The following is a 71,963-nucleotide window of genomic DNA, read 5'->3' as shown; positions in this document are numbered from 1 at the left end:
GTGTCTAGGGTTTGGGTTTAATCCCTGGATTTTGAATGGTTAGGTGGATCAATTGAGCTGGTTCTCAACTGGTGACCTGAGAATGGTCAATACTGTCTGGGAAGCTTTTATTTATCTTGCGGACTGTAAGCAGGTAGTTTTGTGTATGGCATTGGTTAATCCTACACATTGTAAATGGTCAGTTCTGCCTGTAGAGCTTGATTTTATTCTGTGGACTGTGGTCATTTCTGTTTGAAGGCTGCAATTGACCTTGTGGACTCTGGTCAGTTGTGTGTGCAGAGCTGGTTTTAATTTCTCTGCGGGGAACTGAGTTTATTCTTTGTTTTTTTTAATGGCTAGACATGTCTCTGTGTGTGTGCATCTGTATGTCTCTCATTTCTGAAGAGCTCAATTCTCTACACAGATGCTGCCAACCTACGTACTTTGTGCACCAACTTCTGTTCTGTTTCAGATCTTCAGATTTCACAGTTCTTTGTTTAATTTTAAAGCTTTAATTTCACCTGTTAGGGTATAGGGCATACAACAGTCATGAACCAGAACAGGTCCTTCAGCCTATCATTTCTGCGATGACCATGATACTATTTGAAAATAATGCTATCTGGCTGCACATAATCCATATTCCGCTCTTCCCTGCCCATTGATGTATCTGTCCAAATGTCTCTTAAACATTACTCTCATCTCTGCTTTGACCAAATACCCTGGCAATCTGTTCCAGGCACTTACTCACCTCTATAAAAACTCTCATGTCTGCTTTAAACTTTCCCCTCTCAGCCTAAACTTATGACCGTTGTATTTGATATTTTTCACCTGAGGGAAAAGACTCCGATTATTCACTATCCTTGCTTCTCAGTTTTATATATTTCGACAAGTTGCCCGCTCAGCCACTGACCCTCAAGCAGAAACAATCCAAGTCTATCCACCCTGTTCTTTCCGCTCATACACTCTCACCCATTTAACATCTCGTTCAGCTCTTCTTCCCTCCTCTTTAAATCCTCCCCATCCTTTCACGCCTGCGTCTCGGTAATTCTGTGTGGACTGCTGGTTCATATGTTGTGAATTACAAATTGTGCATGATCTGTGGGGAGCTTTTATTTATCCTGTGGACTTCAAATGGCCGATTTTTATGATCTAATTTTCATCAAATGAATTGTAAATAGTCAGTGTTGTGTGGAGAGCAGGTTTTATGCTGTGGAGTTTGGAGTAGTAAGATCACACACAACTGTCATGAATGTGGAGCTGATCTTTATTGTGATTATTCATACGTGTGTCTTTGTGTGCTCGGTGAATGTTCCATTTTTGCATATATGTTGGCACCTCCTCCTCAAATAACAAACACACCCTCATTACTGTGACTTCATCCAGTCCCCACAGCATTCCTTATGTTTGTAAATGACAGAAGCCCTAACATCATCCTGTTGTGACATCTCCTCACAATATCGAACCTGTTTCATCGCCACCTGCCCTGTTGGCCTCTGGTATATCTCATACCGCTTTGACAGTTTCCATTTTTGAAGCCTGTTATGGATTACACAACGTGCTTTGCAGTTGTAATGGTCTCCATGTTCTGTAACACTCCATATCACCTCAACCAACTCCATTATGGGGTCGGCCACAGTCTAGTGATAATACCACTGGGCTGTTCATCCAGAGACATAGATAATGTTCTGGGGACCTGGGCAGATTGTGGAATTAGAATTCAATAAAAATAATCATGAATGGTATGTCCGTTGTTGATCATCTTTTTGTAAAAGAAAAAGTAATCTCAACTCAATGACGAATGCCCTTTGGGGAACAGCATCTGAACAGGCCTGGCCGACATGTGACTGCAGATCCATAACAAAATGGCTGACTCTTAACTCAAAAGTGCAATAGGCACTGAATACTGGCCCATCCAGTGATAGCCGAGTCCCAGGAATGAAGAAATAAAAGGGTGTATTTCCCTCCACAACCTTTGCAAACAGTGCAGCAATTCGTACTAGGTTTGTGACATTGTTCAGGCCAATGCCACACTCTGCAACGCTCTCACTACCTTCAACACTCCTTGATCCTGTCATCTCATGGAACCCCAACAATGATTCCACTTCCTACCATGTTCCTCCTGCGAAGAGACCCCTTACAATCTGTTTAACACCGACTTCTATACTTTGGTAGTCTGCTGTCATTTTTTGAACCACATTGTTCCTCTTCAGAATTTTAGGGTATTTTTTGGTTGTCTTCTCAGCCTGTATTAATTGCATCTGATCATTTACTCCGAGTGACATGCACATAGGAATTTCTTGCTGAGATTTTGCCTGTTTCAGTGGAATATCTTTTTAATATTTTACACTGTTCCTTCAAATGTGTTTCTGTGTTCATTTGCGGCCATACATTACAGTCTCTTTACACTGTTTAACTTGGCCGGTTCTCCCCCCCCCCCCCCCCCCCCACCCGCCACAAAACTCATGTAATTGGCCTTGTTTCTTTTTGTTTGTAATTTGTATGATCACTTCAAAACTTCATACTTCCTTTGAATTCCACTTTTTCACTATTTCCCTGAGGATCTCTCGGTGTGACATTACTCATTTGCTCAACTTCATGATACAGCGGACGATCTGGGACAGCTACGTCCCTAGCCTGTTGCACAACGTGTTATTCAAAGGAACGCTGACACAAACAATCTCCGAGCTCCCCTTCGAATGACACTATCTTACTGCATATACTTGCCCTTCCCAAAAGGAACATTGTGAGGTACATTTTACCAACATTCCCCAACACATACCAATTCACAAATGTACAGTTTTGTTGCTTCCTATCCCGATCTGCTTGTCTTCACCAACATCACCGTGCTGCTGTAATTCTTCAGCTTTTGCTTTGGTCTGGGAATCTCCTTTCACCTGACCCCAGTCTCAGCATCCTCTCTGTCAGTTTACAGGCCTGTCCATAAATCTGCCGACTTGATTGACCAGGACAGTGGTTCCAGTTATTATTTATTCACTCATGAGATGTGCGTGTCTCTGCCTGGAGAGCACTTATTACACAGCCTAAACTGCTTTGAACTGAATGAAATGGCACAGCAAGCCAGAAGGTAGTTGAGAATCTGCCACATCCCTGTGGGTCTGACCTGACCAAGTGAGAATGGCAGACTTCTTTCCCTAATTACTGAGCCAAACTCGTTCACTACTGTCATGGGAGGCCTACTTTAAGCATTTTTGTAGTATGCCTTCCAAAGATAGCATAGGAAGTTCAGTTATCATTGCAGGCCTGTGCTGTCTTTGTGAGGATCAACATAAAAGTGAAAGCAAATTTCCAACAAGAGGGCGGTAATGCTGCCTCTGATCTTTCTGCTCTGTGTTCCTCCTCTATGACTGTGTCTATGTGGTCAAATGTAGACTCTTGTGGACCAGAGTCTTCAACTGTACCAACTCCACTAACTGCTCCTATTTCTGTGACCACCTCCCCGCTCGACAGTCCCTCCATACATTTGAAATATACTCCAATCCTGACTACTATCCCTATCTCTATAACTTGCTTCAATGTCTGCAACTTGTCTCGTCTTAGTCGTCTCTTTCTCCAGTAATTGGAGTCATAGAATTTTGCAGCACAGAAACAGACTATGTGACCCAATTCATCCATAAGTGCCAGGTTTCCTGAATGGAATAAGTCACATTTGCCTGAGTTTGGCCCATATCCTTTCAAAACTTTGCTGTCTATGTACCTGCCCCATTATCTTTTCAATGTTGTAGCTTTCTCTGGCAGCTCGTTCCATATATGCACCATTCACTGTGTGGCAAATGTTACCCCTCATGTCTCCTTAAACCTTTCCCCTCTCAACTCAAACCTATGGCCTCTAGTTTTGGGCGCCCTTACCCTGGGGGAGAGATGTTGGCTATTCATCTTATTGATGCTCCTCAGGCATTAATTAACTTGTAAATGGTCACCCCACAACCTCCTGTGCTTGAGTGAAATATCTGTGCTCGGGGTCCAACAGATTCGTCCCTGGTTCCCCAAAAGACATCAGGTACACTTGATCAAGCTTTTTAAGACATTAACATCACTGTTCTGTCGTGTAGACTCTTTTCAGGATATTACTCTTTATTTACCTGAATTTACTCGTTTGTCCCCACAGTGAGTACTGATATGAAATACTGTTTAGCGTCTCACCCATCTCCTGTGGTTGCCCATGTTGGTGGCCTCTTTGATCTGTACAAATCCCCATTTTCTGCCCAGTCGCTCTTTTGCCCTTAATATCCTTATTGAATTTCTTCGGATTCTCCTTAACCTTATCGGCCAAAGTTATCTCATACCCCATCTTTGCTCTCCCGATTTCCTTCATAAAGTTTATCCCTACACTCCCATAGTCCTCAAGGGATTCATTTGATCCAGCAGTGTCCCATTTTTCTTGATCAGAGCCTCTATATCACAAGTCATTCAGAGTTTCCTACTTCTGTCAGCATCGTCCATCACACTAACAGGAATATGCCGGCTCTGACCTCTCATTTTTGAAAGCTTCCAACTTGCCAGATGCCCCTGCAAAAAGCCTCCCCAACCGTCTTTTGAAAATTCCCGTCAAATACCATCATAATTGCTCTTGACCTACTTTATAACTTTATTTTGTGCACCAGGCCAATCTTTTTCCATTGCTGTTTTCAAACTAATAAAATTGTGATCTCTTTGCCAAAGTGCTGCCACAATACCACATCAGTCCCTTGCCCAACCTTGTTTCTCATGCGGAGGTCTGATTTTGCCCCTTCTTCAGTCGGGCTATCTAAGTATTGTTTGAGGGAGTTATTTTTAAACACACTTAACAAATTCCACCCACTGAAAGCACATAACACTGTGTGGTATCAGTCTCAATTTGGAAAATTATAATCCCCTACCATTACACCCCCATTGTTCTGATAGATAGCTCAGACCTCTGAACATATTTGCTCTTCAATTTCACACCAATTGTTGGGTTGTCCAATTATACCAAAGCAATTGCCCACTCTTATTTCTCAGTTCCACAAAAATAGTTTTGCTGGGCAAACCCCTGGAATATTCTCTCTAAACGCTGCCGTCATGTTTCTCCAATTCAAAAATACCTCTTCCCCTCCTAACTTGCCTCCCCTTCGAACCTTCCTGTGGTGTCTGTACCCTGGTACATTGAGCTGCTCGCCTTTTCTTTCCCTCAGCTGTTATTTTTCTGTAATACGTTAGCTGTCCCAATCCCATGTCCTCATCCATTCTCTGAGTTTATCTGCCTTTCCTGTCAAGTCCATTGCATGGAAATAAGTACAGTTCAATTAATCACTTTTACTTCATTTCTTGCCATGCTTTTGCCTGTCTTGTCTATTTAAATTGCTGTCTTCAACGTCTTTGCCCGTCTCTGCTGTTTCGGGTCCAACACCCCTCCTAGGCTGGATAGATCCTTTCGGGTACCTCTACTAATTCACCTTGTGAGGACGTGGCCCCAGTTCATGTGTCTTCACCACCCTGTCACGCTGTGTACCAAGGTCCTTTTTGTTTCTCAGTACTCTGCCTGTACCTACTGTTCATTATGTATGTCCTTCACTTGCCATACCTCGCACAGTGTATTATTTCAAACTTATTAGAAATAAGTTCCATCTGCCATTGCGCTGCTCAGTTTATCAGCTGATCAATATCAGACGTTTGTCTGAGACCATCCACCTCACGATGGACAGCGCGTCCAACTTTTGTCATCTACAGCCCTACTGATGATACCATCTACTTTCACAACAAAGACATTAATGTACAGAATAAACAGTAGTGGGCCTTGCAGCGATCCCTGCAGTCTGCTGATGGTCAAAGGCTGTCAATCACAAAAAAATACTCTCCACCAGTGTAGGATCTATTTTTGCCGACTTGTCTCAATCTCATGGGTTCCTACCTTTTGAATCAGCCTTCCATGTGAAACATTGTCAAAGGCTTCACTGATTTTCATTCAAACCATTCCATTTGCACTGACCTCATCAATATTTTTCGGCAAAATTTGAAAGAACTCAACTGAATTCATCAGACAGGATCTCTCTTGAAGAAATCTCTGCTGATGAGCCCAATGATTCCTTCCTTTGCAAGTGTTGATTTGTCCTTTCCCTCAGAATTTCTTCCAGTAATTTTGTTGCGACCGATGTCAGGCTATCTTTTCTGCAATTACTTGGCCAATCTTTGCTCCCCTTCTTGAACAAATTAAACACATTAACTATCCTCCAGTCATTCAGCACGACACTGGTGGCCACTAAGCGATTAAATATATCTGCAAGGCCTCTGCAATCTCCTTTCTTGCCTCTTATAGTAGCCTGGGATAAATTTTAATGGGCGCTGGTAATTTATCCACCAGTATGCTTGAAAAGCATTTAATTCTTGCTCCTTATTAATTGGAACATGTTGGAGATCCTCACCATCCTGAGCCACAACAATGCCACCTGAAGGCGGCAGGGACAGTACCTCATATTTTGCTTGGGAGCCCCGCAGCCCAATGGTCTCAGTGTGGACTTTGCAAGCTTAAAAATCTCCCCACCTCTGACCTCATCCCAAAACCAGCGAAGCTTGTCCCCTCTTCCTTGACCTCTCCGTCCCTTCTCCCAACTTCCTGCTCCTCCAACCTCACTGACCACTCCCCACTCCCACCTCCTACCTACCAGCCACATCCACGCCTCTGTGACCTGTCGATCTTCCCACAACTGACCGTCCCCATCCCAACTCCCTGCCGACACTCACCTTGACTGGCTCCAGATCTGCCTCCATGGCCTGTCCATCTCCTCTCCACTAATCTGCTTTTTTAGCCATCCACCACCACCACCTCCCCCCAATTTATTTCAGAATCCCATTCCTCTCCCCCCCCCCCCCCTTTTTCTGAAGAAGGTTCCAGACTCGAAACGCCAGCTTTCCTGTTCCTATGATGCTCCCTGGCCTGCTGTGTTCATCGAGCCCTACACCTTGTTATTTTATCAAGCATTCTCATTGTATCACTTTATAACAGTTCCACTTTCCGAATATAGACTCAAATGCAAGTAGTTCCTCCCCACATCTATATGTGCCAGGTCCTGTCTAATGAAAGTGATAATGCCTAATGGTAGAGGTAATCTAATAATAAGCTGCATTCCTCAAATTTAGACACTTAACTTCAGTACTAAATTGTCATTTTCCATTATGACATCCAAACGTAGAATTATTATATCTATCTCCTAAAAAATGATGGTAGGAGGAAACTTTATTTGCTTTTTCAGATGTATATTAAAGGTTCCCACTGGAAAAGCAAATTAATAAATTTGGACCACGTGGACTTGGAGGTGATGTGCTGGCATGTGTTGAAAATTGTTTAACAGATGGGAAAGCATGTGCTTATAATTTTGTTGATTTGTGTGTTTGCAGGCTGTACCTTTTGAGTTAGAGGAAGGATTCATGTTTGGGCTCCAGCTATTCACAGTATCTATCAATCAGTTCGACGCACAGATCAAATAAAATTTTTCCATGTTTGTTAATGGCATAAACATAGATGGGATTGTGAGTTGCATAGAGAATACAAAGATGTTGAAGGGACATGAATTGTCCGAGTTTCATCACATTTCTTCAGTCGCTAATGGCGTCCATTTCTGTTTTGGATCCTATTTTCTGTGTACAATGCACCATTCCATAAAACATTCCCTGTTTTTTGTAAAGCACCCCCATCCTATAAGCATCCTTACCCCTGCAAACTGCTCCAGCCCTCCTAACCTCCAACAATGAACTCATGCAGCTCCTACATCTCTGTCTTGATGTGAACTCCTCTTAGTTCTAAGGTCCTGTCTACGTATGAAATCTCATCCACTGAGCACAGCCCTCCCAATCTTGACATCTATTGACGTCTGTGTAATCTCCTCTACTCCTGACAACCCTTCCTATTTGTATTACCACATTCAGATCATATGCTTTTTAGCTCCCTGAAACCCCTTCTTGTGATTGCAACCCTCCGTATTTATGTAAAATTCTCACGTGCACAAAATCATCCTGATCTCAGTCACCTCCATTTACCTCCGATGCTGTTCTCGGGATGTTTCAGAGATAGGAATGTTATAGAACCTGGACATGTTCCAGAGAAAGGGACATTTGCAGACATGGGAGAATAGTGCAAATGTAGGAAAAGGTGGGATCCTGCAGAATGTTAGAGATTGGGGGATGTTTATTACCTGTAGGATGGTACCAAGGTAGAAAGGGTGTGGAGTGAGAAGGAGGTTACTTTTTGTATCATGGATTTTCCTGATTGCATCATGAAATTGTAAAACAAAATGGTTTGTATCTGCAAATGCAATTGTGAGATCTTGCTGAGCTGATATTGAGGCTGATTACTTAAATGTCTGAGCACCGCCTCAGATTCCCAGGCTGGGAGATGTGAGCTGTGATGTAAATCTATTTGCCCAGTCTGTCTGTGTATCTGACACTCATCTGGTACAGCTCTAGTCAGAAAGCACTCTGCATGCGTCAGGTGATCCCCACATCGACAGGACTGGCCAGAACTCCCCTCATCAACGCATTCATTTGGACTTTTTTTTTGATGTTACTTTGAAGTAGCAGTTTTGTGAGCTACAAAGAATTGTTCTCCAATGGGACAGAATGAAAAATGTAGTCTAAAATTTTGGCAAAGATCAATAGCTCGGGTTGTGGATAAGACTGTTGACTTGCTCACCGAGCTGGCTTGTATTTGTTCAGGCGTTCTGTCAGCGTGCCTGGAGACAGCCTTTGAAGCGATGTTATTCTACTCCGCTGGGAATTTATGCTGTCCGGTCCATTATGGTGAGTACTGTCATTTTCAGTTGTGATCTGTGTGGGTTTGTAAATAGGGTCCAATTCTATATATTTGTTGATTGAAGTATGGATGGAGAATCATGCCTCCAGGAATTCCCATGCATGTCTGTGTTTGGCGTGGGCTACTGTGGCCACTTAGCCTCAGTTAAATTGACGGCCTTCATTGTCTCAATGCACAGATATTGAGGAGAATTCATTGTGCCATTTTGCTGCTAGCTGATGTTCACATATTCTGATGGCTAATTTCCTTTCGGTCTGTCCAATGCCATGTTTTATGGTAGTTGTGGCATGGTATTATGTTTTGGAATAGACAACAAGACTGGATCTAAATTTGCTCACTGAGCTGGAAGGTTCATTTTCACAAGTTTCGTCGCTTTTTTTATTTGAAAAAAATGTACTTTATTCATAAGATGTACAAAAAAAACATATTTATACACCTAGGTAATAAAATGTGAGGCTGAATGAACACAGCAGGCCCAGCAGCATCTCAGGAGCACAAAAGCTGACGTTTCGGGCCTAGATCCTTCATTAGAGAGGGGGATGGGGTGAGGATTCTGGAATAAATAGGGAGAGAGGGGGAGGCAGACCGAGATGGAGAGAAAAGAAGATAGGTGGAAAGAGTATAGGTCGGGAGGGGATAGGTCAGTCCAGGGAAGACGGACAAGTCAAGGAGGTGGGATGAGGTTAGTAGGTAGGAGATGGAGGTGCGGCTTGGGGTGGGAGGAAGGGATGGCTGAGAGGAAGAACAGGTTAGGGAGGCAGAGACAGGTTGGACTGGTTTTGGGATGCAGTGGGTGGAAGGGAAGAGCTGGGCTGGAGGTGTGGTGCAGTCGGGGGAGGGGACGAACTGGGCTGGTTTCGGGATGCGATGGGGGAAGGGGAGATTTTGAAGCTGGTGAAGTCCATATTGATACCATGAGGCTGCAGGGTTCCCAAGCGGAATATGAGTTGCTGTTCCTTCAACCTTCGGGTGGCATCATTGTGGCACTGCAGGAGGCCCATGATGGACATGTCATTATAAAGAATGGGAGGAGGAGTGGAAATGGTTTGCGACTGGGAGGTGCAGTTGTTTTTTTGCGAACTGAGCGGAGGTGTTCCGCAAAGCGGTCCCCAAGCCTCCGCTTGGTTTCCCCAATGCAGAGGAAGCCACACCGGGTGCAGTTGATGCAGTATACCACATTGGCAGATGTGCAGGTGAACCTCTGCTTAATGTGGAATGTCATCTTGGGCCCTGGGATAGGGGTGAAGGAGGAGGTGTGGGGGCAAGTGTAGCATTTCCTGCGGTTGCAGGGGAAGGTGCCGGGTGTGGTGGGGTTGGAGGGCATTGTGGAACGAACAAGGGAGTCATGGAGAGAGTGGTCTCTCAGGAAAGCAGACGGGTGGGGATGGAAAAATGTCTTGGGTGGTGGGATCGGATTGTAGATGGCGGAAGTGCCGGAGGATGATGCGTTGTATCCGGAGGTTGGTGGGGTGGTGTGTGAGAACGAGGGGGATCCTCTTTGGGCAGTTGTTGCGGGAGCGGGGTGTGAGGGATGTGTTGCGGGAGACGCGGTCAAGGGCGTTCTCGATCACTGTGGGGAAAGTTGCGGTCCTTGAAGAACTTGGACATCTGGGATGTGCGGGAGTGGAATGCCTTATCGTGGGAGCAGATGCGGCGGAGGCGGAGGAATTGGGAATAGGGGATGGAATTTTTGCAGGAGGGTGGGTGGGAGGAGGTGTATTCTAGGTAGCTGTTTTCTTGAAATGGATATCAGTTACAAGCTGGTTGCCTGAGATGGAGACTGAGAGATCCAGGAAGGTGAGGGATGTGCTGGAGATGGCCCAGGTGAACTGAAGGTTGGGGTCGAAGGTGTTGGTGAAGTGGATCAACTGTTCGAGCTTCTCTGGGGAGCAAGAGGCGGGCCGATACAGTCATCAATGTAACGGACGAAGAGGTGGGGTTTGGGGCCTGTGTAGGTGCAGAAGACGGACTGTTCCACTTAACCTACAAAGAGGCAGGCATAGCTGTGGCCCATGCGGGTGCCCATGGCCACCATATTTATACACCTACCCAGTCATGCAAGCCGCACCGGGTTACCCAGGTGGTACGTACTCCAAATAAAGGAAGAAAAAACAAAACAAAGAAGAAAAAAAACAAAGCAAAGAAAATACCCCGGCAGTCGTCACCCCGCATGGTCCCAGTTGCCCCCCTGACCAGTTGTGGAAGGCGCCAGCTGGGCACAGTTACCAGATAGGGCCCTTTTTTCTATTCTGGACGAGGGGCTTCATACGGTGGTCTTTCCCCACCGTGCCTTGGCAGCGGCTGCCCCAGGCTTTAGTGCGTCCCTCAGCACGTAGTCCTGGACCTTGGAGTGCGCCAGTCTGCAACTTTCGGTCGGGGTCAGTTCTTTCAGCTGACATACCAGCAAGTTGCAGGCAGACCAAAGAGCGTCTTTCACCACATTGATGGTCCTCCAGGCGCTGTTGATGTCGGTCTCGGTGTCCGTCCCGGGAAACAGCCCTTAGAGCACGGAGTCCCACGTCACGGAGCTGCTCGGAATGAACCTCGACAAATACCACTGCATCCCCCTACAGACCTCCTGTGCATAGGCACACTCCAGAAGGAGGTGATAGACAGTCTTGTCGCCCCCGCAGCCACCTCGAGGGCAGCGCGCAGTGGCGCAGAGATTCTGGGCATGCATTAAGGATCTCACTGGCAGATCCCCTCTCACCGCCAGCCAAACAATGTCCTTGTGCTTGTTTGAAAGTTCTGGCGATGAGGCATTCTGCCAAATGACTTTGGCAGTCTGCGTGGGGACCCACACGACGGGATCCACCCTCTCCTTTTCCCGAAGGGTCTCGAGGATACTACGTGCTGACCACTGCCTGACAGCCTTGTAGTCAAAAAGGTGTATCCTTTCAAAAATTTCTCTACGAACGACAGGTGGTAGAGGACGGTCCAACTACTTGGAGTGTTCTGCGGCAATGAGGCCATGCCCATCCTTTGCCACACCGAGGACGGACAGGTAGAACCTCAGTAAGGAGTGACACTTGGCGTTTGCGTACTGAGGATCTACGCACAGCTTGATGCAGCCGCACACAAAAGGTAGCCATCACGGTGAGGGTTCGCGTTTGGTACACCCTTTCTCCCCATTTTCCAGGTCTTTGTACATGGTGTCCCTGCGGACCCGGTCCATCCTCGACACCCAAATGAAGTGGAAGATGGCCCGGGTGACCACAGCGGCACAGGTCCAGGGAATAGGCCAGGCTTGCGCCACATACAACAGTACCAAAAGCCCCTCGCACCTGACAACCAGGTTCTTATCATTTTTGGAGAGGGACCGGAACGTCCACCTGCCCAGTTTCTGCTTCAGTTTGGTGATACAATCCTCCCAATTCTTAGTGCACGCCCCAGCTCCACCAAACCAAACACCCAGCACCTTCAGGTAGTCTGTCCCTACGGTTAAGGGGATGAAAGAGTGGTCATCCTAGTTCCTGAAGAACATGGCCTCGCTCTTACCCCGATTGACTTTGGCCGCAGATTTCCAACAACCTACTCACCGACAGACGATCGATGCAGAAGACGGTGACATGGTCCATGTACAGGGAGGTCTTGACCTGAAGGCCTCCGCAGCCTGGGATAGTCACGTCCTTCAGGCTCACGTCCTTCCTGATGGATGCGGCGAAGGGCTCCACACAGCACACGAACAAGGCAGGAGAGAGCGGACAGCCCTGCCTGACTCCAGATCTGACGGGAAAACTGTCCGATTCCCACCTGTTGATCGAGACTGCACTAATGATGTTGGTGTAGAGCAGCCAGATCCAATTGTGGATGCCCTCCCCGAATCCCAATTTGGAGAGGACGTCCCTCATGTAAGCCTGAGAGACCCTGTCGAAGGCCTTCTCCTGGTCCAGGCTGACGAGGCAGGTGTCCACCCGCCTGTCCTGCACGTAGGCGATTGTATCTCCGATGAACGCGAGGCTCTCAGCGCTCTTCCTGCCCGGCACAGCACAGGTTGCGTCAGGGTGAATCAGCAACTCCAGGACAGACCTGACCCGGTTGGCTATGACCTTGGCCAGGATTTTGTAGTCCACGTTCAATAGTGAAATGGGACGCCAATTCTTAATTTCTTCCCTCTCCCCCTTCCTCTTGTAAATGAGGGTGATGATGCCCTTCCTCATGGACTTGCACGTTTCCCCTGCCTGAAGCGCACAATCGTACAGCTCCAGCAGGTTCTGGCCGACCAGGTCCCACGGAGCGGAATACAGCTCCACTGGTAAGCCGTTGCTCCCGGGAGTCTTATTCCTCTCAAAGGACTTGAGGGCTCTGCTCAGCTCGTCCAGGGATAACTGCCGGTCCAGCCACTCCCGCGTGCCGCCGTCTAAGACCTCCGTGATAGATTACAGGAGCAAGTCGGAGGCTGTGCTGGCCGTGGACTTCGCGTCACGCAGTCTGGCATAGAAGGATCTGCTGATCCTCAAAATGTCAGGCCAAGACGACGTCACCGAGCCATCGGTCTCCTTCAGCCGGCTGAGCACAGAGCTCTTTGTGCACCCCCTGAAAGAAGAAACGTGAGCACATCTCGTCCTGCTCCACGGAGCGGACCCTGGACCGGAATATTAACCTGGAGGCCTCCGTGGCAAAGGGGGAGGCTTGCTGGCCCCTCACCTTGCAGACGTCCTCCGTGACATTGACCCCCATCGACTGCAGAAGGAGCGGGTTCTGCGTCCTTTTCTGGAGTCGCGACAGCTTTCCCCGCCTTTCTCTCACCTTCCGAACACCCTTGAGCACAAAGAACCTCTTGATGGTCTCCTCCACCTTATCCCACCAGTTGCCCGGACACTCAAAGAGGGGTTTCACGGTTCTCCAACCGGCGTACTCCCTCTTAAGCTCCTCAACGTTCTCTGTCGTCAACAGAGTTGTGTTGATGTTCCACGCCCCATTGCCGGCCTGCTGGTCGCCCAGTATGTGACACTCGGCTAGCAGGAGGCAGTGGTCAGAGAAGAACACCGGCTCGATGCCAGTGGACCTGACCGAGGAACGCTCGTGACACAAAGAGGAAGTCTACCCTTGAGCAGATAGACCCGTCTGTCCGCGACCAGGTGTATCTCCGCTGTGCTCCATCTGCAGGGGTGCCGAAGACGTCGGAGCTTGGCGTCCTTCACAGCAGGAATCTGGACGTGGCGTCTAGTTTACTCTCCCCACCCACTGTCCCCACGCTGGATCTTCCATCTGCATCAATGATGCAGTTGAAGTCTCCACCTAGAATGACTGGCCTAGACTTAGCCAGCAGGGGTGGAAGCTGCTGCAGGACGGCCAACCTCTCACTCTGGACCCGCTGGGGCCCTCCAGCGCGCCTTCCTCCTCGGCTTCCGGACCGTTGTCCACTCCCCTGGGTCACCTGTCGCCGCCTCCATCGACTCCGGGTTGTCGGAGGGGTGGGGCGGAGAAAGTGGAACATGCAGGGGCGCTTTGCTTGCCTCGGTTCCATCCTGTGGGGCTGGTCCCTCCTGCGCAGTAGGACAAAGGTCCTTGCATGGGCCTGGTGCATGCCTCTCCTACGGGGGCGGCGGGGACTTGCCCCGCATTGCCCCTGCTAGCGACCTGGACGTAGGTGGTCCCCCGCCGCGGTCATGGCCTGCAGATGTAGCCTGCTTCCCTACAAAGGTTGCAGCTTTTTTTCCTTTGGGCAATCCTTTGCAAGGGGTCCCTCCTCCTTGCAGTTCCATCAGATGGTGACTTTGCAGTCGGCCGCCACGTGACCTGACCTACCACAGGCATGGCAGACTTTGGGTTGCCCTGCGAAAGTCAGGTAGTCCTTGCTCCCGCCAATCGCGAAGCTGGCTGATGGATGTATGATGTTCCCGTCCATGCTCATCCTCAGCATCACCCTGACCTGCCTCTTACTTGTCCAGATCCCAAAGGGGTCCAGGATGTTGGTTAGGTCCCCTTCCACCTTCACGTACCTTCCAAGGAAGGCCAGGACATCAGCTGCTGGCACATACGGATTGTACATGTGTACAGTCACGATATGGCTCCTCGGCGCAGGCATCACAAACAGTAGGACAGCGGTCAATGCAGAGTGGGGGCCCCTCACCTCCTTTCTCCTTGAAAACCTCCAGGAAGCGCTCGCAGAGCTTGGCATTCCTGAAGGTTACATGGTTAAAAACCTCCTCCAGGGAAATCCTGCAGGCAGTAAATGTCTGCAGCAGCAAACCCACAACTGTCCAAAAGAACCCGCTTCACACAGAAGATGCAGTCCACACCTTCATCCACCTTCTTCACGGAAACATGGATGGTGTTCCGGACCCCCTGACCTGGGGCCCGAGCACTTGCTGCAGCCATCGTTGCAGGTTTGCTGCTCCCCTGAACCAGCGTTAGGCCAAAACCAGCATTAAGATGCACCGATTGTGCACCCTTGCAATCAACCTGACAACTTCCTTCCACCTCCAACACACTCGCTCTAACCTTATCTTAGTCCACAATTATAAGAACAGGTAAAAACACACCCTTGATCTTAGCCAAAAAAAGGCAAGAAGCAATGCCATTGTAATACTGGAATATCTTAGATCCCAGTTACCTTCCATATTTTCCATCAGCCTGAGTGAGTGCAAAGATTTGTAAATCACTGCTGACAGTTTTTACTGTTGTTCCTGTACTCCTGGGTTTCCGAAGCGGGGGAAACCGATAGTCAGTTTACACCAGTACTTTTTCAAGACCTTTTTCGATAAAAATCTCTTCGCAATGAGTGTAGATCATTGGAAATGTACCAATCAGATCAGGTGGGGCATGTCACTAACAAGCCTCATCAACCAGCTCCCTGCCTAGCAGAGGGTCAGTGAGATTGCAGCAACAATCGGTACAGAACCGCACACTCAGAGAATGTCCCAGCACAGAGGAAGGTGCTTCAGCCTGTCACTGTCTGCATCAGCTGTCTGTGTGGGCAACTTCACCAATCCCACCCACCATGCTCTTACCGATGCCCTATTAAATCTCTCATCATTCAACTCTCTCCTGAGTGTCACGAATGATTCTGCTTCCAGCACCCTCTCAGGCAGTGCACAGCCGGCAGGAACCACTCGCTGAAGACATTGGGTCTATCTCCCTCGATTAAATATGACGCTTTGTTGCAAAAAAGGCAAATCACCACCCCCTCCCTCCAAACCGATCCCACCCCATCTGTTTCTTTGGAATGTGCAACTGCCTGCAGTGTCAATGTGCCTGCAGTTGCTGAAAGGGTCTGATTTTGTGCTGTTCTATTTTGCACACTAAACAAACTGAACTGTTAGCAATGCAAAAAATGCCTGCCTCTTCCCAAATCAAATCAAATACTTGAAACAAATTCTAATTCTGATCAAGTAATATCACTGTCAGGAAGTACTGGGTCACAATTATAAATAGATTTTCTTAGACTAATCCATCTTATCTGGAATATATTGAACTCTGGTTCCCAAGCCACTCCAACATCCCTAACATCACTCCCATCCCTTCATGGATGGTGGATATGAAATTCAGTACATTGAATAAGTCACAAATGGTTTGGCTTCGACTCCAAACATTCCAATTACAATCTGCTAATTTAGAATTGCAAATTAAGATCCAAGAGCTGTAGAGATATAAAGGATGGAAACAGACTGAATGCTGCAACTTGTCAATTCGAACCAGATATCCAAAATAATTTTAGTTCCACTTGCCAGTATTTGTCTCATATCCCTCTGTCCCCTTCCTATTCATTTCCCAATCCTGATGCTGTTTAAGAGCTGGGATTGTACCACCTCCTCCATACATGCAGCATTCTCTACATGTAAAACTGTCCCTCAGGTCCCTTTTAAACCTTGCACCTCTCAACTTAAACCCATGCTCTCAGGTTTGGATTCCTTTCCCTAAGGAAAAGATATTGCCAATTCACCCCATCCAAGCCCCTCATGATTTTATTAACCTCTGTAAGGTCACGCGTCAGCCTATGACGTACCAGGGAATCAGTCCCGGCCTATTCAGCCTCCTCTCCCAGTAGCTCGAACCATTCAATCCATGTCCCATACTTGTAAATCTTTTTTTTCTCTGAAACCTTTCAGTTCAACAACTTCCCTGTAGCAGGGATATTATAACTGAGTGCAGTATCTGTACATCTGCATTGGAACGTCCAAACTCCGATAGTCAATACATTGATCAATAAAAGCCAGCATGCCAAATGCCTTCTTTGCCACCCTGTCTAACTGTGGCTCCGCTTTCAAGGAACTATGCATCTGCACCCCAATGTCTCTGTTTGGTGACACTCCCCAAGGCCCTACCATTAACTTATAAGTCCTGCCCTAGTTTGCCTTACGAATTCGCAACACCTCACATTTATCTAAACTAAACTCTATCTGCCACTCCTCGGCCCATTGGCCCATCTGATCAAGGTCGCGTTGTACTCTGCGATAACATTCCTCACTGTCCACAACAACATGAATTTTGGGGCCATCTGCAAACTTACTAACCATCCCTCCTATGCTTCCATCTAAATGATTTATATAAAATTATGGATAAGCAGTGTCCCAGCACTGATTCTTGTGACAAACCACAGGTCACAGGTCTCCAGTCCGATATATAACACTCTACGATCACTCTGTGCCTCCTGCCTTCAAGCCAGTCTTGGAACCAAACCACTAGCTTCCACTGTATTCCATGTGATCTAACCAGTCTACCATGAGGAACCTTTTCACACACCTTTCTGAAGTGCATCCAAACAATGTTTACCCTCTCTGCCTTCATCAATCTTCTTAGTCACCTCTGCAAAATACTCAAGTTAGTGGGACGTGATTTACATCACACCAACACCAGAGTCAGATAACTGAGAACAGCACGTGAAGCAAAATATGTACATGAGATAACAAAGCATGGAGCTGGATGAACACAGCAGGCCAAAAAGCCCACCGCCTCCACAGCCAGCAGCCCCAGAGGAGACAGCCACGCTGAACCCTGCCGAGTTTTCACCGTCACCCCTAGACCTCCCACTGACTGAGGTCAAATGGTCAGTCCTCAGTCAGGGACTCACCTTTATCCCCCTCTACACACACATCAACGAATACCAAACATGTTTGGACATCGAGCAGTTTTTCCGTTGCCTTCACCGCTCCACCTATCTTCTCCACTCTCCCTCTTTGATCCGCCTCTCCCTTTTTATTTCCGAATCCTCTCCCCATTCCCCTTTTCTGATGAAGGGACTAGGCCCGAAACGTCAGGGTTTGTGCTCCTAATCTGCTGCTTGCCCTGCTGTGTTCATCCAGCTCCACACTTTGTTATCTCAGATTCTCTAGCATCTGCAGTTCCCATTATCTCTGATACAAAATGTGTACATTACTGGTTAAAAATACTGAAATAAATTCATTGTCTTCAACTTTAAAACCAAATGCTGGAGTCTGCAGCTCAAAAGGCATCAGAACCATTGGGGTCAGAGGAAACCCACAGTTCATGAAATGCCCATGAATTGGGGTGATGTCACTAAGCAATTGCCCGTGTGTGATAACATCACCCACTTGAACACAGAGCATTCGCGTCTGCACAAACGGGTGGTGTGCACCAAGGATGTGAGGGTCTGTGGAGTGATTGAAAGGAGATTGATCAGAATGATTCAGGAACTGAGGGATATTAGTTGTAAGGTCAGGTTGGAGAAACTGAAGCTTTTCTGCATAAAGCGAAGGAGACTGAGGTGATCTTTGACAAAGGTGTCTAGGTTTATGATAGATTTAGATCAGGTAGGTAAAGAGCAGCTGTTCCTCTTCACTGATCGTAAAATTATTAGAAACAGAGATTTAAGATATTGGGCAATAGTTACTGGGAGATGAAAGGAAGTAACTTAATGTTACTTTTATTTTTCTCAATACTGACATTCAAAGACCAATATTATCCAGTGATGAATGATTAAAGAATCAAGTGGCACGCTTAGATCTTGCTGTATCTAAGCAAGTTTCTGATCTGCAAATCCTTTTCTAACGCTCTGAAGCTCTGGAATTCATTTCCTTCATCTGCCCAAACACTGTACTGCAAAGTAAAAACCTTGCTCCTTATTGAAACATGCAGGTTTTTTGGAGAATTAACGGTTTGGTTGCAGAAAGGTTGGTTCCGTTCTAGGACAGTCTAGGACCAGAATATCTCATGTCAGAGTGGGGTTTCATATTTAAACCAGACATGAGGAAGAAATTTTCTCTCAGACAGTTGTGAATTGGTGGAATTCTTTGCAGCAGAGGTTTGTTGTGGCTGGGCCAATAAGTATATTTAAGGCTGAGATTGACAGATCTTTAAGCAATAAAAGTATCAAGGATTATGGGGAAAGGCAACAAAGTGCAGATCAGACAGGATCTCATTGAATGGCAGAGCAGAGGTGATGGTCTGAATGGTCTCTTTCTGTTTGTAAACTCAATGGTCTTGAAATGAGGCTGCAAAACTCTCCGCAGTAAAATGTGCAAAATGAAAATTGCATGGAACCCCTCAGAAAGCTGAACCAAGGTGAGACATGGAAAGGGCAACACACAAATGATTGTCAATGTGGGTGATTGATCCGGAGTGATCTGTGTACCAGGGTAAACAGGAAAACTGGTCTTCAGCTCTCACGCTGAACTCGGCTCAAAGTTTTGGCAAAGATTTATAGCTCAGTTTGTGGGTGAGTTGTTGACTTGTTCGCCGAGCTGGCTTGTTCTTGTTCAGATGGTTCATCACCATGCTACATGACATCATCAGTAGAGCCTCCGTTGAAACAATGTTTTTCTCCTCCACTTGGAATTTATACTGTTTGCTCTGTTATGGTGAGGAGTGTCATTTCTGGTTTTGATCTGTGTGGGTTTGTAAATGGGGTCCAATTCTTTATGTTTGACGATTGCATGACGGATGGAGAACAATGCCTCGAGGAATTCCTGTGTGTGTCTATGTTTGGCTTCGGCTACTATGGTTATCTTGTCCCAGTTGAACTGATGGCCTTCATTGTCTGCGTGTCTCAATATTGAGGAGAGTTTGTCATTCCGTTTTGCTGCTGGTTGAAGTTTTTGAATTCCGATGTCTAGTTTTATTCTTGTCTGTCCGATGTAATGTTTACAGTTGTAATTGCATGGTATTTTGTAAACTGCATTGGTTCTGCATGTTGTGGGAATGGGATCTTTAATTCTTGTACGTGTTTGTCATTGAGCGGCTGTGGGTGTGTCTGGCCACCATGACTCTCAGTGGTCTGAGGGGTCTTGTTGTCACTTCTAATATATTCTTGATGTATGACAGTGTGGCCAGTGTGTGAGGCCGTACTGTGTCCTTCTATTGTTGTCTGTTTCACATCAGCAACCTCACCAAAATTCCCTCGCACAAGGTACTGCTGCAGAAGACCAGATAATCCCAGTTCCCAGGCCTGGAATCAGAGCCGCAGTGGCCCAGATACGAGGATACAACGGGAAATGGGGAATGGCAATGAGCGCTCTGGGCTACTTTGTGGTTCCTATCACACAATCGGTGAGCGTGCGGTCCTTCTGTGATGGTACAGAGGTGCGTAAAATGCCAAGGCTGTGAACTTGAACCTCACCCAGAGCTGCTTTTATTAACATGGAGCAGGGAATATTAGGTCATCAGGCTGTGGGAAATATCACAGAGCGATGTTGGTATGAACAGAATTTGTAAAAAGACTAGCTTCTTTTGTTGGATCTTGAACTGTTCTGGATGTGAGTTTGCTCGCTGAGCTGGAAGGTTATTTTTCAGACGTTGCGTCATCATTCTAGGTAACATCATCAGTGAGCCTCCGATGAAGCACTGGCGTTATGTCCCGCGTTCTATTTATCCGGTTAGGTTTCCTTGGGTTGGTGATGTCATTTCCTGTTCTTTTTCTCAGGGGATGGTAGATTGATTTGGAGCCAATGTGTTTGTTGATGGAGTTCCGGTTGGAATGCCATGCCTCTAGGAATTCTTGTGCGTGTCTCTGTTTGGCTTGCCCTAGGATGGATGTGTTGTCCCAATCAAAGTGGTGTCCTTCCTTATCTGTATGTAAGGATACGAATGATAGTGGGTCATGTCGTTTTGTGGCTAGTTGATGTTCATGTATCCTGGTGGCTAGCTTTCTGCCAGTTTGTCCAATGTAGTGTTTGTCACAGTTCTTGCAAGGTATTTTGTAGATGACGTTTGTTTTGTTTGTTGTCTGTTTAGGGTCTTTTAAGTTCATTAGCTGCTGTTTTAGTGTGCTGGTGGGTTTGTGGGCTGCCCTGATGCCAAGAGGTCCGAGTAGTCTGGCAGTCATTTCGGAAATGTCTTTGATGTAGGGGAGCGTGGTTATGGTTTCTGAGCCCGTTTTGCCTGTTTGTTTGGGTTTATTGCTGCGGAATCGGCAGACTGTGTTCATAGGGTTCCCATTCTTTTTGAATACGCTGTATAGGTGATTTTCTTCTGCTCTGCGCTGCAGTGTGTGGTGGCTCGTTTGAATAATGTTCTAATGCAGCTTTGTGACATTGTGTGTAAGTTAATCATACATTGGTGTGTGTGAGTCTGTGTGTGTTTGTGTGTGTGTTTGTGTGTGTGTGTGCGCGCACTGCCATTCGAAAGCAAGAAGGAAGTCAAATGTGTTCCAGTTGAGTTACCTGGCAGGGCGTGGTGTAAAGGGAGCATGCTGGGCCCATTACCCAGAAGGTCACTGGATTGAAACCATTCTCTGCTGTCGTCACCAACAAATTGATGTTTGTTAGCAGCTAAGTTAATTTTGCTCACATTGTCTCTGCATCAGCTTCTTGCTCTCAGTAACCACTTCAATCTACATTAAACCACATTTATCCTGACATGGACACACATTGTAAATGTTGCAAACATGCATCAGCTGGTACTTTTTCCTTTCACTCAATCCCTTTCTCAACAAGAACCAACACCGGTGTGATGGTCCAAATGGCCTTCTCCTGTTCTGTCACTCTGGGATGATCTGAACAGTGAACATTATCCTCTACAGTAAGGCAATACAGCGGAGAGATAGCAGTGCAGTGGTGATAATCCCTGGGGACTGAGACACAGCAGCTGCTGGAGTTTAAATTCAATGAATAAAATCTGGAAAGTAAACTTGAATTTCAGGAACAGAGGCCATGGCTTTAATTTCCTGAAATCCCATTCATTCATGTCCCTTTGGAAGGGAAGTCCTTGCCTGGTCTGGCATACAAGTGGCTTGAGGCCCACAACAACATGGTTGACCCCTATCTGCTGTCTGACATCAGTTCAAGGTAAATTAGGGATGAACAACAAATGCTGTCCTGACCAGTGATACCCACCTCCTATGGGAGAATAAGGAAGAACAAAAACACATTCACAACAAGAAAAAAATAGGCCTTCTCTCTGCATTGACTTGAATTCACCTGATCGCCCAATCTGGACAAAGACAAGGACACGCACAGCACAGAGAAACCAGGGAACTGCATTTACGTATCGACAGGCCAGACAATTGACTGAAGGCTTGTCCACACAGACCACCTGTATGGTTTCTCTTCACTGTGAATGACACTTGTTCCTTAAATGTTCAAAGCTCCTGAGAATGAAGTGAATCTGACAGTTCTTGATCCAAAGTTTGAGTTGAGCAGCCTGTCAGTAAATACTTCCTTTCCAATTCCCTGGAAAAATAAATTTACAACAGTTAAAAGTAGAATGAAAGCTGCTAGATTGTCACCTGGATCATTAGAAACTGCAGATGCTGTAGATCAGGAGTGAAAAATAATTTGCTAGTAAAGCTCAGCAGGTCTGGCAACATCTGTGAATGAAAAAAACAGGTTAATGTTTCAGGTCTGATGATCCTTTCTGAAGTTCAGAGGAAGGGTCACCGAACTCAAAACATTAACTCTGTTCTTTCCTTCACAGATGTTGTCAGTCCTGCTGAGCTATTTCACTTGGATCATTTGATATCTTTGAAAGGACAGAAGATGAAAAATACAGGACAAATCAGGCTGTGGGAACTGGCTGCAGAGCCAATCATTATTTGTGCAGAGCCAGAGTGGGAGGTTTCAGTGAGACCACAACAATGCTGTCGGTGTAACAATACAAACCGTACACCTATCTGACCATAACCTGTGTCACTCTGTAACTGGATACGTGTAAATGACCGAGGCTTGCTGAAAATGCATTCCTGTAAGCAAGTCGGAATTCATGGTCCTCCTTTCGATAATTAATTCCCCTTTTGCACTGGTGGGATTTGTATTTGGAGTACTGTGTTCAGTTCTGGTCACCCGACTTAAAGAAGGTTGTTATGAAACATTTCAGGGAAGATTCAATGGACTAATATCTGGAATGATCTAGAGGAAAATACAGGCTCGGCCTGTATTGTCTGGAGTTTAGAAAAGAAAGAGGAGACTAAATTGAAACATGAAAGATCCTGAGGGGACCTGACCAGATGCATGGTGAAAACATGGTCCCTCTTGTGGAAGGATCTAGAACTGAGGGTCATTGTTGAAAGGTAAGGGTGAGTCCATTTGAAATAGTGAGGAACATTTATTTTCTCTGAGGGCTGAGAATCTTTGTGACTCCCTTCGTAAAAAGGTAGTGGATGCAGCATCTATTTTTTTTTAAAGGCAGAGACAGATTCTTGTTGACCAAGACAATGAAAGATATTCTGAGATATATAGGCACATAGAGCAGAGGTTGAAATTAGATCAGCAGTGATTTTATTGAGTCGCAGAGCAGGCTCGAGGGGCCGAGTGACCCACACTTGTTCCTCATTCCTACGTTTGAATAAACCGCAGGACAAAGAAGCTCAAGTCTTGTCTGATTACTGTGGGTGAGGAGGGTGTTTGTGCTCCCACTTCACTCACCCAGTGGATTAGTTCCTCTCTACACCCCGACCAGCTTCAATTTACATTTGAAAAGTTTTAATCACATCAGCTGTCATCCTTCCAACTTACAGGGAATACATCATTCCTGGTGAGATGATGCATTTTAATAGGAGTAGAGAACACACAAATTAGGAATCAGTTATCCATTCTGCCTCTCGAGCTTCAAAAAGGTCAAAGTTGATCTATTTAGTCTTCAATTCAACCTTCCCACTTGGCCTCGATAGTTTTTTTTTAAACAAAATCCTGTGGGCATTGCTGGCTGTGTTTAATTGTCATTAAGAAGGTGGCAGTGTTCTGTGTCCATGAACCACTGTAGCCCATGAATGGTAGGTGGACGCATAATGCTCTGAGGGAGAGAATTCAGGATTTTGACCCAGCAATACATTTCCAAGTCAGGATGGTGAGTGGTGTAGAGGGAATTCACGTCCAACGCAGAGTCTACAGCACGGAAAAAGGCTCCACTGGCTCTGGCTGATCTTGACACTACCTTCCAAGTGCACTGTTATTCCATCTTTTATAGCTGACCCGAAAATATTTTTTCAACTATCAATTTTATGCACATTCCCTGTTTTCTTTCTCACTCCCTTCTTACATATTAGGGTTACATTAGCGATCCTCCAATCCATAAAAACTGAGTCTAGAGAATTTGGAGGAAAACCATTTGTGAATCTGCTATTTCTACAGCCACTTCCTAAGGTACTTTGAGATGAAGGTTATCAGTGTCTGGGGATTTATCTGCCTGTTATCCCATTAGTTGTCCCAATATCATTTTCCTACTAATACTGATTCCACCTTCCTATTAGACCCTGTGATCCCCCTTAATTTTGGGACGTTATTTGTATCCTCCTTATTGAAAACGTCAGACATATCTAATTGGTCTGCAATCACTTTGCACCCCATTATAAATTCCTTGTTTCTGCTTGTAAGGAGACCCTATATTCTTCTTGACCAGTCTTTCACTGCCAATCTTCAACTAAGAGTTTAATGATGATCATGAAACCGTTGTTGATCGTCAGGAAAAACCCATCTGGCTCACTAATATCCTTCAGGGAAAGGAACTGTTATCCTTACCTGGTTTGGTCTGTGAGTGCCTCCAGCCGTACAGCAATGCAGCTGACACTTGATAGCCCTCTGTGCAATCACAGATGGGCAATAAATTCTGGCCAAGCCAGCAAAGTCCATGTCCTGTAAATGAATATAAAACAACATTTTATTGGGTGTATGGTCCCTGCAAGCATGCACTCATGTTCTGTTTTGTCACTCTGATTGAATCCCTTTGTTTCCCTTTGCAGAAATCTAAACTGCTCCCAATCCTGTTGTCAGTTGTTTTATTGGCCTAATTGTGTATGCTGCTTCCTTAAATTTAATACCTGTTCATTTCCATTTCTGTGCTGTGGTTTGATCATGTTTCCCATTTTGTTATTATGCCAGGCTGCGATGAATAACTTCCACAGCTTGTCATTGTCCTCTTTCAATGTTTGTCATGACCCATTTCCCATCATCCATTTAAACACTGATTCACCATTTATCACAACTAGCTCGTGTCTCATACCATTTTAACTTCTTTCATTTAATTACAGGACCTGAGTCTCAGAAACTACAATATCACTCTCCAGCTTTGTGAAGAATTCTATCCTATTGTGGTCACTCATCCTTAAGGGCCCATACTCAACTGCATTGTCAATTATTCCATCCTCATTGTACAAAACCCATCTGCTTCTTCAACATGTTGATTCATAAAATTGTACCATATAGACACTAAAGATTCCTCCTGCACTGTACTGTTACAAAGTGCAGGACCCCCACAGCTACCTAGAATACACCTCCCCCCCACCCACGCTCCTGCAAAAAATTCCATCCCCTATTCCCAATTCCTCCGCCTCCGTTGCATCTGCTCCCACGATAAGACATTCCACTCCCGCACATCCCATGATCACTCTCCAGCTTTGTGAAGAATTCTATCCTATTGTGGTCACTCATCCAACCTTAAGGGCCCATACTCAACTGGATTGTCAATTATTCCATCCTCATTGTACAAAACCCATCTGCTTCTTCAACATGTTGATTCATAAAATTGTACCGTATAGACACTAAGGATTCCTCCTGCACTGTACTGGTACAGTGTGATTTGGGCAATTTATAAGTAGGTTGCAGTCACCTGTAATTAAAGCCATAACTTTATGCCTTGTATCTCTCAATTCCACCCTAATGCCTTCCCCAATATTACTGCAGCTTGGGGTCCATATGCAGCACTAAGGTCATTTTCTGTCCATTGGTGTTTCTCAGCTCAACCCAAACAGACTCTACTTCACTACACCCTATATCCTGGCTCACATGAGTTTCCTGTTTTAATCAGCAGCTCCTGACAAATCCTTTACCATCTTTCCTGCCCAGTCCATCTTCCTCAGACAACCCACTGATTGCAGGTTTCAATCTTGTAAACCTCCTCTGAGACACTTTGAATAAAAGAACGGAAGGCCAAAACCTGATACGGTATTTGAGATTTGGTCTGACCCCTTCCTTGTACAAATGAAGCAGAACATCTTTTAATTGATTATTACTTGTTGTCATAACAAGGGAGATGGCCTCGTGGCTTTCTGGATTTCAGAGAGATCTTGATCAATTGGAGCAATGGGCTGATAAATGGCAGATTGAATTTTATCTGCATAAATGTTTGTTTTACCACAACACAATACTTCACAAAGGCAGGACTTACACAATTAATGGTTGGGCTCTCGGTAGTGTTGCAGAACAGAAAAAAACCTCGGGTTTCAGGTACATCATTCTTTGAAATTTGCATCACAGGTAGACAGGGTGGTTAAGAAGGCGTTTAGCACACTTGTCTTCATTGCTCAGGTCTGAGTACAGGACTTGGGAAGTTATGTTGGCTAGTCCTCTTCGGTCGGACTGTGTGCTGCTCTGGTCGTCCTGTTATGGGAAGATTATTATTAAACTGGAGTGGGTTTGGTCAAAATTACCAGGATATTGCTGGGAATGGAGGGTTTGAGTTATAAAAATACGCTGGATTGGCTGGGACTTCTTTCACTGGAAGCTAAGGGGTTGAGAGATGGCCTTATATAGGTTAATAAAATAATGAGAGACACAGATAAGGAATAGCAAAGGTATTTTCCCTCAGGTGGGGGGTTTCAAAACCAGGGGCATTTTTTTAAGATGAGGGGAGAAAGATTTAAAAAGGACATGACGGACAACTTTTTGTTTTACACAGAGTGCTCAGTGTGGTGGATGTGGGTACAGTTACAATGTTCAAAAAACATTCAGATAAGTACATGAATTTGAAAGGTTGAGTGCGAATATGGGCCAAACGCAGGAAGATGGAACTAGTTTAGTTTGGGAACATGGTCGGCATGAACTAGTTGTATCGATGGGCCTGTTTCCATGCTGTATGACCCTCTGATAACATTCTATATCTGCACACTAACTCTGAAACTCAATTTCTTAATTTAAATTCTTCTGCACTTCAGAATTCCATTTAATGAATATTTTGCTCCATTCATTTTGGTAGGAAGAATTTTTCCACTTCATCCAACTCCTGCAAGATATTTTTCCTGTAATAATGTTCCAGATTTCAGAGGAAAGATCGAAAGGGGGGCAAAACAGGTGAGGGAGTAGCTTTTATTAATAAGGAAAACATTGCTGCTATCACCAGAAGAGATATTTTAGAAACACCATCCAATGAAAACATATGTTGAAATTAGAAATAAAAAGGAACGATCATCTCATGGGATTGTACCATAGGCTTCCTAATAGTCAGAGGGAAATTGAGGAACAAATGTGCCGAGAGATCTCAGATAGGTGTAAGAATAATAAGATTATAATAGTTAGTGATCTACAGTTTCCAAACATTTAAATGGGTTGACAGAGTGTTAAAGATTTGGATGGTGAGTAATTTGTGAAATGTGTTCAATAAAGTTTTCTTTACCAATAAATCAATGTTCCTATGAAAATAAAAAGCTTTTCTTGGTTAATAAGGCACAGCAAGTGACTGAAGTGGCAGAACAGAGAAACTTTGAATCTTGTGATAGTAATTCTATCAGTTTTAAAACAGTTGTTGAAAAGGATGTGTCTTCCAGAAAAAAATTACAAGTTTTCAATTGGAGGAAGGCAAATTTTAATGATATAAGACAAGAACTTTCAAAAGTTCCGAGGAAGGATCAACTGACCCGAAATGTTAACTCTGATTTTTCCTCACAGATGCTGGCAGACTTGGTAAGCTGTTCCAGCAACTTCTGTTCTTGTAACTTTCAAAAGGTATCAGGAGTAGACTGCAGGTATAAGGATGTCTGATAAGTGGGAGGCTTTCAAAAGTGTGATAATTCAGAGTCATTATGTCCCTTTTCGAGTGAAAGGTACAGCTGGTAGGATTAGAGAACAATGGGTGAAAAAGATACTCAGGTTTCAGTCAAGAAAATAATAATAATAAATTATTAGATGCAAACAACTTGGCTCAAATGAATATCTTGAACAGTGTAAATAGTGTTAGGGGAATTCTTAAACAGGACGTCAGGACGGCAAAAAAGCAACTTGAAACTGCCATGGTAAATAAGCTTCAGAATAATTCAGAGTTTTTGCAAGTGCATTTAGAGGAAGAGAGCACCGAGAGAGCAAGCAGGGCTCCATAAAGTTGAAAAAGGTCAACTTTGTGTTGAACCACAGGAGGAGAGAGGGATCGTAAAGGAATATATTGCATCAGTTTTTACTGTTGAGAAAGAAATGGAGGCTAGACAAGTCAGGAGTAGAAATATTTTGGTTTGAAAACAGTTCACCGAGATGGGGGAGATTTTAATGAATTTCTTCTCAGTGTTTATTAAGTAGAGAATCATGGATGCTAAGGAAAAAAAGGGAAGTAAGTGGGGATGTTCTGGACCATCGCGGAGGTGTTTACAGCCTTAAAGCACTTTAAGGTTGATAAATCCACTGGACCTGATGAAGTCCAGCTTCGGACACTGCGGGAGGCTGCGGAAGAAATTGCAGAGATTTTTGCTTCATCTTTTGCCATTGCTGAAATTCCAGAAGACTGGAAGGTGCCTAGTGTTGTCTCATTGTTTAAGAAAGGTAGCAAAAACCAGCCAGGGGACTACAGTCCATTGAACTAGTGGTAGACACGGCATTGAAGAAGATATTCAGAGAGTGGGTGCACAAATGCTTGGATATTCAAGGTCTGATTTGGGATAGTCATCATGGCTTTGTGCACAAGAATCATGTCTGACAAATCTATTCATGCTTTTCGAAGAGGTAAGCAAGAGGATTGATGAGAGTAAGGCAGAGAATGCTGTCTATGTGGACTTTAGTCAGGCCTTTAACAAGGACCTGTACAGCAGGCTAGTCATGAAGGTTCGGTTGTGCGGGATCCAGGGAGAGCTAGCTCATGTTTTCGATGGTAGGAATAAGAGCCTGATGGCTGAAGGTTGGTTCTTGGACGGGAGTCCTGTGGCTCATGGTGTAACACGGGTCAGTACTGGGACCTTTGTTATTTTTCACTTTCATAAACGATCTGGATGTGAATGTACACAGCATGATTAGTAAGTTTGCGGATGATACAACATTAAGAGGTATCACTGATTGCAGTGAAAGTTATCAAAAATTACAGCGGGAAGTGGGCTGAGGATTGCCAAATGAAATTCAATACAGCTAAGTGTGAGGTGTTGGCCTTTGGAAAGTTCAACCGAGGTCAGAGCCATACAGTGAATCGTAAGTTCTGAGGAGTATTGTGGGACAGAGACACTGAGGAGTACAAGTACATAGTTGGTTGAAAGCAGCATCACAGGTAGACAGGGTGGTGAGCAAAGCATTTAGCAGGCCGGCCTTCTTCGGTCAAGGCAGTGCTTATAAGAGTTGGGACATTAAAGATGTACAAGTCATTGGAGAGGCCACATTTGCAGTGCGGTGCACAGTTTTGGTCATACTGTTACAGGAAAGGCATAGCTAAACTGGAAAATGTGCAAAGAGGAGTTACAAGGATGTTGCTAGGAATAGTAGGCCTGGGTTCTGAGGAGAGGTTGGCCAGGATTGGATTTTATTCCTTGGAATGTAGGAGAATGAGAGCTGACCTTACTGAGGTGGATAAAATCATGAGGGGCTTAGATAGGAAGAATGCATGTAGTCTTTTTCCCAGGGATGGGGAATGGGAAACTGGAGTGTACAGATTTAAGGTGAGAGGGGGCAGATTTAAGGAGGATGCGAGGAGCAACTTCTTCACATAGAGAGTGGTGCATATTTGGAACGGGCTGCCAGAGAAAGTGGTTGAGACAGGCTCAAAAAGAACAATTAAAAAAAAAACATTTGGGCAGGTACATAGATGGAAAGTGTTTGTAGGGGGACGTGGACCAAATGCAGGCAATTAGAACTTGTTGAGTGGGCAACAGAGTCAGCATGGACCAGTTTGGGCCGAAGGGCCTGTTTCCGTGCTGTGTTACACTCTGACTTTAAACCTTTAGGTCCTGCTCTAGTGCATCAAACCATGTTGTGGGAAGTTAAAGAGAAAACATGGGGCCCCCTTGCAGAAATATTTGTATCATCTATAATTACGAGTGAGGTGCCAGATCACTGGAGAGTGGCTAAAATTGTGCCTTCGTTTAAGGGACATAAGGAGAAGCCTGGGAACTATCGAGCTGAGAGTCTGACTTCGGTTTTGGGTATGTAGTTGAAGGTAATTGTGAAATGTAGGATTTATGTATTTGGAGAGATAGGAATGATTAGTTGATTGATTTTCTTGGAGAAGTAACAAAGAAGATAATTGAGGGCGGAGTGGTGGAAGTAGTTTATATTGAGAAGACTAAATCCTTTGACAATGTTCCACAAGGAGGACTAATTAGTAAAGTTAGATCATATGGGACTCGGGGGGAGCTTGTCAACTGGATACAAATATGGCTTAGTGACAGGACACAGACACTGGTGGTGGAGGGTTGTTTATCAGACCGGAGGCCTGTTCCCAGAGGTGTTGCACAGGGTTCAGTGCTCGCTCTAATTTTGTTTGACTTTATATAAAAAAGCGATTTAGATGAGAATAGTGGAGACATGGTCAGTAAGTTTGCAGATGACACCAGAATAAGCAGGATAGTGGACAGCGAAGTAGGCTGTCCAAGATTACAAAGAGATCTTGATTTATAGGGTCAACAGGCTGAAGAATGGCAGGTGGTGTTTAATTTGGATAAAGGCGAGTTATTTCATTTTGGTAAAACAAACAAGATCAGGACGTAGACAATTAAACGTAGGGTCTTGGGGTTAGTGTTGTCGAACAGAGAGACCTCAGGGTTCAGGCCCTTAATTCTGTGAGGTTGGCATCACATGTAGAAAGGGTGGTTAAGTCGGTGTTTAGCCTGCTTGCCTTCACTGCTCAGATCTTTTGTGTATAGGAGTTGGGATGTGATGTTGAAGTTGTGCAGAACATCAGTGAGGCCTCTTCTGGAATAATGTGTCTACTTCGGATCTCCTGTCATACGAAGAATATCATCATGCTTGGAAGGGTTCAGAAAAAAATTATCAGGATGTTGCCAGGAATGGAGGCTTTGAGTCCTAAGGAGAGGCTTGATCGCTTGGGATCTTTTTCCACTGCAGTCTAAGAATTGGAGGCGTGGACTTATATGTTTATAAAATCATGAAGAGTACAGATAAGGTGAATGGAAGTTCCCTTTTCATTCACGTGAGGTATTTCAAGACTAGGGGGCTGGAGAAAACCAGCTGAAACGTTCACTCTCTATGTATGAAGTTGGACAGTCCCTTTTGCCAAACTATTTGACGAAGGGCCAAACAGATGGAGACTATGTGATGCTTCTCGTGGTTGGATTAACTTTCTACTCTGGGTGGCTTCATGCCACACTTACAGTCCATAGTTTACCAGTACTGGAGGGTATGAGTTATGAGGAGAGACTAGGATTTCACTTGAAAATAGGAGGTTGAGGGATGACTTTAGAGAGGTTTATAAAATCATGAGGGGTATAATGTGTACAGCAAGGGTCTTCTCCCTTGTAGAGGGGAGTCCAAACTGGAGGGTATATTTTTAAAGGGAGCGGAGAAAGATTTAAAGGTAGACAAGTGGGAGCTCTTTCAAACAGAAGGTTGTTTCTATGTGGAATGAACCGCCAACGGAAGTGGCAGATGTAGGTACACTTCCAATATTTAAAAGACATTTATACAGGTACATGAATATGAAAGGTTGAGAGGGATATGGACCAAACACAAGCAAGTGGGACTCGTTCAGTTTGGGAAACTGGTCGGCATGGACAAGTTGGAACGAAGGAGGCTGCAGAACTCAAATAATTTTTGACATTTTGGAAACAGTTCATGTTGCAGGAGAGGAAGAGTTAAATGTCTTGGAAATATGAAGATGGATAAATCTTCAGCACCTGATCTAATGTATCCCAAGACATTATGGGAAGGGAAGAAATTGCAAAAATGTTGGTATCATCTATAAATATGGGTGAGGCGCCAGATGGCCAGAAATGGCTAATATTATGCCTTTGTTTTAGAAGGGATGTCGGGAGAAGCCTGAGAATTATAGACCTTAATGTAACACTGGAAGACAGTAACAGAATTAGAGTCAGTATGGATTTATGAAAGGGAAGTCATGCTGGACAAAACTGCTGGAAAGTTTCATTTGGAGTTGAAAATCCAGTGGATGATGCTCATGTGCGCTTTGAGAAGGCGTTCAAAAGGTCCCACAGAAGAGATTAGCAAATAAAGTTAAAGCATATGAGATCTGATTGCTTCTGTGTGCCAGCCAGTGACCAGTGTGATAGTGTAGGGGTCAGTGATGGACGCCAGGTACTCACATCGTCTATTAGCTATTTAAATGAGAAAACTTGAATATCGTATCTGCAAGCTTGTAGGATTAGGACAGTGATCTGTGAGGAAGATGCAAGCATGCTTCAGTGTGACTTGGAGTTGAGTGAGTGGGGCAAAAATGCAAGGCAGATGAAATATAATGTGGATAAGTTCAAGACTATCCAGTTGGATTACAAAACTAGGAAAACACAAGTCACTGACAGTAAGCATGCAGGTGCAACGGGGGGCAAAGAGGGCTAATGGTATTTTGACCCTCAGAGTGACAGCATTTGAGTACAGGAGCAGGGATGTCTTGCTGAAATTGTACAGGATCTTAGTGAGACCACACCTGGGATGGTATGTGCAAATTTGGAATTCTTATCTGGAGAAGGATGTTCTGTCTATGGACGCTATTCACAAAGTTGATGAGACTGATTCCTGGAATGGCAAGACTTACGTATAAGTCCAGCACTGATTGGTTAGGATGAAATTCACGGGAGTTTAGATTAGATTAGATTCCCTACAGTGTGGAAACAGTCCTTCGGCCCAACAAGTCCACACCACCCCTTGAAGTATCGCACACAGACCCATCCCCCTCCAACCCACGTACCCCCGAACACTACGGGCAATTTAGCATGGCCAATCCACCTAGCCTACACATCTTTTGACTGTGGGAGGAAACCGGAGCACCCAGAGGAAACCCACGCAGACACAGGGAGCATGTGTAAACTCCACAGACAGTTGCCCGAGGCTGGAATCGAACCTGGGTCCCTGGTGCGGTGAGGCTGCCGTGCTAACCACGGAGCCACCGTGCCGCCCTAGTTTAGAAGGATGAGGAAAGATTTCACAGAAGCCAATAACATTCTAACAAGCCTAAATTCAGGACGGATGTTGTCAATGACCAGGGAGTCAGATCTTAGGGGCATGGGCTAAGCTGTTAACGGCTGAAATGAGGAAACCTTTTTTAAAAAAAACAGAGACTGGTGACCCTGTGAAATTTGCTGCCACAGAAAGCAGTTAAGGCCAAACACTGATGCTGATGATGATGACGACGACGACGATATTATAGTTGTGAGGGCTTAAGGGATCAAAGGGTATGACTATCACGTGGGAAGAGGCTGAGTAGAATGATCAGCCATGATCAAAGTGACTATCGGAGAAGGATCAAAAGCTACAATGGCCTGCAACTGTTCCTATTTTCTATGTTTCTAATATGGTGAAGGTGGAATAAGAACAAAATGATTACAACTGACACAAATATCAGCACAACCTTATCACCACTGGATGAAAATCCTATAACTCCTTACCAAATTGCAACATGGGAGCTACGTCACCACATGGATCGCAGCAGTTCAAGAAGGTGCAGCGTGATTTTGGAAGCTTCTGGAGTGGCTGCTCTGTCTCTCATTTTCAATCCAGTTTTCAAGTTGTTGAATGCCCTGAGAAAAGCAACATAGTATGTCAGAAATATCTTTGGACGTTTGCTGATACTGGGGGACCTGTGGGGTGGGACAGTGGCTGGGGGTACAGGAGGGGGTAAAGTTGGGGAAGAGGGACAATGAGAGAAACAACTGGCTGGATTTTGTGTTGGGGTGATGGGCGAAGAATAACCCCAATATGCAAACCACACAGCCACACCCTGTGCAGCTCTCTCCCTCCACTCTGGTCTTTCTCTGAGCCTCTGCCACACCAGCAGTCAGCTCAGCAAAGATGTGCATGAAGACGGACACTTTTCCATCAGTCTCAGGCACGAGGACAAGCATATTGCAAACAGTCTTCAGTGTACACAGCAATGATTTAAATCATTAGCTTTTGATACCAGCCCCATTCACACCAAAGACAGTCACAAGATAAATTAAAAAAAAACAAAACTGACCACATTACATAAGCAGTTTCCATGATGCACTGTTTCACATGGACAGAGGATTGTCAAATCTTTACCCTGTCACATCAGCAGATAAATACCTTTTCTCAGAAAGCCCCTGTTGTAAAGTCCTTCTGTTTGACCATGTTCCCTCCCAGACTTGCTGGCACCTGTTCTCAGATGCTGACCTTATTAATGGCCAAGAGTCTACACAGTTTTTGAATAAGAAACATCCAGCAATTAACTTTCAGGCCTGGCCTCAGAAACCAATAATTGATTTTGTATTTTTTAAGCACAACTGCTGCTCACAGCCCAGACGTCACCGTTCAACTCACAGGTTCAAGCCAAAATGACTTTTAAAAACTCAGCGAGGGTGCTAACACAGGTCACAGTGGAAAGACCTCTAACCAATGAGTGCACATTGGAGTTCTGCTTTACTGAGAACACCTCTCATTGCTGTAATCACATTCTGAAGTGGCTTGACAGGGTAAAACCTGACAGGGCTTTCCCTCTCACAGGACAGTCTGGGCCTGTTTCAGGGAGGAAGCCTGAGGCTCTCTGCAATCTACACGCAGCACCAGAAGACCCCTGTTTGAGACTTGAGACCTAAACTGAGCTGTCATGCAGCCCTCTTACTCGAATACAGCACCGAAGCTGCCCTCCCCTTCAACCTGTACTCACCGCTTGTGGCTCTCATGGAGGACCATTTCATTCCGGATATCCCTCCCAATACGCATGCTCCATAGCTGACCAAAACATCTAACGACCAATAACAAGCAAGAGGCGGAACAGGAAGAAGGCCCCGGATGTGCTTGTTCTCCAACCAATCAGAGGACGAGGCCACAATTCTGGGGGCGGGTCCCCGGATCCGAAACGTTAAACTCTGCCTGATCCTTCACAGATGCTGCAGACAGGCTGAGCTTTTCCACCAAAACAAAGTGAGGGGCTGGATGGACGCAGCAGGACAAGCAGCATCTCAGGGGCACAAAAGCTGGTGTTTCGGGCAGTTTTAATGCAGTTCCCATGATCTCTGAGCTTTTCCAACAGAGATGGTAGGAACTGCAGATGTTGGAGGATCTGAGATAACAAGGTGTGGGGCTGGATGGACACAGCAGGCCAAGCAGCATCAGAGGAGCAGGAAGGCCAACGTTTGGGGCCTAGACCCTTCATCAGATGTTGGGGAGGGGAAGGGGGCTTAAATAAATCGGGCGAGATGGGGAGGTGGATAGACGTTGGAGAGAGGAGAAGATAGATGGAGGGGAGACAGACAAGTTAAAGGGGCGGGGATGGAGCCAGGAAAGGTGAGTGTAGGTAGGGAGTTAGGGAGGTGATAGGTCAGTCCATAGAGGACAGACAGGTCAAGGGGCGGGATGAGGTTAGGAGGTAGGAAATGGGGTGGGTGGAAGGGATAGGTTGGGGCAAGAACAGGTTTAGTGAGGTGGGGACAATCTGGGCTGGTTTTGGGATGCGGTAGGGTAGGAAGATCTTGAAGCTTGTGAAGTCCTCATTGATACCATTGGGCTGCAGGTTTCCCAATATGAGTTGCTGTTCCTGCATCCTTCAGGTGGAATCGTTGTGGCACTGCAGGAGGCCCAGGATGGACATGTCGTCGAAGGAATGGGAGGGGGGTTTGAAATGTTTTGCGACTGGGAGGTGCAGTTGTTGAGTGTGAAGCCAGCATAGGTGTTCTGCACAGTGGTCCCCAAACCGCCACTTGGTTTCCGCGATGTAGAGGGTGACACAACGGGAACAGCGGATGCAGTATACCGCAATAACAGATGTGGGGTCTGGGATGGGGGGGACAGGGGAGGTATAGGTGCACGTGTAGCTCTTCCTGCGGTTGCAGGGAAAAGTGCCGAGTGTGGTGGGGCTGGAGGGGAGTGTGGAGCAGGCAAGGGAGTCATGGAGAGAGTGGTCCCTCCAGAAAGCAGATAAGGGTGGGGAGGGAAAAATGTCTTTCATGGTGGGGTTGGATTGCAGATGGCTGAAGTGTCGAAGGATGATGCGTTGGATTGGAGGTTGGTGGGGTGGTACGTGAGGAGGAGGGGGATTCTGTTTTGGTTGTTATTGCGGGGAGGGGGTGTGAGGGATGAGTTGTGGGAAATGCAGGAGACATGGTTGAGGGCGTTCTCGATCACTGAGAGAGGTGGTTGTGGTCCTTGAAAAATGAAGACATCTGAGATGCACAGTGGTGGAATGCCTCGTCCTGGGAGCAGATGTGGCGGAATTGGGAATAGAGGATGGCATTTTTGCAGGAAGGTAGGTGGGAGGAGGTGTATTCTAGGTAGCTGTTGGAGTTGGTGAGCTTGAAATGGATATCGATTTCTAGGTGGTTGCTGAAGATGGAGATAGAGAGGCCAAGGAAGGAGAGAGAGGTATTAGAAATTGTCCACGTGAACTTAAAGTTGGGGTGGAAGGTGTTGGTGAAGTGGATGAACTGTTTGAGCTCTTCCTGGAAGCATGAGGCGGCGTTGATACAGTCGTCAATGTAACAGAGGAAGAAAAGGGATTTAGGGCCAGTGTAGGTACGGAAGCGGGATTGTTCCACGTAACCTACAAAGAGGGCGGCATAGCTTGGGCCCAAGCGGTTACCCATGGTCATCCCCTTCATCTGTAGGAAGTTGGAGGAATTGAAAGAGAAGTTGTCGAGTGTGAGGTCGAGTTTGGCTAAGCAGATGAGAGTGTTAGTGGAGGGGGTCTGGTCAGGCCTGTGGGACAGGAAGAAGCAGAGGTCCTTTAGGCCATCTGTATGGGGAATGCAGGTGCACAGGGACTGGGTGTCCATGGTAAGAATGAGGTTTTGGGGACCAGGGAATTGTAAGTTCTGGAAGAGGTGGAGAGTGTGGGTGGTGTCACGGATGCAGGTAGGGAGTTCCTGGACAAAGGAGGAGAAAATGAAGTCCAGATAGGTGGAGATGAGTTCGGTGGGGCAGGAGCTGGCGGAGAGAATGGGTCAACCAGGGCAGGCAGGTTTGTGGATTTTGGGATGGAGATGGAAGTGGGCAGTTTGGGGTTGGGGAATGATGAGGTTGGAGGCTGTGGGTGGGAGGTCATCTGAGTTGATGAGGTTGTGGATGGTTTGGGAGACGATGGTTTGGTGATCGGGCGTGGGGTCATGATCAAGGAGACAGTAGGAGGTGGTGTAGGAGTGTCGGCATACAGCCTCAGCGATGTAGAGGTCAGTGCACCATACTACAACTACGCCTCCCTTGTCCTTGGGTTTTGTGGTGAGGTTGGGATTGGAGCAGAGGTCTGCACGTTCTGCAGGGGAGAGGTTGGAGTGAGTGGGAGGGGCGGAGAGGTCGAGGCGATTGATGTCATGACGGCAGTTAATGATGAAGCGGTTGAGGGAGGGTCGGGGGTCTTGGGATGGTGTGCAGGAGGGGTGGGTGCGTTGGAGGAGGGAGAAGGGGCCAGTAGAGGGAGGGTTAGGCTCACGACTGAAGAAGTAAGCGTGGAGGCGGATGCGGTGGAAAAACTACTCAGCGTCCAAGCATGAGCGGTTCTCGTTGAATTGTGGGTGGAGGGGGACAAAGGTGAGCCCTTTACTGAGGACTGACCGTTCGTCCTCAGTAAGGGGGGTAGTAAGGAAGGGAAGGTGTAGACTTGGCAGGGCTCAGTTTTTCTGTTTCCTCTGGAGCTGCTGGCTGTGGAGGCGGTGGGCAGAGTTGCTTCGGCAATGGCGGGTGGAGTTGCGTCAGCGTCAGCAGTGGGCAGAATTACGTACGGTGGCAGTGGGTGGAGTTGCATCGGCGGTGGGCGGAGCATGGTAAGAGGTGGCAGCCGCGGTGACGGTAGGTGTGTCCTCAGTGTCTATGGTGTTGGACTCGGAAATGGAGGCAGTGGCATTCACTGTCCTGGAAACGGTGTATCCGGCGGCGGAGGATGTGACATCTTTCCTGGTGGCTCCGACAGTGGCCACATGGCCAATGGTGGCGGGCACATTGTGGGGGAGTTCCTGGGTAGGGTTGGCGATTTGGGTGGTGGAGGAAGCCCGTTTTGGATGGTAGGCACCAGTAAGTTTACTGTACTTATGGTTTTTTGTGTCCACTAAAGCTGAGTAGAATTGTGAGTTCAGGTTGTGGATCCTACGAAGAATAAAAGAAAACAGAGCTCCTTTGCAGGTCTGAGAGAGGGAGGCTCTGAGCTGGGGAAGGCTGGATTGCAGTGCCTGGAGATGCCGGCGCATTGTTGCGAGTGTGTGTTTCAGGAGGCACAGGGAGAAACACTTCTGAAATGTCTTAATGTACTGAACGCTTCTGAAGTTCTGGATGTAGACATTGTCACGTTCGGGGTCAAATTGGGAAGGCTTGAATGTGGACTGTAGTCCAACGGGGATGATCTGGTTCCATAGGCAGGGACGCAGAAAGGTGATGTGGCAGTAGTACCTGGTTTGTTCAGGATGTGGTCGAGCAGTTTCAAGGCTGAAGAGGGAAGTTTTTGGAAGCTTTTCCAGGGTAATGGTGAGACTGCATTGAGAGCACTGTGGGCACGATGAAATCAGAAGCTATCCAGAGATGATTGGCTGAACTGATTCCTGTGAGAAATATTTATCTTCAGAGGAAATCATAACCAGACTGGCCCTGGATTTATTGGACTTTAGGCGAATGACACATGGTCTTGTTTAAACCCAAAATATTCTGAGCAGTCTTTTCAAGTTGAATGCTGAAACAATATTTCCATTTGTGAACAGTGGATGGACTGTAAAATGGAGAATATCTCAGTTAGACAATGGTGACTTATTTCTTTTACCCTTTCAAAGGATTGTGTGCTTATGGAAGTCTTTCCAGAGAGAGATGGAGGATAAAAAATTGAATATTCTTAAGGGAGAGGTAGAAAGATTCTTGACTAAGAATGGCACACTAATGTTATAAGGGGTGGAGAGGAATGTTTATTTGAGGCCACATCCAGATCTTTCAAGAACTCATGGCATGGCAGACTGGGTTTGATTTTTCTGATCACTTACTTCTGATCCAAGTTTGTACGTCTATTGTCTTCATAAACTGGAAAATAAGGAAAGAATTCATGTGGCCACGAAGGCTCTCCCTTTCAGAACAATGGGTACAACTTCCAAATCCGATTTTTAAACAGCACTATGAAAATATTCGGGAAAGTTTCATGGTTTTCCAGAAAGAACAGAGGAATAGAACAAAGTTAAATTCTCATTAAAACTGCTTTAGTAAACAGATTGGGCTGAATATATGTCTTTAATAGAACAGATTACTTTTATTTGTTCTGGTGAGATGAGTTTCATTGACAAGAGCAGCATTTATTGCCTCTGTCTAATTCCCATTCAGAATATGATGATGAAACCCAGGGACACTAACAGATATGTTTCATGGAGAAGTACAGGATTCTGAGCAAGTGACAGTGAATGGACAATGATATATATCCAAACCAGGATGCTGTGTGGCCTTGGACAGCGTAATCCTCAACATTTGATGCTCACAACATATGGAAATTGTAAGACTGTATTTTCTGTTTTCAAAAATTAAGGTCAGAGAGTCATTCAGTTGACAAACAGGACCTTCAGCTCAGCATGTCTATTCCAGTCAAACAAACAAAACTGCATTAATCACACTTACCTAGAAGTCTACAGCCACTAGGCTCTGGCATTTTGAATGCTCCTCCAGCTGCTTCTCAAATGCTGAGTTATCTAAATTATCTGTGACCTGAGATTTTGCTTTTTTCTTTCACTTTATGCTTGAACTGCGTTTTGCAAATATATCCCACAACATCAAAGACAGTGATTAGCTCGATAGATCATTACAAATGTCTACATTGTTTTATAATCTTCGGGAAAATCAGACTTTCTTTTGAATTCATTTGGGATTTTAATGTAGCTAGATCAGCCCTAATTGACCTTGAAAACTTCCAGCCCGAATTTCACCAAATTGGAAATGTCGTGGACACTTAAAAAGGTTACTTCAGAGTACAATGGGATCTTGTTCAGATGGGACACTGGGCCACGAGGTGGTAGATAGAGTTTATTTTGAATAAATGTGATGTGCTGTGTTTTGGAATTCAAATTAGGGCAGGACTTGTACTCTAAATGGTAAGCCCTTGGAGAGTATTGCTGGAAAACGTGTCCTGTTAGTGGGCGCATAGTTCCATGAAAGTGGATTCAGAGGCAGCTAGGATAGTGAAGAAAGAATTTGGTACAACTTGCTTTTATTGGCCAGTACATTGTGTATCGTAGTAGGGAGGTCCTGTTGCAGCTGTACACTAGTTAGGCCACTTTTGGAATATTGCATGCAATTCTCTCTCCCTGTTATCGGAAGGATGTTGTGAAACTTGAAAGGGTTCAGAGAAGATTTATAACGGTGTTGCCAGGGTTGGAAGGTTTTAGCTGCAGGGGGCAACTGAATAAACTTTTTCCTGGAGATTCGGAGGCTGAGGGGTGACCTTACTGATGTTTGTAAAGTCAGGAGGGGAATAGATAGGGCATCCAGACAAGGTGTTTTCACTGGGGTCGGGAAGTCTAAAATTACACGGTGTGGGTTTAAGGTAAGCTGGAAAATATTGAGAAGGGACGTCAGGGGTAACTTTTTCACACAGAGGGTGGTGTGAGTGTGTGTGGAATGAGTTGCAAGGGGAAGTGCTAGATTTTGGTACAATTACAACATTTGAAAGGATGGGTATGTGATTCGAAAGGGTTTAGAGGGATATGGGCCAAATGGTGGCAAATGGGAGAAGATTTATTTGGAATATGTAGTTGGCACGGACGAGGTGAAACTGAAGCCTCTGTTTCCATTCTTCACAACTTTCTGACTCTATGATTTGGTGAATTTCTGATGAATAGTTACATGCAGGATATTTGTTTCTGGAAGTTGATTATTTCATTGAATATCAAGGGAGGGCTTTTGGTTTGCCTCCTGTTGGAGATAATTCCTGCCAGACAGCACTGAAGGACTACTCTTGTTAGCCATTCATCAGCTAAACCTGAATGGTGCCCACATCTTTTGGAATAACGACACAGATGACTGCAGTAACTGAGGACCATGAAATGGTGCTGAGGACTCGGTTTCAGTACAGTTGGGTTGCTGATGTTTTAATCTCCTGTCAATATGTTCTGTTAGTTTGTGAGCATTCACAATCCTGGCTCAAACAGAAACAGTCTCTTTGACAATGCATATTCGAGTGACACAAACATGGAACCGGATCATGGAAACAGCACTGGAAGGGAGTGGAGGTTAAGAACTGGCAGGAAAACAAATACATCATCAAAATGTGCATTTGGGAACAAGGAGTTTATTGTTCTTTTGAGGAATGACAACATAACAGCTAAAATACATTATTCTAATGAAGGGAAAGCTGTATCCATTTTATTAGCTTCATTAAAATAACGGTGATTAACAGCTGGAATAATCTGGCACTGACCATTTGAAAAAAGCTGGATGTTTTCAGAGACAGCTGGGCAGTCCCAGGTTGAGTGAGTGCTGATACTTTATGAGAGATGCGGTTTTGAAAAAAACTTTCTGAACACAGTTGATGGAACAGACAAACAAGTGCCATTGGCTAGTACTTTGGAATATATCAGGCCTTTCATGGCTGCTACCACATAGAATCAGACAATTGAGAAAAATCTCATTGAGACTGCACTACCAGGTGATCCAAATGCTTTTTATAGTTTGGCATGTTACCTGCCTCAGCTATCCTCCTAAGCAGTACATTTCAGACACCAAATAGCCTCGTCACAAATAGGACAAACATCACCTGACAGAATTGCAAGTCTATACTGAAAATTCTTCGGAATTTTGTGAGGACAGTGAGCACAGTGTTCTGTACTTTCACTCTTTATTGTTTCAGCTGGTGTTCCAATATCATTTGAAGTGAGATCAGAGTAACTTCCCATGCCGCCCATGCTACTTCACTCATTATGGCATCATGGACCCGAAGTAAAAACGTGATCAATGCAAATTGGAGACAATCCTGCACAATCTTGGAACCCCTTATAAACAGTTCTGTGTGTACTTCTGCACCACTTGGATTGGAAGCGTTTCAGGAAGGCAGCTTCATGTTACGTTCTCTAGAGCTCTTGATGAAAAATAAACATTGTCCTTGCTCGTGCCTGCTAAAATGCATGGATGAGTGTGTCTTATTAAGAATATCAAGATACTTTATGGTTTCAAAGTTGAGTCTAAAGTCTTGGAAGGTAAGACTTTGCCAAATGAGTATAAGCCCAGCAACATCAGGAGCATGGCATGACATTGTGGTAAGGATCCTCATCGTTTTCAATCAGAGGACTGACCATGCGATATCAGTGGCACTGAGTTCAATCCATTCTTGGCAATTTATCTCAATGCGACATGGCATCAATATTAGGGATCTTTAATGCGGAAACTTTGCAATGACTCATTTAATGATCATTCACAAATACTTGAAGGTCAACTCAAATGGCAGCTTTATTGTTCTGATCCAGATCAGACAAATTGTGACAGTCCAAAAGAAAGAAAAGAAATTCTGGAATGTAACTTATCCAGTCCAGCAGCATCTGTAATATGACTTTTTCAGAACAGGTTCATAACAGACTAGATATGTTAACTCAAAGTCTGTCTCCAGATGTTGCCTCATCTCCACCAATTTCTGTTTCTGTTTCAAATTTCCATAATCTCCAGCATTTTGCTTTTCTGGACTGGCCCAGCTTGGTCGGATTTTGACAATATCATCCATTCCTGTTTCCATTAGCGTTATTCTGCCGATTACACCCATCATGCCCCAGTGTCTGTTTCTTCTTTTAAGTTCCAAAAAAATGCGAATATCATCCTAAATGCATGAATATCTGGAAATCAATTTTGATTAAAAGTAATTTTAGAGGTGGCTGCACTTCATGAGACAACAGAAATAGATGACTCATGACAGCACAATCCGTGCCCTTCACTGAAAGCATCTCCCCTCAGGCTCTGAAAACTTTTCATACAAATCTCAGAATATTTACAGCAAAGCTGTGGTCACTCAGCCCATCATCTCTGTACCGGCTGGGGATGAACTGTATTCCTACTATTATTATTCTGTCATCTCGAGATACACCTAACATTTTGAAATCTTGATCTGCTTTTAATTTTGAATATCCTGGGGATACCCCATGATTAAAAAGTGTATACATAATACGTAATTTCCTACATCACATTTAAAGTTATCATACTATGATCATATTGTTGTTTGGCACTCCATCTCCCAAGTATAACGTATTGACTTGCTCTGCTTTGCATTTCATTCTGTCTGTCAGAATAAGTGCTAGTTAAATACTGGTGACATTGGGATATTACTGTCTTCCGCTCCAGTCACTACAGCCACTGCCACCATTCCACTCGTCTCTGAACCAATGTCACATTCATTTTGTCCCTGACTATTTCGTCCATGATGTTTAATGACAATGTCATTGTACACGCTGCATTTGATTTTAGTTTTGGTCAATTGAATCAAGAAATGTAAATGTTAGTGTGTTAAAGCACATAAACTGCAATGAAGAACTTTGCATGTTGAAGATACATTGTTGTTTTATTACAGCAGCGAGAAAACCACACTTACTCTGCAAGGTCAGCCCGACTATGCCCAGCGATTATTTTTTGTTGTTGTTGGTTGTGTCAGAGTAATCAGCACAGTAATAACATTTTGATTGTGTTCTTTTTTGGAGGGGGAGGGTGTTGGTGCAGGTGGTTACAGCATTGCACATGGACAACAGGGCAGAGCCATTTAGCCTGAAAAATGAAAACATCCATCATTCTCCCCCACGACAGACGTCATTAGAGCAATAGCTAATGGTATATAAGACCTACAGCCAACGATGTTAACGTGCAATCCAGTCCAGTTTTAATTGTGAACTGAAGATTCACTGAAGGTGTATTGAAAGGCGTTATCTGGAACTGTTTGTTCGGTGACTGTGATTGATGTCAGTCTCCACAGATTCGAACTGTGTCACAGGAGGCTTTCCCTCTCCTATTACTAAGGGGCTCCATTCAGTGTGTTATCCCACAGTACAAGTGAGACATCAGCAAACACACTAACAGGGATCAGCAGCTGCAGAGAGAGGGGGCGGAGAGATCAGAATCTGAGAACAATAGACTGGAATGTTACAACAATGGATCAGAATCTGAGAACAATAGACTGGGATGTTACAACAATGGATCAGAATCTGAGAACAATAGACTGGAATGTTACAACAATGAATCAGAATCTGAGAACAATAGACTGGAATGTTACAACAATGGATCAGAATCTGAGAACAATAGACTGGAATGTTACAACAATGGATCAGAATCTGAGAACAATAGACTGGGATGTTACAACAATGGATCAGAATCTGAGAACAATAGACTGGGATGTTACAACAATGGATCAGAATCTGAGAACAATAGACTGGGATGTTACAACAATGGATCAGAATCTGAGAACAATAGACTGGAATGTTACAACAATGGGCAGGAGTTTATCCTCGGGTCTTTACTATCTTACTAACTATAGGTCGACATTACCAGAGCGGATACTTGGTGTACTGTGGGTTATTCAAGTTGGTTACTATCCCATTCTCGCTATTGTTGGTGTTCCTGGTAAGTCTCTCTATCTCTGTCCAGTCATTACTTCCACAAAGTATATTCAACTTTATTGTTGTTTCTGTTGCCGACATTTGGAAAAGATGGAATCTATTATCTTCAGTTTAACTAAAACCTCACTTCATTGTTCATGAATTTCAGACTCATCCTTCAAAGGCATCTGAGAAGAAGACTTGTTCACATCATTGAGGGCCTTTATTGATTTATGTTTCGCTATTGTCTCCATCGCCAAACCTGTCCAACACCAGCTCCATAATGTCCCCACTCTCCCCCTCTGCCTCTGTACTGTTACTGAATAAACCATTATCTATGACGTGGTAAAATTCAGACTTGATAGTTCCAGCTCATTTCTGACCTGTCTTCCAAGTTACAATTAATTTGATCACACCCTTGTTCTTGTTTCTGAAGTAATCAACGATAGGAACATCATGTCAGATCAATTAAGTCACTCAGCAGGTAATTCCAGAGACACAGGTTATTACTCTAAAGATATTGTTTCAAATCACACCACAGTTGGTGGTAGAACTTAAATTCTAATGATAAGAATTGTAACGAAAGTGAATTTCAGTAATAACAACCATAAAATCAGCAGCATTTTGACTAAAAAACCGATCTCATTCCACTGATCTCCTCTGATAAAGAAATCTAACGTTTTACTGGTCTGGATTAAGTGTGAATTCAAACCCATAACAATGTGTTTGGCTCCAAACTGCCTTGTGGAATGGTCACAGTTAAAGGTAATTGACGATGGTTCACATGTTGCTGCTATCGCGACTGTGATACAGAAAATTGTGCAATTACATTGTCCACTGCTTCTATGAAGAGCAGACTCATTAATATTTCAGGCCACTGCGACTGTGTAGAGATATGTCTATTTATCAGCCAGGAAAATAAACTAAGGAGAGAAAGGCATTTCCAACAGTGGGAGAGTACACAATGTATGCATCAGGGAGAGGGCAGTACTGACAAAGAGCATCAAGTGAACTGGTTTCATTCTAGAACTTACTCAGAGATAGTAGGAACTGCTGATACTGGAATATGAGATTAGGTATAGAGCTGGATGAACACAGGAGGCCAGACAGCACCAGAGAAGCAGGAAAGCTGATGTTTCGGGTCTGGGCGCTTCATCCAGCTCTTCACATTGTTATCTCATTCTAGAACTTTCTTTGCAGCAGTGGGTGACTTATCCATCATGTGCCAGAGTGCCGACCTCCAATATATTCACAACATGACAAACGCCAGCCCTGCCTGGTGTAGTGAATGTGATGTTCTGTTTCCATGAAGGGAGGAACAGAAACTCTTCCAGAAATAGCAGGGAACATGGTGAATAGTGAAAATGAGGAACTGTGGGAAATTCAAATCAATTTTTTCCTGAGATAACTTGCTTCATTGTTCATTACATCACCAATTTTAGTGTCATCTGCAAACTTACCAACTATACCTCCTGTTTTAAAAGTGAAATCATTGTAGAATGACAAAAACAATGGCCCATTACTGGTCGTTGTAGGACACCATTGGCCGCAGGTTTGCATTTCGAAAAGCACTCTGTCACTGTGCTTTGTCTTCTTCCTTTAAGCTAATTTTTATTCAAATTGTTCGTTCTCCCTGTATTCCATGTGATGTGACATTGCTAACCAGTCCACCATGTGGAACCTTGTTGAATGCCTGACTGAAACCTATATAGACAACATCTAACACTCTGCCTCCATCAATCCTTCTCATCATTTCTTCAAATTTAATCAAGTTATTGAGACACAATTTCCCAGCGCAAAGCCATGCTGACAGTCCTCAATCAGCCCTTCCCTTTCCAAATACATGTAAATCCTGTCCTGAAAATCCCCTCCAACAATATGCCCATCACTGATGTCATCCTCACCAGTCTACAGTTCCCTATCTTTCCCTGATCACCTTTCTTAAATAGTGGGACCATGATAGCCAACTTTCAGCCTTCCATCACATCATCGGTGGCTATCGATGATACAAATATCTCAGCAAGGTGCCCATAAGTCAGTTCCCTAGGTTCCCATAAATGCTGAGGATATATTTGATCAGATCCTGATGATTTATTCATCTTTATACATTTTAAGGGGCCAGCACCACTACCTCCGTAACGTGGACACTTCTTGCTGTTTATTTCCCCGAGTTCCCTCAGGTTCGTATGCTTTGAACAGAAAGCACAGATACAATTTGTTCATTTTAGTAACTCACTCATCTCCTGCGGTTCCACACATAGGCAACCTTGCTGATTTTTAAGGGGCCCCATTCTCTCCTTATATACTCTTTTCTCCAAAATGTATTTGCATAAATCCTTTGACTTCTCCTTAACCCTATTTACTGAAACTCTCTCATGACCACTTTTTGCCCTCATGATTCCCTTCTTAAGTATACTCCAACTTTCCTTCGTCTCCTGTAGGGATGCATGCAATCCCCGCTGTCGATACCTGATACATGCCTCCTTCTTTTTCTTGATCCGAAACTCAATTTCTCGAGTCATCCAGCATTCCCTACACCTATCAGCCTTGCCTTTCATCCTAACCAAGTGTACTGTCGCTGGAATTTCGTTATAAATTTGTGACGATTTCCCATTGCAAGCCATCCCTTTACTTGCGAATATCATTCATATCAACTTTTGACAGTTCACGGCTAATATCGTTCAAAATGACCTTGCTGAAGTTTAGAACTTTAGCTTTTAGGTCAGGTCAATTCTTTTTCATACTTATTTTAAAATGAATAAAATTATGGATTTTCTTTGCCCCAGAGTGCTACCCCACTGACAACTCGGTTACTTTCCCTGCCTTATTCCCCAAGAGTACGTCTAATTCATTCTTTAACCTTCTCTTGGAGGTAAATCCACATGCTGAACAAAAAAAATTCATGAACATACACAGAAGAACCCTCCTTCTATCTGATTCTTTCACACTATGGCAAGCTCAGTCTATTTTTGGAAAGTTAAAATCCCCTACCGTGGCCACCTTATTATTTTAACACATAACTATCATATCCTAACAAATTTGCTTCTCAGTTGAACTACTGACTGTTTATTTTTGTGGTGGGGAGTACAATTCCTACAATGTGGTCAACTCTTTCTTATTTCTCAATTGCACCCAAATAACTTCATTGATCATACTCATAGGAATATCCTCCCTAAGTACAGCCAGAATGTTATCCCAAATCAAAAATGTCATCGCCCTTCTTCCCCACCTCCTTTGCAACGTTTTCGACCTGTCTGACAGCAGCTATCTGCTTGAACGTTAAGCTGCCATGACTGTCCATCCAGGAGCCACATTTCTGATAGCTATGTTATCCCAGTCTCAAGTCACTAACCGTGCCGAGTTAAGCTGCAATACTATCAGGCCACGTGCATTGATATAAATGCAGTTTAACTTATCATACCTACCTCATTCTCTGCTTTGCTCCAGCCTGCTTTGCCTACTTGACTTGCTTTTTTAAAAAAAAAACTACTGCAACAGACTCAGACTGCTCCCTTTTCTCACAATGTCACTTGATCCCTCCAGCATATCCATCTGCACCAACCCTGCATCCCACCCTCACCATCTTACCAGTTTAAATCCTCCTGGATGGCTAGAACAATTCTCAATGCCAGAATATTAGGCCACTTCCCATTCAACTGCAATCCATCCTCTTTGTAAAGTTCACTTCAACCCGGAAGAGATTCCAAATATCCAGAAATGTGTATCCTTTCCCCCATATCAGCTCCTCAGCCCCGAGTCCATCTGCTCGATCTTCTCTATTCCAAACCTCACTAGTTCGTGTCACCAGAAGTAATCCAGGTATTACTGTACTCAGCAACCAACTTTCATACATCCTTCCCTAATTTCCCATGTGCTACCCTCAAAATCTCATCCATTTTCTCGTCCTATGTTGTTAGTTCCAAAGTGTACAACAATCTCCTGTTCGTCTGTCGAGCCATTGAGAATATTATTTACCCTGTCCAAGACATCCTTAACCCTCGCACTCTGTAGGCAACACACTATCCTGCTGTCTTGCTGTTGGCTGCAGAAACGTCTGCCTGTGTTTCTGCCTTGACAGTTCCCTGAAATCAATCACTTGGAACCTGATGTAATCCTCATTACAGTAGAGACAGTATGGCTACCAGAAACTTGGCTCTGAGTGCTATATGCCTCCGAGAGTCTGTCACGCCCGAATTCCCCAAAACAGCATAATCGTTTGAGATTGAGATGGCTACAGGAGACTCCTGCATTGCCTGTCAACCCATCCTACATTTCCTACAAGTAACCCATCAACCTCACTGCATCTGCAGTATTTCCACCCCCGGAACAGATATTCATCACATTCCCTCGCTCCTGTAAATTCCTCTTTGCCTCCAGCTACTGCTGTAACTGATCCATGCGATCTGATATGATTCATAGAACATTACAGTGCAGTACAGAACCTTCAGCCCTCGATGTTGCACCGTCCTGTGAAAACAAACCGAAGCCCATCTAACCTACACTATTCCGTTATCATCCACTGTCCCTCCTAACCATCAGCAAGTGACATTAAAGTAACCGTTCTGAGAGAGAGTCACCGGACTCGAAACATTAACTCTGTTTTCTCCTTCACAGATCCTGCCAGAGCTGCTGAGTTTTTCCAGTGACTTTGTTTTTGTTCTGACGTTAAAGTCACATGTGTGTACCATGAGCAATGGCACCAGGAGAAACCACATGGAGCAGTCTGTGCATTCTCTGCTTCATTGGTTTGTCATGCTGGAGCATCAATGACATCCTTCTGTTTCTGTTTATGTGGCTTGAGGGTCGGAATGGCCGGCTCCTGGTCCCAGGGACAAGGTTCAAGGACCTGATCGGATGACCCCGGTACCTGTTTAACAGCTCGATGTGCTGTCGAGACTCCTTGCCTTCATGTGTAATAGGCAGGAGAGAGTGAATGGGCTGTGCCCCTTATTTCCCAATAGTTTTGATGAGCTAAATGGCTTCATCCCCTTCCTTTGAAACCAGCTTGAAGAGCTGGAAAAACTGCTCCATTATTACCGTGGACATGAGCAGTGTATAACTTTGTACTGTTACATGAATATTACCGACACTTCAACAGCATAAGCTTGACTGTTGTCATCCCACACATGTACACAGACTGCTTCGGGGGGCTGAAAGATGGCAATTTTTCTCTGAATATTGCGTGATACAGGGAACAGCCAAGGTCATTTTTTCTCAGGTGAGGGTGTGCAAAAATAGAGTGCATAGAGATATTGAAAGACGGAGGAGATTTTAAAGAGACCTGAAGGGTAACTGTTGCATGCAGAGGGTGCTGTGTGTAAGCAATAAGCTGCCAGAGGAAGTGGTTGAGGCTGGTACAGTCACAACATTTAAAAAGCACCACGATGGATACATGAATAGGAAGGGTTTAGAGGGTTATGGGCCTAATGCTAGCAAATGGAAATACATCAGTTTGGAAATTCTGGTCAGCATGGACGGGTTGGACCAAAGGGTCTGTTCCTGAACTGTATGACTCTGTGGCTCGACAAGACTTTCCTTCCAGGAATGGGTAACATGAAATAAATTTGATAAGCTTCTGAAGCAATTGCATTTTGTTTTCAGTTTCGGGAATTGTAACTGCTCGGAATATATCGGGAGTGGTCTTAGTAAAGCCCAGTACAGGTGTAGTATAACAATCCAATGATTATAGAGATAGGTTTTGCATAAAACAGCACCATTCCATATACTTTCTTAATCAGTGGCTACATGCGCAGACTAAAATTATAGGATTCATGTGCCAGGACTCACAGATACATCAGCACCACCATGTTCTGCAATCGCTTTCATGTACTTTACTGTTATATTATCCTTCCATCATAGCACAGACTTCCCCATAACCATATTCAGCCTGGAGTCAGGTCACTAGTGGTGTGCCTCAAGGATCTGTTTTGGGACCACTGCTGTTTGTCATTTTGATAAATGACTTGGCCGCCAGCATAGGTGGATGGGTGAGTAAGATGACACTAAAGTCGGTGGAGTGGTGGACAGTGTGGAAGAATGTTGCAGGTTGCAGGGAGACTTGGATAAACTGCAGAATTTGGCTGAAACTTGGCAAATGGAGTTTAATACGGATAAATGCGAGGTGATTCATTTTCAGACGTTTCGTCACCATTCTAGGTAACATCATCAGTGATGATGTTACCTAGAATGGTGACGAAATGTCTGAAAACAAACCTTCCAGCTCAGCGAGCAAACTCACATCCAGAACCTCAACCTGAGCTACAAATCTTCTCAAAACTCTTGAGGTGATTCACTTTGGGAGGAATAATAGGAAGGCAGAAGACTGGGTCATTGGAAAACAAATATTGGTAGTGTGGATGTGCAGAGGGATCTTGGTGTCCATCTACATAGACCCCTGAAAGTTGCCACCCAGGTTGATAGTGCTGTCAAGGCGGCTTACGGTGTGTTAGGTTTTATTGGTAGAGGGATTGAGTTCCGGAGCTGTGATGTTGTCAAGTTCGTTTTCGGAGACCCTCATGGACTTACTGCAATAACAAGACACTGGCCTGTTTAGAAAAACACAAATCCTTTTATAACCAGCTAAGTGCAAGCTGTGGAGAATTACTGTACTCAACCCAGCACAGAGTGCACAGTCTCAAGTAATTCTCCCCGAGCAGCGGACAGTCCCCGCTTTTTATAGTTTACAAAAGACATGATACATAAAACGATTTCACAACTTACAGTGACATGATACATAAAACAATTACTACAACAGACAAAAACAGGATACCAAACAGTTATTCCATCAACAATATAAAAGACCAGGATATAGTATCGATTGCTAGTGAAGCAGCTGCTAATGGCAGGAGGCGATTTCGAATTGTTGGCCGGGACAGATTCTGATTTCAAGTTGCCAGTGTGTCTGACTAGAACAAAGTCAGTGCCCTGGTCCCTTTGTCAGCGATAGAAGTTACATGCTTCAGAGGTTTCACACCTTTACAAAACTTCCCCAGCTAACCCTATTGAAACAGTTTGATTCGGATTTTAATTCAGTCAGGAATCTTAAGACAGTGTCTGCAGACCGATGTGTGAGAAGAAAAGGAGTTACAAAAGCTTTACACTGAATTCCTAACTGGGCAGGAAGCTTCAGGGTAGTGCCTGCATATCAATGTGTAGGTGGATAAGAGTTTACTTCTATAAATTAAAGTCTCTGTGCAGGAATCAAATGCAGACAAAAGATTTTAATTTATAGAAGTATATAAATGAATGGGATGTTTTCACATTCACATGCCTCAGACAGTTTAACTGAAGGTCCATAACAGCGAAACATCAACAGTTACTTAGGGCTCTGAAACTATCTGTATAACAGTCATGTAAATATTACTCGCCCAGCTGTGAGCTGATAGTGGGGTAGAGAAGCTCTGAAGATAGTATGGAAGTGGCAGTCCTGTTGAAATTAGAGGACTCAGAACTTTGTCAGAAACTGAACAGCATCCTGTTTTGTTGTAAGAACTTACATATACATTTATTTTATATCAATGTTACATGCAACCCTTCTGACGTGAAAATGCCTTAATATGCTGTTTCTGAGTAGCTGTAAATGGAAGTGTCTCCGAGCTCGGCTGATAGACCTCTTCCGCGTGTATGTGGTACAAGTTTGAATAAACTCACCTTGTTTCAATCCAGTGAGGTCTGAAGACACAATGTTTTTTAAAAACCAGCTATCCATGGAAGAATAATATTCTCTGGTTCCTATTGAACTTAACTTTGTCATGATTCCTTAATACAATGCTCTGTCAAATGGAGCCTTAAGATAGTGGATAGTCACTCTCACATTTGGAATTCAGCTGTTTGGTCCATGTTTGCACCAAGAATGTAGGGAGGAGAGGAGATGAGTGGCCCTTGCTTAACTCAAACTGAGATCCATCACTATGATATTACAAAGCAAGTGCTGCTTGATGTCATTGTTGTCACCCTGTTTTGACTGCATTTACGTACTGACAGGCCAGACAACTGACTGAAGGCTTGTCCACACAGACCACATGTATGGTTTCTCTTCACTGTAAACGATGCTTGTTCCTTCCATGTTCAAAGCTCCTGAGAATTACGTGTCCCTGGCAGTTTTTGATCCCGTGTTTGAGTTGAGCTGCCTGTCAGTAAATGTTCCCTTTCAAATTTCCTGGAAAATAAATTTAATACAGTAAAAGTAGAATGAAAGCTGCCGGATTGTCACCTGGCTCACAAGAAACTGCGGGGTGTTGCAAGTCAGGAATGAAAATAAAAGTTGCTGGAAAAGCTCAGCAGGACTGACAACATCTGTGAATGAAAAAAAACAGAGTGAATGTTTCAGGTCTGGTGACCCTTTCTCAAGTTGAGAGTAAGGGTCACCAGACACGAAACAGAAATTCTGTTTTTTTTTCCTTCACGATGTTGTCAGTCTTGTTGAGCTATTCCACTTGGATCATTTGATATCTTTGAAAGGACAGAAGATGAAAAATACAGGACAAATCAGGCTGTGGGAACTGGCTGCAGAGCCAATCATTATTTGTGCAGAGCCAGAGTGGGAGGTTTGAGTGAGACCACAACAATGCTGTCGGTGTAACAATACAAACCGTACACCTATCTGACCATAACCTGTGTCACTCTGTAACTGGATACGTGTAAATGACCGAGGCTTGCTGAAAATGCATTCCTGTAAGCAAGTCGGAATTCATGGTCCTCCTTTCGATAATTAATTCCCCTTTTGCACTGGTGAGATTTGCATTTTGAGTACTTGTGTTCAGTTCTGGTCACCCAACTTAAAGAAGGTTATGAAACATTTCGGGGCAAATTCAGTGGACTAATACCTGGAATGAGTGGATTGCCTTAAAAGAAAATCTAGAGGAAAATCGAGACAGGCTCGCCTGTGTCCTCTGGAGGTGAGAAAAGAAAGAGGAGACTAAATTGGAACATGAAAGTTCCTGAGGGGACCTGACCAGATGCATGGTGAAAACGTGGTCCCTCTTCTGGAAGGATCTAGAACTGAGGGTCATTGTTTAAAGGTAAGGGTGAGTCCATTTGAAATAGTGAGGAACATTTCTTTTCTCTCAGAGGGCTGAGAACCTTTGTGACTCCCTTCGTCAAAAGGCAGTGGATGCAGATTCTTGCTGACCAAGACGATGAAAGATATTCTGAGATATGCAGGCACATAGAGCTGAGGTTGAAATTAGATCAGCAGTGATTTTATAGAGTCGCAGAGCAGGGTCGAGGGGCCGAGTGGCCTACACTTGTTCCTCATTCCTTTGTTTGAATAAACCGCAAGACAAAGAAACTCGAGTCTTGTCTGATTACTGTGGGTGAGGGGGTTCAGGGTTTGTATTCCCACTTCACTCACCCAGTGGATTAGTTCCTCTCTACACCCCAAACAGCTTCAATTAACATTGGAAAAAATTTAATCACATCAGCCGTCATCCTTCTAACTTACAGGGAAAACATCATTCCTAGTGGGATGATGCATTTTAAATCGGAGTAGAGAACACACAAATTAGGAATCAGAGTTGTCCATTCTGTCCCTCGAGCCTCAAGAAGGTCAAAGCTGATCTATTTACGCTTCGATTCCACATTCCCACTTGGCCTTAATAATTAAAAAAAAACACCCTGTGGGCATTGCTGGCTGAGTTTAGTTGTCATGGAGAAGGTGGCAGTGATCTGCCTGCATAAACCACAGTAGCCCATGAGTGGTAGGTGGACACAATGCTGTTAGGCAGAGAATTCAGGATTTTGAACCAGCAGTACTGAAGGTGTAGCAATACATTTCCAAGTCAGGATGGTGAGTGGCGTGGAGGGAATTCACGCCCAACACAGTCTACAGCACGGAAAAAGGCTCTTCTGGCTCTGTCTGCCCTTGACACTATCTTCCAAGGACTCTGTTATTCCATCTTTTATAGCTGACCCTAACATATTTTTCCAACCAACAATTTTATGCAAATTCCCTGTTTTCTTTCTGACTACCTTCTTACATACTGGGGTTACATTAGCAATCCTCCAATCCATAAAAAACTGACGGTGTATAGAATTTGGAGGATAACCACTTGTGCATCTATTATTTCTACAGCCACTTCCTAAGGTACTTTGAGATGAAGGTTATCAGTCTCTGGAGATTTATCTGCCTGTTATCCCATTAGTTTTTCCAATATCATTTTCCTACTAATACTGATTCCACCTTCCTATTAGACCCTGAGATCCCCTTAATTTTGGGACATTATTTGTATCCTCCTTCTTGAAAACCTCAGTTATATTTAATTGGTCTGCCATCACTTTGCACCCCATTATAAATTCATTGTTTCTGCTTGTAAGGAGAGCCCATATTCTTCGTGACCAGTCTTTCACTACCAATCTTCAACGAAGAGTTTAATGATGATCATGAAACCGTTGTCAATCGTCAGGAAAAAAAAATCATCTGGCTCACGGCTATCCTTCAGGGAAAGCACGGCCCGTTTCTATCTCCTTCCCAAAATCCACAAACCTGCCTGTCCTGGTCGACCCATCGTCTCAGCCTGCTCCTGCCTCACCGAACTCATCTCCACCTATCTGGACTCCATTTTCTCCCCTTTGGTCCAGGAACTCCCCACCTACGTCCGTGAAACCACCAACGCCCTCCACCTCCTCCAGGAATTCCAATTCCCTGACCCCCAACAGCTCATATTCACCACGGACGTCCAGTCCCTATACACCTGCATTCCGCATGCAGATGGCCTCAAGGCCCTCCGCTTCTTCCTGTCCCGCAGGCCCGACCAGTCCCCCTCCACCAACACTCTCACCTGCCTAGCTGAACTCGTCCTCACCCTCAACAACTTCTCTTTTGACTCCTCCCACTTCCTACAGACTAAGGGGGTGGCCATGGGCACCCGCATGGTCCACAGCTATGCCTGCCTCTTTGTAGGTTACGTGGAACAGTCGCTCTTCCACACCGACACAGGCCCCAAACCCCACCTCTTCCTCCGGTACATTGATGACTGTATCAGCGCCGCGTCTTGCTCCCCAGAGGGCTCGAACAGTTCATCCACTTCACCAACACCTTCCACCCTAACCTTCAGTTCACCTGGGCCATCTCCAGCACATCCCTCACCTTCCTGGACCTCTCAGTCGCCATCTCAGGCAACCAGCTTGTAACTGATGTCCATTTCAAGCACACTGACCCCCACAGCTACCTAGAATACACCACCCCCCCACCCACCCTCCTGCAAAAAATTCCAACCCCTATTCCCAATTCCTCCGCCTCCGTCGCATCTGCTCCCACGATAAGACATTCCACTCCCGCACATCCCATGATCACTCTCCAGCTTTGTGAAGAATTCTATCCTATTGTGGTCACTCATCCATCCTTAAGGGCCCATACTCAACTGAATTGTCAATTATTCCATCCTCATCATACAATACCCATCTGATTCTTCAACATGTTGATTCATAAAATTGTACCATATAGACAATAAGGATCCCTCCTGCACTGTACTGCTACAGTGTGATTTGGGCAATTGATAAGTAGGTTGCAGTCACCTGTAATTAAAGCCATAACTTTATGCCTTGTATCTCTCAATTCCACCCTAATGCCTTCCCCAATATTACTGCAGCTTGGGGTCCATATGCAGCACTAAGGTCATTTTCTGCCCATTGGTGTTTCTCAGCTGAACCCAAACAGACTCTACTTCAATACACCCTATATCCTGGCTCACATCAGTTTCCTGTTTTAATCAGCAGCTCCTGACAAATCCTTTTCCTTCTTTCCTGCCCAATCCATCTTCCTCAGACAACCCACTGATTCCAGGTTTCAATCTTGTAAACCTCCTCTGAGCCACTTTGAATAAACGAACGGAAGACCAAAACCTGCAGACAGTATTCGAGATTTGGTTTGACACCTTCCTTGTACAAATGAAGCAGAACATCTTTTCATTGATGATTATTTGTTGTCATAACAAGGGAGATGGCCTCGTGGTTTTCTGGATTTCAGAGAGATCTTAATCAATTGGGGCAATGGGCTGAGGAATGGCAGATTGAATTTTATTTGGATAAATGTTTGTTTTACCACAACGCAATACTTCACAAGGGCAGGACTTGCACAATTAACGGTTGGGCTCTGGGTAGTGTTGCAAATCAGAAAAAAAAAACCTCGGGTTTCAGGTACATCTTTCTTTGAAATTTGCATCACAGGTAGACAGGGTGGTGAGGAAGGCATTTAGTACACTTGTCTTCATTGCTCAGTCCTTTGAGTACAGGAGTTGGGAAGTGATGTTGGCGAGTCCTCTTCTGGAGGACTGCGTGCTGCTCTGGTTATCCTGTTGTGGGAAGAATATTGTTAAACTGGATTGGGTTTGGAAAAACACTTACCAGGATATTGCCAGGAATGAAGGCGTTGAGTTATAAACATACGCTAGATTGGCGGGAACTTCTTTCACGGGAAGGTAAGAGGTTGAGGGATGACCTTATGTAGGTTTAAAAAAAATAATGAGAGACACAGATAAAGAATAGCAAAGGTCGTTTCCCTCAGGTTGGGGATTTCAAAACCAGGGGCATATTTTTAAAATGACAGGAGAAAGATTTTAAAAAAGACATGACGGGCATTTTTTTGTTTTATATAGAGTGCTCAGTGTGTGGAACGAACTGCCAGAGGAAGTGATGGATGTGGGTAGTAACGATGTTTGAAAAACATTCAGATAAGGACATGAATTTGAATGGTTTGGAGCGAATATGGGCCAATCGCAGGGATTTTTTTTAAAAATAAGGAAAACATTGCTGCTATCACTAGAAGAGATGTTTCTGAAAAATCATCCCATGAAAACATATGTTGAAATTAGAAATAAGAAATAAGAAAGGAACAATCATCTAATTGGATTGTACCATAGGTGTCCGAATAGTCAGAGGGAAACTGAGGAACAAATATGCAGAGGGATCTCAGATATGTGTAAGAATAACAAGGTTATAATAGTTGGTGATTTTCAGTTTCCAAACATTTACTGGGACTGCCATTGTGTTAAAGGTTTAGATGGGGAGTATTTTCTGAAATGCGATCAAGAAATTTTTCTTTATCAATAAATCGATGTTCCTATGGGAAAAAAAATAAGGCATAGCAAGTGACTGAAGTGACAGTACAGGGAAACTTTGAGTCTTGTGACAGAATTACTATCAGTTTTAAAACAATTTTGGAACAGGATATGCCTTCCAGAAAAAGTAAAAGCTTTAATTGGAGTAAGGCAAATTTTAATGCTATAAGAAAAGAACTTTCAACACTTCTGAAGAAGGATTAACAGACCCGCAACATTAACTCTGATTTGTCCGTCACAGATGCTGCCAGACCTGCTAAGCTTTTCCAGCAGCTTCTGTTTTTATAACTTTCAAAAGTTGACATGAGTAGACGGCAGGTATAAGGATGTCTGATAAGTGCGGGGAGGGCTTTCAAAAAGGTGACAATTCAGAGTCATTATGTCTCTGAAAGAGTGAAAGGTAAGGTTGGTTGGATTAGAGAACAATGGTGAAAAAAGATACTCGGGTTTTAGTCAAGAATAAAAAAATATATGAATTAGTAGATATATAAAAAAAACTTGGCTCAAATGAATCTCTTGAAAGTGTAAACAGTGTTAGGGGCATTCTTAAACAGGAGATCAGGATGGCAAAAAGGAAACATGAAACTGCCTTGGTTGATAAGCTTAAGAATAATTCAAAGAGTTTCTACAAGTGCATTAAAAGCAAGTGAGCACCGAAAGAGCAAGCAGGGCTCCATAAAGATGAAAGAGATTAACTCTGTGTTGAGCATCAGGAGAGGAGAGAGATTTGAAAGGAATATATTTCATCAGTTTTCACTGTTGAGAAAGAAATTGACGGGGGACAAGTCAGGGGTGGAAATATTTTGGTTTGAAAACTGTTCATGGAGATGGGGGAGATTTTCAATGAATATTTCTCCTCAGTATTTACTAAGCAGAGAATCATGGATGCTAAGGAAACAAGGGAAGCAAGTGGGTATGTTTTGGACCATCGAGGTGGCGTTTGCAGCCTTAAAGCACATTAAGGTTGATTATTCCACTGGATCTGATGAAGTCCATCTTTAGACACTGTGGGAGGCTGGGAAAGAAATTGCAGAGACCCTTGCAGAGATTTTTCCCTTCATCTTTTCTCACGACTTAAATTCCAGAAGACTGGAGGGTGGCTAATGTTGTCCCATTGGTTAAGAAAGGTAGCAAAGACCAGCCAGGGAACTACAGGCCAGTGAACCAGTGGTAGACAAGGTATTGGAGATGATATTCAGGGAGTCAATCAACCAAAGCTGGGATATTCAAGATCTGATGAGGGATAGTCAGCATGGATTTATGCACAGGAATCATGTCTGACAAATCTATTCAAGTTTTTTGAGGAGTTAAGCAAGAGGACTGATGAGGTTAGGGCAGCGAATGCTGTCTATATGGACTTTAGTAAGGCCTTCAACAAGGTACGTTATGGCAGCCTAGTCATGAAGGTTCGGTTGTGTGGGATCCAGGGAGAGCTAGCTCATGGGATTCGAAATTGGGTCGATGGTAGAAAGCATAGCATGATGGCTGAATGTTGGTTCTCGGACTGGAGGCCTGTGGCTAATGGTGTGCCACGGGGGTCGATGCTGGGATCTTTGCTATTTGTCCCTTACATAAATGATCTGGATATGAATGTATATGCCATGATTAGTAATTTTGTATCACCTGCAAATTTAAGAGGTATCGCTGAGGTATCAAAAATTACAGGGGGATTGTGATCAGATGTGGAAGTGGGCTGAGGATTGCCAAATGAAATTCAACGCAGCTAAGTGTGAGGTGTTGGCCTTTGGAAAGTTCAGCCAAGGTAGGAGTTATACAGTAAATGGTGAAGTTCTGAGGAATATTGTGAAACAGAGAGACCGAGAAACACAAGTGCACAGTTGGTTCAAAGCAGCATCACAGGTAGACAGGGTGGTTCAGAAAGCATTTAGCATGCTGGCCTTCTTCAGTCGATGCATTGCATATAAGAGTTTGGATGTTGTGTTAAAGATGTGCAGGTCATTGGTGAGGCCACACTTGCAGTGTGGTGTACAGTTTTGGTCACCCTGTTACAGGAAAGGCAAAGTTAAACTGGAAAATGTGCAAAGAGGAGTTACAAGGATGTTGCTAGGAATAGTAGGTGAGTTCTGAGGAGAGGTTGGCCAGGATTGGACTTTATTCCTTGCAATGGAGGAGAATGAGGGCTGAACTTATTGAGGTGAATAAAATCATGAATGGCATAGATAGAATGAATGCACGTAGTCTTTTTCCCAGGGATGGGGAATGGAAAACTAGAGTGTACAGATTTAAGGTGAGAGGGGGCAGATTTAAGGAGGACGTGAGGGGCAACTTCTTCACACAGACAGTGGTGCATATTTGGAATGGGCTGCCAGAGGAAGTCGTTGAGACAGGTACAATAGCAACGTTTAAAACACATTTTGGCAGGTACATGGATGGAAGTGTTTAGAGGGGGATATGGACCAAATGCAGGCAGTTAGAAATTGCTGAGTGGGCACCATAGTTAGCACAGACCAGTTTGGGCCGAAGGGCCTGTTTCCATGCTGTATTACACTCTGACTTTAAACCTCCAGGTCCTGCTCTAGTGCATCAAACCATGTTGTGGGAAGTTAAAGAGAAAACATGGGGCCACGTTGCAGAAATATTTGTATCATCTATAATTACGAGTGAGGTGCCAGATGACTGGAGAGTGGCTAAAATTGTGCCTTTGTTTAAGGAATATCAGGAGAAGCCTGGGAGCTGTAGACCTGAGTCTGACTTCGGTTTTGGGCATGTAGTTGAAGGTAATTGTCAAATGTAGGATTTATGCATTTGGAGAGTCAAGGAATGATTAGTTGATTGAGTTTTTTGGAGAAGTAGCAAAGAAAATTATTGATGGCAGAACGGTGGACGTAGTTTATTTTGACAAGAGTAAAGTTTTTGACAAGGTTCAACAAGGTGGACTAATCAGTAAAGTTAGATCGTATGGGATTCGGGGGAGCTTGTCAACTGGATACAAATATGGCTTAGTGACAGGGCACAGGGACTGGTGGTAGAGGGTTGTTTGTCAGACCGGAGGCCTGTTACCAGAAGTGTTCCACAGGGGTCAGTGTTCACTCCAATTTTGTTTGACTTTATATAAAAAAAAGCGATTTAGATGAGAATAGTGGAGACATGGTCAGTAAGTTTGCAGATGACACCAAAATAGGCAGGATAGTGGACAGCGAAGTAGGCTGTCCAAGTTTACAAAGAGATCTTGATTTATAGGGTTAAGAGGCTGAGGAATGGGAGGTTGTGTTTAATTTGGATAAAGGCAAGGTATTTCATTTTGGTAAAACAAACAAGATCAGGACTTGTACAATTAAACGTAGGGCCTTGGGGTTAGTGTTGTCGAACAGAGAGACCTCAGGGTTCAGGCCCTTAATTCTGTGAGGTTGGCATCACATGTAGAAAGGGTGGTGAAGTCGGTGTTTAGCCTGCTTGCCTTCACTGCTCAGACCTTTTGAGTATAGGAGTTGGGACGTTATGTTGAACTTGTGCAGAACATCAGTGAGGCCTCTTCTGGAGTAGTGTGTCCACTTCAGATCTCCTGTTCTTCGAAGGATATCATCAACCCGGGGAGGATTCAGCAAAGATTTAGCAGGAAGTTGCCAGGAATGGAGGTTGAGAATCATAACGAGAGGCTTGATTGGTTGAGGCATTTTTCCACTGCAGTCTAAGAATGGAGGGGTGATTTATATGTTTATAAAATCATGAAGAGTACACCTAAGGTGACTGGAAGATCCCTTTTCATTTGCGAGGGGAATTTCAAGACTGGGGGGCTGCAGAAAGCAAACTGAAACGTTCCCTGTTCATGTCAGAATCTGGGCAGTTCTTATTGCCAGACTATTTGACGAAGGGCCAAAGAGGTGGAGGTTAGGTGATGCTTCTCGTGGCTGGATTAGCTTTCTACTCTGGGTGGCTTCATGCTGCACTTACAGTCTACAGGTTACCAGTACTGGAGGGTATGAGTTATGAGGAGAGACTGGGACTTCACTGGAAAATAGGAGGTTGAGCAGTGGCTTTCGAGAGGTTTATAAAATCGTGAGGGGTATAATGTGAACAGCAAGGGTCTTCTCCATTGGATCGGGGAGTCCAAAACTAGAAGGTATTTTTTAAACAGGAGAGGAGAAAGATTTGAAGGGAAACCAGGGGAAGCTGTTTCAAACAGAAGGTTGTTTCTATGTGGAATGAACTGCCAAAGGAAGTGGTAGATGCAGGTACACTTCCAATATTTAAAAGACATTTGGACAGGTACATGAATAGGAAAGGTTTAGAGGGATATGGACCCAACTCAAGCAAGTGGGACTCGTTCAGTTTGGGAAGCCTGGTCGGCATGGACAAGTTGTAATGAAGGAGGCTAGAGAACTCAAATAATTTTTGATATTTTGAAAATAGTTCACATTACAGGAGACGAAGTGCTAAATGTCTCAGAAAATATAAAGGTTGACAAATCTCCAGTACCTGATCTAGTGTATCTGAGGATGTTGTGGGAAGTAAGGGAGGAAATTGCAGAAATATTCGTATCATCTATAAATATGGGTGGGTGTGAGATGACTGGAGAGAGGCTGATATTATCTCTTTGTTTTAGAAGGGATGTGGGAGAAGCCTGAGAACTATGAACCTTAGAATAACACTGGAAAACAGTGACAGAATTAGAGTCAGTATGGATTTACGAAAGGGAAATCATGTTGGACAAAACTGCCGGAATGTTTCAAGAATGCAACATTTAGAGTTGAAAAGGCAGTGGATGTGGCTTATGTCGGCTTTGCGAAGGAATTCAAAGGTCCCACAGAAGAGATTAGCACGTACATTTAAAGCATGAGAGATTGGGTATTCACAGGGATACAGAACTGTTTGGCACAAGGTAACAGTCACTTCTTGTATGCCGACCAGTGACCAGTGTGGTACTGTGGTCCATGGTGGATCCCAGGTATTTATACAATCAATTAGTCATTTAAATGAGAAATGTGTCTCAGTTCGAGATTATCAAGTTGGATTACAAAACTAGGAAAACACAAGTCACTGACAGGAAGCATGCAGGTGGAGCAGGGGGTGAAGAAGGCAAATGGTATTTTGACCTGCAGAGTGACAGCATTTGAGTACAGGAGCAGGGATGTCTTGCTGAAATTGTACAGGATCTTAGTGAGACCACACCTGGAATGGTATGTGTAAATTTCTAAATTTTATCTGAGGAAGGAACTTCTGGCTCTGGAGGCTGTTCACAGCAGTTGATTAGACAGATTCCTGGGATGGCAAGACTTCCATATAAGAATAGGATGGATTGGTTAGGATGAAATTCACTGGAGTTTAGAAGAATGAGGAAAGATTTCACAGAAACCAATAAAATTCTAGGTAAATACAGGAAGGATGTTGTCAATGACCAGGGAGTCAGAGATTAGGGGCATGGGCTAGGCTGTAAAGGATTGAAATGAGGAAATCAAAAAAAAAATACAGAGACTGGTGACCCTGTGAAATTTGCTGCCACAGAAAGCAGTTAAGGCCGAACACTGGATGCTTCCAAGAAGAAGATAATATGTATAGTTGTCGGGGCTTAAGGAATCAAAGGGTCTGGCTCTCAAGCGGGAAGAGGCTGAGTAGAATGATCAGTCATGATCAAAGTGACTAGCGGAGAAGGATCGAAAGCTACAATGGCCTGCACCTGTTCCTATTTTCTATGTTTCCATTCTGTTGAAGGGTGGAACATAAGAACAAAATGACGATAATTGATACAAAAAAACAGCACAACCTTATCACCACTGGATGAAAATCCTGTAACTCCTTACCAAATTGCAACATGGGAGCTACTTCACTACGCAGATTGCAGCAGTTCAAGAACGTGCAGAGTGATTTTGGAAGCTTCTGCAGTGGCTGCTCTGTCTCTCATTTTCATCCAGTTTTCAAGTTGTTGAATGTTCTGAGAAAAGTAAGAGAGTATGTCAGAAATATCTTTGGAAGTTTGCTGATACTGGGGGAAGCAAGGGGTGGGATAGGGGCTGCAGGTACAAAGGGGGCAAATTTGGGGAAGGGAACAATGAGATAAACAACTGGCTGGATTTTGTGGTGGGGTGATGGGTGAAGAATAACCCCAATATCCAAACCACAGGGCCCCACCCTGCTCAGCTCTCTCCCTCCACTCTGTGGTCTTTCTCTGAGCCTCGGTCAGACCAGCAGCCAGCTGCTGTGACAGAGGCTCAGTGTCAAAGATGCGCATTTGGCCCAGTTTTAAAGTCATTCTGTTTGACCACATTCCCTCCCAAACTTGCTGGCACCAGTTCTCAGATGCTAATCTTATTGATGGCCAAAAGAGTCTACACAGTTTTTGAATAATAAACATCCAGCAATTAACTTCCAGGCCTGGCCTCAGAAACCAATAATTGATTTTGTATTGTATTTTTAGCACAACTACTGCTCACAGACCAGACGTCACCGTTCAACTCTCAGATTCAAACCAAAATGATTTTTAAAAAACTCAGCGCGGGTGCTAACACAGGACACAGTGGAAAGACCTCTAACCAATGAGTACACATTTGAGTTCTGCTCTAAAGAGAACACCTCTCATTGCTGTAATCACATTCTGAAGTGGCTTGACAGGGTAAAAGCTGACAGGACTTTCCCTCTCACAGGACAGTCTCGGCCTGTTTCAGGGAAGAAGCCTGAGGCTCTCTGCAACCTACACGCAGCACCAGAAGACCCCTGTTTGGGACCTGAGACCTAAACTGAGCAACCCTGCAGCCCTCTTGCTGGAATACAGCACCGAAGCTGCCCTCCCCTTTAACCTGTCCTCACCGCTTGTGGCTCTCAGGGAGGACCATTGCATTCGGGATATCTCTCCCAGTGCGCATGCTCACAGTCATAATGAGCTGTGCGCATGCTCCATAGCTGAAGATGCCGGTTGACATCTAACGACCAATAGCAAGCAAGAGGCGGGACAGAAAAGGCACCGGAAATGCTTCTCCTCCAACCAATCAGAGGACAAGGGCGGGGCCCATTTCTCAGCGAGAATCCCCGGACCCGAAACGTCAGCTGTATTTACTCCGTCACAGAAGCTGCGAGACCCGCTGGGCTTTGTTTTTGGTCACGTCATTCGTGCGGCGGGTGGGCGGGGTTATTCTTCCACCAATCAGGGGGAGACAATGGGAGCTGCGGATGCTGGAGAGTGTGAGATAACAAGCTGTGGAGCTGGATGGACACAGCAGGACAAGCAGCATCTCAGGGGCACAAAAGCTGGTGTTTCGGGCCTCGACCCTTCTTCATAAAAGGGGGATGGGGCGAGCAATGGGAGGGGGAGTGTTTAGTGCGAACCGAACATGGGTGATCTGCAAAGTTGTGACCAAGACTCCGCTTGGTTTCTCCGGTGTAGCGGAGCCACAATGGGAACAGTGGATGCAGTCTACCACATTAGCTGATGTGCGGCCTTTGATCGAGATGAGTGGGGGGGAGAGGGAGGGGTAGGGGCAGGTGGAGCACTTTATGCGGTTACAGGGAAAAGTGCCGGGTGTGGTGGGGCTGGAGGAGAGTGTGGAGTGGACAAGAGAGGCTCGGAGAGAGTAGTCCATCCGGAAAGCAGACAAGGGATGGGACGGGGTGTGAGGGATGAGTTGTGCAAAATGTGGGAGACGCGTTCGAGGGAGTTCTCAACCACTGAGTCGGGGGACGTTGCGGTCCTTGAAAAATGAGGACATCTGAGATGTACAGGGGCGGAATTCCTCATCCTGGGAGCAGTTGCAGCGGGATTGGGAATAGAGAATGGCATATTTGCACGAAGGTGGGTGGGAGGAGTTGTATTCCAGGTAGCTGTGGGAGTCAGTGGGCTTGAAATGGATATTGGTTTCTGGGTGGTTGAAGGAGATGGAGACAGAGAGGTCCAGGAAGGAGGGAGAGACATTACAGATGGTCCAGGTGAACTTAAGGGTTGGGCGGAAGGTGTCAGTGAAGTGGATGAACTGTTTGAGCTCCTCGTGGATGCATGAGGTGGCGTCGATGTAGCCATCACTGTAACGGAAGAAGAGGTGGAGTTTAGGGCCTGTGTAAGTATGGAAGAGGGATTGTTCCACATAACCTACAAAGACGCAGGCCCAGCTTGGGTCCCTGCAGGTATCCATGGCCACCCCTTTTGTAGGTAGTGGGAGGAATTGAAAGAGAAGTTGTTAAGGGTGAGGGCAAGTTTGGCTAGGCGGATGAGGGTGTCAGCGGAGGGGGACTGGTTGGGCCTGCGGGATAGGAAGAAGCGGATGGCCTTTAGGCCATCTGTATGGGGAATGCGGGTGTATTGGGACTGGACGTGCATGGTAAAGATGTGTTGGGGCTGGGGAATTGTAAGTTTTGTAGGAGATGGAGAGCGTGGGTGGTGTCACAGATGTAGGTAGGGAGTTCCTGGGCTAAGGGTGAAAAAATGAATTCCAGTTAGGTGGAGATAAGTTCAGTGGGGCAGGAGCAGGCAGAGATAATGGGTCAACCAGGGCAGGCAGGTTTGTGGATTTTGGGAAGGAGATAGAAGCGGCCGTTGCAGGGTTGGGGAATGATGAGGTTGGAAGCTGTGGGTGGGAGGTCATCTGAGGTGATGAGGTTGTGGATGGTTTGGGACATGATGGTTTGGTGGTCGGGTGTGGGGTCATGATTAAGAGGGCAGTAGGAGGTTCTGTTGGAGAGTTGGCATGTAACCTCAGTGTTGTAGAGGTCAGTGAGTCATACTACAACTGCGACTTCCTTGTCCATGGGTTTTATGGTGAGGTTGGGATTGGAGTGGAGGGCTGCACGTTCTGCAGGGAAGAGGTTGGAGTGAGTGCGAGGGGTGGAGAAGTTGAGGCGTTTGATGTCACGGTGGCACTTGGCGATGAAGAGGTCGAGGGAGGGTCGGAGACCTTGGGATGGTGCCCAGGAGGAGGGAGTGCATTAGAGCTGAATGAAGGGGTCAGCAGACGGAGTGTTAGGCTGACGGTTAGAGAAGTAAGCATGGAGGGAGAAGCAATGGAAAAACTACTGAACGTCCAAGCATAACCGGTATTGATTGATGTGTGGGTGCAGGGGGACAAGGGTGAGCCCCTTACTGAGGACTGATCATTTGTCCTCAGTAAGGGGGAGGTCTGTGGGGATGGTGAAGACTCGACAGGGCTCAGTGTTTCTGTCTCCTCTGGAGCTGCTGGCTGTGCTGGCTGTGGACATCGGAGATGGTTGTGTGTCGAGTTGCGTCAGCAGTGGGCAGAGTTGCATTGGCATGGGCGGAGTTGCATCGGTGGTGGGCGGAGCGCCGTTTGCATTGGTGGTGGGAGGAGCGGGGTCGGAGGAGGCAGCAGCGGTGATGGTCGGTGTGCTCTCAGTGTCTGTGGTGTTGGACTCGGAAATGGCGGCTGTGGCATTTGCTGTCCCGGAAACGGTGTATCCGGCGGTGGAGGATGTGAAGTCATCCCTGGTTGCTCCGACAGTGGCCACATGGCCAATGCTGCGGGCACATTGTGGGGGAGTTCTTGGGTAGGGTTGGGAATTTGGGAGGTGTAGGCTGCCCGTTTTGGAAGGTAGGCACCAGGAAGTTTACTGTACTTACGGTTTTTTGTGTCCACCAGAGCTAAGTAGAATTGTGAGTTCAGGTTCTGGATCCTATGAAGAATAAAAAACAGGAGAGGTCCTTTGTAGGTTTGAGAGAGGGAGGCTCTGAGATGAGGTAGGCTGGATTGCAGTGCCTGGAGATGCTGTCGCATTGCTGCGAGTATGTGTTTCAGGAGTCGCTGGGAGAAACACTTCTGAAGTGTTGTAATGTTCTGGATGTAGACATTGTCACGTTTGGGGCCAAGTTGGGAAGGCTTGAACGTGGACTGTAGTCCAATGGGGATGATCTGGTTCCATAGGCAGGTACAAAGGAAGGTGATGTGGCTGTAGTACCTGGTTTGCTGCAGGATGTGGTCGAGCAGTCTCATGGCTGAAGAGGGCAGTTTTTGGACACTTTTCCAGAGTAACGGTGAAACTGCATTAGGCTGTGTGCATGATGAAATCCGAAGCCATCCAGAAATGATTGACTGAAGTGATTCCTTCGAGAAGTATTTATCTTCAGAGCAAATCATGACCAGACTGGCCCTGGATTTATTGAACTTCAGGCGAATGAAACATGATCTTGTTTAAACGCAAAATATTCTGAGCAGTCTTTTCAAGTTGAGTGCTGAAACATGATTTCCATGTGTGCAAGAGATTAACACCACAAGATGGACCGTTAAACTGGAGAATATGTCAGTTAGACAATGGTGGCTTATTTCTTTTACACTTTCAAAGGATTGTGTGTTGATGGAAGTCTTTCCAGAGAGACATGGAGGATACATCATTGAATATTCTTAAGAGAGAGGCAGACAGACTCTTGACTAACAATAACACACCAATGTTATAAGGGGTGGAGAGGAATGTTTATTTGAGGCCACATCATTCAAGAGCTCACCGCATGCCAGGCTTGGTTTGATTTTTCTAATCACTTACTCCTGATCCAAGTTTTCACATGGCCACGAAGGCGCTGCCTTTCAGAATGATGTGTACAACTTGCAAATACGATTTTTGAACAACACTATGAAAATACTCAGGAAAGTTTCATGGTTTTTCAGCAAGATCAGAGACATAGAACAAAGTTAAAATCTCAATAAACCTGCTTTAGTGAACAGATTGGGCTGAATATATGTCCTTCATAGTACAGATTACTTTTATTTGTACTGTTGAGATGACTTTTGTTGGCAAGACCAGCAATTATTGCATATGTCTAATTTCCATTCAGAATATGATGGTGAAACCCAGGGACACTAATATATGTTTCATGGAGATGTTCAGGATTCTGAAGAAGTGTCAGTGTATGGACAATGATATAGATTCAAGCCAGGATGCTGTCTGGTCTTGGAGATTGTAATCATCATCACTTGATGCTCACAACATATGGAAATTGTGATCAGAGATAATGGGAACTGCAGATGCTGGAGAATCCAAGATACCAAAGTGTGAAGCTGGATGAACACAGCTGGCCAAACAGGCTCTCTGGAGCTCAAAAGCTGACATATTATGGAAATTGTGAGACTGTTTTTTCTGTTTTCAAAAATTAAGGTCAGAGAGCAATTCAGCATAAAAACAGGACCTTCAGCTCAACATGTCTGTTCCAATAAAAAAAACAAAACTAAATTAATCACACTTACCTTGACGTCGACACCCACTAGGCATGGCATTTTGAGTGCTCCTCCAGCTGCTTCAAAAAATGCTACGTTGTCTTTAATTATCTGTGACTTGAGCTGTGATTTGGCTTTTTCTTTCACGTTATGCATGAACTGCATTTTGCAAATATATCCCACAACATCAAATACAGCAATTAGCTCTATAGATCAATATTTTTTCTGGAAAATCAGACTTTCGTTTTCATTCATTTGGGATTTTAGTGGAGCTAGACCGGCAGTATTTGACCTTGAAAACTTCCAGCTAGAAGTTCACCAAATTGGAAATGTAGTGAACACTGGAAAAGGTTACTTCAGAGTAAAATGGGATCTTGATCAGATGGGACAATGGACCAAGGAATGGTAGGTAGATTTAATTTGAAAAAATCGGACATGTCGCATTTTGGAAATCAAATTAGGGCAGAACTTGTGCTCTAAATGGTAAGGCCCTGGGGAGTATTGCTGAGCAATAAGTCCTGATGTGCAGGCGCCTGGTTCCTTGAAAGTGGATTCAGAGAAAGATAGGATAGTAAAGAAAGCACTTATCATAGAACATAGAATATTACAGTGCAGTGAAGGCCCTTCGGCCCTCGATGTTGTCCTGAAATGTGAAACAATCTGAAGTCCACCTAAACGACTTTATTCCATTATCATCCACATGTTTATCCAATGACCATTTAAATGCCCTTAAAGTTCGGAGTCTACTACTGTTGCAGTTGGTACAACTTGCCTTTATTGGCCAGTGCATTGCGTGTAGTTGTTGGGAGGTCCTGTTGTGGCTGTACACTGGTTAGGCCACTTTTGGAATATTGCATGCACTCCTTGTCTCCCTGCTATCGGAAGGATGTTGTGAAAATTGAAAAGGTTCAGAAAAGACTTGTAAGAATGTTGCCAGGGTTGGAAGGTTTGAGCTGCGGGGAGAAACTGAATAGGCTTTTGCCTGGAGGTTCGAAGTCTGAGGGGTGACCTCACTGAGATTTATAAAATCAGGAGGACATTAGATAGGGTATCTAGACAAGGTGTTTTCAGCGGGATGTATGAGTCCAAAATTAGAGGTTGTGCGTTTAGGGTGAGCTGGAAAAGATTTAGAAGGAACCTCGGGGTAACATTTTCACACAGAGGGAGGTGAGTGTGTGGAATGAGCTGCAAGGGGAAGTAATGGAGTTTGGTACAATTACAACATTTGAAAAGATGGGTATGTGACTAGGAAAGGTTTTGAAGTATATGGGTCAAAAGCTACCAAATGGGACAAGATTTATTTGGGATATGTAATTGGTATGGATGAAGTGAACTGAAGCCTCTGCTTCCATTCTTCACAACTTTCTGACTCAATGATTTGGTGAATTTCTGATGAATAGTTACACACAGGATATTTTTCACTAGAAGTTGATTATCTCATTGAATATCAAGGTGGACCTTTTGGATTGCCTCCTGTTGGAGATAATTCCTGCCCGGCAACACTGACAGCACTAACAGGGATCGGCAGCTGCAGAGAGAGGGGGCAGAGAGATCAGAATCTGAGAACAATGGACTGAAGTGTTACAACAATGGATCAGAATCTGAGAACAATAGACTGGAATGTTACAACAATGGATCAGAATCTGAGAACAATAGACTGGAATGTTACAACAATGGATCAGAATCTGAGAACAATAGACTGGAATGTTACAACAATGGATCAGAATCTGAGAACAATAGACTGGAATGTTACAACAATGGATCAGAATCTGAGAACAATAGACTGGAATGTTACAACAATGGATCAGAATCTGAGAACAATAGACTGGAATGTTACAACAATGGGCAGGGGTTTATCCTCAGGTCTTATTTATCTTGCCGCATCTTGGTCAACGTTGCCACTTCGAATAGAAGGTGTACTGATGATTGTTCAGGCTGGTTACTATCCCATTCTCGCTGTTGTTGGTGTTCCTGGTAAGCCTTACTATCTCTGTCCAGTCACTACTGCCGCAAGGCATATACAACTTTGTTGCCGTTTCTGTTACCTGTATTTGGAAAAGATTTAAACAATTATCTTCAGTTTCAATTAAAACCTCGCTTTATTGTCCATGAATTTCAGACTCATCCTTCGCAAGCATCTGAGAACAAGGCTTGTTCACAACATTGAGGGCCTTTTTTGATTTATGCCTTACTATTGTCTCCATCACCAAATTTGTCCGACACCAGCTCCATAATATCTGCACTCTCCCCCTCTGCCTCTGCGCTGTGGCTGGATAAACCATTATCTGTGCCTTGGTAAAATTCAGGCTTTATTTTTCCAGCTGTCTTCTGACCAGTCTTCCAAGTTACAAATAATTTGATCACACCCTTGTTCTTGTTTTCCAACTAACTAACGATAGGGACTCCATATTAGAGTAGTTAAGTCAATCAGCAGGTAATGCAGAGACACTGGTTATTACATAACAGATATTGTTTCAAATCCTACCACAATTGGTGGTCGGACTTTCATTCTAATGATAAGAATTGTAACCATGGCCAATTTCACCTGTAGCAACCATAAAACCAGCAGCAATTTGTCAAAAAACCGATCTCATTTCACTGATCTCCTCTGGTAAAGAAATCTAACGTTATTACCCGGGGTGAATTAAGTGTGAATTCAGACCCACAAAATGTTTCTGGCTTCAAACTGCCTTGTAGAATGGTCATAGCTAAAGGTAATTAATGACTGGCATTAAATGTTTCTTTTGCCAATGATTTCAACACCCTGTGAAATTTATTTTAAAAATGGTAAAACCAAAGAAAGAATTATGTCAGAGATCTGAAACAAAAATAAAACAAAGTGCTGAGGAAAGTGAACAGTTTGGCAGTCTCTGATGAAATAAAAATGGAGTTAACATTTCAAGTCGACTGAAAAAAATTCAGAACTGAAATCTGCTGGCAAGTATTGTGATTTATGCTGTTGACAGGGATATTTGTTTTGAATGGGGAAGGAATGAGTTGAATAAATTGAGAAAGAGACAGCAAGAGACAAATATAAGCAAAAAAAGGGGTTGTTGATGCTCAGATGGAATGGAAATAAAATGTGAAATTAA

At 44.6% G+C, this 71,963-nt stretch overlaps 2 long non-coding RNA genes across 3 annotated transcripts; both read right to left on the bottom strand.

The window, feature by feature from the left end:
- Window positions 1–20,752: 20,752 nt before the first annotated feature.
- LOC132209389 (uncharacterized) lies at window positions 20,753–35,058 on the bottom strand. 2 transcript variants are annotated; one of them, XR_009445482.1, is made up of 5 exons: window positions 34,871–35,058; window positions 33,633–33,764; window positions 26,261–26,472; window positions 24,616–24,729; window positions 20,753–22,332 (listed from the first exon to the last, which is right to left on the bottom strand). It is a non-coding gene; the product is annotated as an uncharacterized LOC132209389 (long non-coding RNA). The 2 variants fall into 2 exon arrangements; XR_009445481.1 differs by lacking the exon at window positions 26,261–26,472 and having other exon boundaries at window positions 34,871–35,048.
- A 6,379-nt stretch (window positions 35,059–41,437) lies between these two features.
- Window positions 41,438–64,643, bottom strand: LOC132209387 (uncharacterized). The gene is made up of 4 exons (XR_009445479.1): window positions 64,532–64,643; window positions 63,529–63,659; window positions 43,721–52,872; window positions 41,438–42,971 (listed from the first exon to the last, which is right to left on the bottom strand). It is a non-coding gene; the product is annotated as an uncharacterized LOC132209387 (long non-coding RNA).
- Window positions 64,644–71,963: the final 7,320 nt, after the last annotated feature.

The sequence above is a fragment of the Stegostoma tigrinum genome, unplaced genomic scaffold, assembly GCF_030684315.1.
Source record: "Stegostoma tigrinum isolate sSteTig4 unplaced genomic scaffold, sSteTig4.hap1 scaffold_90, whole genome shotgun sequence".
Classification (NCBI taxonomy): domain Eukaryota; kingdom Metazoa; phylum Chordata; class Chondrichthyes; order Orectolobiformes; family Stegostomatidae; genus Stegostoma; species Stegostoma tigrinum.
This window is presented reverse-complemented; position numbering and strand designations above follow the sequence as displayed.